At 40.3% G+C, this 72089-nt stretch overlaps 3 protein-coding genes, 1 long non-coding RNA gene and 1 pseudogene across 4 annotated transcripts; 4 read left to right on the top strand and 1 right to left on the bottom strand.

Annotated features, from left to right (window-relative positions):
- Positions 1–4372: 4372 nt before the first annotated feature.
- On the top strand, positions 4373–5790 carry LOC149387718 (uncharacterized; annotated as a pseudogene).
- A 19484-nt stretch (positions 5791–25274) lies between these two features.
- Positions 25275–26595, bottom strand: LOC149387717 (uncharacterized). Its single transcript, XR_016300688.1, has 3 exons — positions 26517–26595; positions 25866–25997; positions 25275–25301 (listed from the first exon to the last, which is right to left on the bottom strand). It is a non-coding gene; the product is annotated as an uncharacterized LOC149387717 (long non-coding RNA).
- Positions 26596–43329: 16734 nt separating this feature from the next.
- LOC149387716 (uncharacterized) lies at positions 43330–45573 on the top strand. The gene is made up of 4 exons (XM_089622229.1): positions 43330–43432; positions 43857–44147; positions 44677–44768; positions 44844–45573. The coding sequence occupies exons 1-4, from the start codon at positions 43330–43332 to the stop codon at positions 45363–45365; spliced, it is 1008 nt and encodes a 335-aa protein (XP_089478355.1). The 3' UTR covers positions 45366–45573.
- A 3856-nt stretch (positions 45574–49429) lies between these two features.
- Positions 49430–50563, top strand: LOC149387715 (pentatricopeptide repeat-containing protein At5g50390, chloroplastic-like). The gene has a single exon (XM_089622228.1). The coding sequence runs from the start codon at positions 49430–49432 to the stop codon at positions 50462–50464; it is 1035 nt and encodes a 344-aa protein (XP_089478354.1). The 3' UTR covers positions 50465–50563.
- Positions 50564–52521: 1958 nt separating this feature from the next.
- Positions 52522–55843, top strand: LOC149387714 (putative carboxylesterase 12). Its single transcript, XM_089622226.1, has 4 exons — positions 52522–52728; positions 53006–53539; positions 53586–53771; positions 55751–55843. The coding sequence occupies exons 1-4, from the start codon at positions 52522–52524 to the stop codon at positions 55841–55843; spliced, it is 1020 nt and encodes a 339-aa protein (XP_089478352.1).
- Positions 55844–72089: the final 16246 nt, after the last annotated feature.

Genomic DNA, 72089 nt, shown 5'->3' with positions numbered 1-72089 from the left:
AATATCAATGTTGTATTTGAAAATAAATTTAAAATATAAAATATAAATAATTTAAGGATAAATATGATATAATTTTATAAATAAGTGCAAATGTATAAATTATAAACTTTATAAGGGCTAATTTTTTTTTTAGTGTAGTGAATAGTGTTGCGTCATATTTGGCGCAACACTAAAATCAATTAAACACCCACGCCATTTTGGCGTGGGATGTAGGGTATGGTTGGACTCCACCCTGATGCCATTCTGTGGGAATGACGTTCGGGTGGAGTTGGTCTGAAGCCTGAAATAAACGGTTTCTTGCATTGTTAACTCCGCCTATGTTGTTTTGACTAGACTGAACATAAAATACTTTTTAAATCACTGACATAAAATACAAAAAAAAAAAATAATAAATAAATAAAAAGTTGGTTGAGTGACCCAAGAAATCACATTTGTAGATAGCGAGATCCGACCTTTGTTAAAATTAATAATAGTTCATTGAAAAATTAGTAGATCTAGGCAAGGAAAAAAATGTCATTTTCGTTACCGTTTCGAGCTTCCTGATGTACGGAAAATCGACAAGTCGATGGAAAATCGAATGGAAAAAATGTGGAAAAGGGTATTCGATTTGCAGTTTTCAAATTCCGTTTTCCATGGAAAAACGACAACCCGATGAAAAACCGAACGGAAAAAATGTGGCAAAATATATTTAAAATATATACATGTAATACATACATATATTTTCAATTTTTAAACATATATAAATAAAATACATTATGTATATAATCTTTTTAAATAGAAAATTGTATATATATATATATATATAATATTTTATAAATTTGTGCTATTAATGTATAATATTTTATAAATTTGAGCTATTTTGTATGTAATATTTTTTATATAATATTTTGTATGTAATATTTTCAAATGAAATAGAATCTTCACAAAATATTTGAAGACTAAAATATGTAATAATATTTTGTGGTAATACTTGATACATTGTATATAATACTTAAAAATAAAAAATAAAAATAAAAAAAAACCACAGCAGCAAAAACGACAGTAAAAACGACAAACGACGAAAATCGGCGAAAAACGACAAAAACCGAAAAATGATGACGAAACGACATATTACCCTTTCGACGGCCGTTGACTCGCGGGAAACGAATTTTCGGATGAAATTCTTGGAAATTCGTCGGCTTTTAAAAACTTGGTTCTAGGTAAATAAATTTAATAAAAATTCAAAAGTGTCGATACAAATTAAATTTTTTATGAATAATTTAAATATAAATGTGCAATCAATTTATAACGATTATTTTGTCTAATATGTTTTTTTTAAAGAAATACGATTTAAGGAAAGAAATATCTATTCCTTTACACCATAAAAAAATGAGTTTAGTTTTATTTTGTTGGATGTATCAAGTTCGTTGTGTATATTTTTAAGAGTTGAAACCTAGAATAAAGTCAATATAGCGGCTCATAATTTTATAATTTACTTTTTTTATATAAAAATAAACTCATTTGTTTTGAATATATCTCGATGAAGTCTATGATTAACTTTGAGTTACATGATTAAAAATGAATTTTATTTTTCAAAATAAAACAATTTATTTATAAAAAATATAATCATATAAAACTAATTATTTAACAAAATAACAATTGTTTTAAGTTTACATCAAAATAATCAAAATTCTTATCTATTTAGCAATTTTTTTTTATACAGCTATACTACATATAAATTGCATACCTCAATATGTAAATCTATTCACATCTAATATTTTGTAGGGCTGTACAAAACCGAACCGAAAATCGGATAAAACCGATATCCAAACCGAACCGAAACCGAAATTTGGAGCCACGTCAGCTAACCGAAATTCGGATTCGGATAACTGATTCGGTTTACAAAGTTGGACCGGATATCGGATTTGATTTTGGGAAAATCTGGATATCGGTTATTTAACCAATTTTTTTTCATCAAAAATAAATATATATTAAAAAAAACTTCTCATATATCAACTGCTACTGCTACTACAACTTGATTTGATTATGTGATTTATATAGGTATAATTTATATTCCATTAATAGGACTGTTAATTTTATCGTATTGTCTTATTATATATTTGGTTCAAAATATTATTATATTATCATATCATGTATTGTTACTTTGAAGAAGGAAGTAATATTTTGATATATGGTTCAAAAGATTTTTTGGTGTTGTTTGTTTGCATTCCATTGGATATATGGTTGTAATTGTAAATACAAACTGAATGTTAAATGTTGAGAGTTGAGTGGGTGCCAACCTAGTTGGGATGTGCTCAAACCTCTCATATATCATTACTTTCTTGATCAATATCAATGAAGTATTATTTTTATTCCATTTTTACATTCATGTTTTTACTATCTGATTATTTATCATTTTAAAATTTAATTTTTTTGTTTGCATCAACAGATAATCATTTACAATTACTATGCCAAAACGTAGTTTTGTTTCTTTAGATAGAAATAAACTAGTATAGTTCACAATGAAAGAAGAGTCCAAATAACAGTAAAAAAATATTAGAAAGAAAAAAAATGGAAGCGTGCTAAAACGTGAACATGCTTATACTATTTCCGATTTTATTTTGCAAGTATGGAAAAATGATCAAGACAGCGTTTCTTAGTCCTTAACTATACGTACGTGCTTCCCTGCTAATAATAAAAAATAAAATAAAGAGATAAAATATCTCACTTGCCCCTTTCAACTCATAAACACCCAAGTGAAATGTGGTTCCTAAGGAGACAAATAACTAATAATAGTGGCAAAAATATTAAATGTTTAGACAAAACACTACTTATATACTCATTTTTTTTTTTGCAAAAATACCACATATTACTATTTAGTAACGCCGTAACTACTTGCACCGTTAAGTTCAAACATAAATTTTAACGGCGAAAGTATTAATACGTAACTAAATTTGTAGCATGAGATATTTTTGCCCAAGAAAAAAATGAGTATAAATATCGATTAGAGTAAATTTGAGCAATTTTGCAGCCATTTTTTTTTCAAATGTCATAAAAATTTAACAAGGCACATCCGTGACAACTAGCCACATCCCACCTCACCCCTCACTCTTTTCCCCTTATTAAAAGCAAGCCTTGCATTCTTTTATTTTTCATTTTATTTTTCATTTAAACCATCACTCACACTTAGACAAAGTTCTAATATCCTCTTTGAAGCTCTTTTTCAATTACACTATACCCGTTCTTATATATATATATATATATATATATATATATATATATATATATATCTTCCCATCTCTCTATCAAGCTCAAAACACAAATGGCTTCCTCCACAATGCCGTCATGGACCGACAAGCAAAACAAGGCCTTCGAGTGTGCTCTTGCCTTGTTCGACAAGGAAACCCCTAACCGTTGTGTGAAGGTTGCAAGAGCCGTTGGCGGGAAAACTGCCGATGAGGTTAAGGTGCATTGTGAGCTCCTCGTCGAAGATATTAAGTTTATCGAGTCTAACCAAATTCCGCTCCCAAAGTACAAGACCACCGGTGGGTGGTAAAAAGAGGTATACCATGCATGGTTGTCAAATATAAGAGTTCTCTTTTTTTTTTTTTTCCTAGCCAAACGATTTACAACTACTTTTTCCCATCTAAATAACAAGCCCAGATTTTTGTCCCACGATAGTGCTTCCCAAATCCAAACCTTACTAATGGCTCAATCAGCACTAACTCCTATAGTTGGTTGATGCTATAACTTATTTATCATAATATGCCCATTCATATAATGATATTTATTAACCGTTTGAATTTTCCGATGTTATTTAATTATGTTACAAGCATCGTATAGAATTTATCCAATCATGCTCATCCTTTGAATATTCTATTTAAAAATAATAATTACCGATGCATTTATTTACTTGTTCAATAATTATTAAAGAACTTTCGCTTATTAATCTTTATTTATATTTATTTTTATAGGAAATAGCTTCGTCAAAATTTGTGGTTCCTAATAAGGAGACAAATAACTAATAATAGCGGCAAAAATATTAAATGTTTAGATCAAACACTACTTATATACTAAACTAACATCGGGTATTTTTGCCCAAGAAAAAAAAATGAGTATTAATATCGATTATAACAAACTTTGAGTGCCGTCATTTTTTTTTTCAAATGTCATAAAAATTTAACATGGCACATCCGTGACAACTAGCCACATCCTACCTCACCCCTCACTCTTTTCCTCTTATAAAAAGCAAGCCTTGCATTCTTTTATTTTTCATTCAAATAATCACTCACACTTAGACAAAGTTCTAATATTCTCTTTGAAACTCTTTTTTCCTTTTCACTATTCCCGTTCTTATTATCTTCTTCCCATTTCTCACAAGCTCAAAACACATATGGCTTCCTCCACAATGCCGTCATGGACCGACAAGCAAAACAAGGCCTTCGAGCGTGCTCTTGCCTTGTTCGACAATAAAACCCCTGACCGTTGGGTCAAGGTTGCAATAGCCGTTGGCGGGAAAACTGCCGATGAGGTTAAGGTGCACTGTGAGCTCCTCGTCGAAGATATTAAGCTTATCGAGTCCAACCAAATTCTTCTCCCAAAGTACAAGACCACCGGTGGGTGGTAAAAACAGGTATACCATGCATGGTTGTCAAATATAAGAGTTCTCTTTTTTTTTTTCTAGTCAAACGATTTACAACTACTTTTTCCCATCTAAATAACAAGCCCCGATTTTTTTCCCACGACAATGCTTCCCAAATCCAAAGCTTACTAATGGCTCAATCAGCAGTAACTCCTATAGTTGGTTGATGCTATAACTTATTTAACATAATATGCCCATTCATTTAATGATATTTATTAACCGTTTGAATTTTCCGATGTTATTTAATTATGTTACAAGCATCATATAGAATTTATCCAAACATGCTCATCCTTTGAATATTCTATTTAAAAATAATAATTACCGATGCATTTATTTACTTGTTCAATTATTAAAGAAATTTCGCTTATTAATCTTTATTAATATTTATTTTTATAGGAAATAGATTCGTCAAAATTTGTGGTTCCTAATAAGGGGACAAATAACTAATAATAGCGGAAAAAATATTAAATGTTTAGATCAAACACTACTTATATACTAATTCTTTTTTTTTTTTGCAAAAATACCACATGTTACTATTTAGTAACGCCGTAACTACTTGCACCGTTAAGTTCAAACATAAATTTAACGGCGAAAGTATTAATACATAACTAAATTTGTAACATGAGATATTTTTGCCCAAGAAAAAAATGAGTATAAATATCGATTAGAGTAAATTTGAGCAGTTTTGCCGCCATTTTATTTTTCAAATGTCATAAAAATTTAACAAGGCACATCCGTGACAACTAGCCACATCCCACCTCACCCCTCACTCTTTTCCCCTTATAAAAAGCAAGCCTTGCATTCTTTTATTTTTCATTCAAACCATCACTCACACTTAGACAAAGTTCTAACATCCTCTTTGAAACTCTTTTTTTCCTTTTCACTATTCTCGTTCTTATTATCTTCTTCTCATTTCTCACAAGCTCAAAACACATATGTCTTCCTCCACAATGGTGTCATGGACCGACTAGCAAAACAAGGCCTTCGAGCGTGTTCTTGCCTTGTTCGACAAGGAAACCCCTGACCGTTGGGTCAAGGTTGCACGAGCCATTGGCGGGAAAACTGCCGATGAGGTTAAGGTGCACTATGAGCTCCTCGTCGAAGATATTAAGCTTATCGAGTCCAACCAAATTCCGCTCCCAAAGTACAAGACCACCGGTGGGTGGTAAAAAGAGGTATACCATGCATGGTAGTCAAATATAAGAGTTCTCTATTTTTTTTCTAGTCAAACCATTTACAACTACTTTTTCCCATCTACATAACAAGCCTAGATTTTTGTCCCACGATAGTGCTTCCCAAATCTAAAGCTTACTAATGGCTCAATCAGCACTGGCTTCTCGCTTATATACCGATAAGAATCTGTTAACAAAAAGAAAGAGCCTTCCTAAAAATAAATTTAAAAATATATTCAAAAACACATTCGTGTTCACTCTTATTAGTTCCTGGAAAACACATCCTTATTTGATATATACAATAACTAACTGAAAGGAGCGTTTTTATTTTATTTTTTATATTTTTTTTTCGTTTCATGTATTTAATTAATTACTGGAATCTATTTACAAACTACTAAAATCGTGGCTTCACGTACTTATTATTTTATTGTTTTCCATTGCAGGATTAGAATCCTCAAGCTCAACCACGTATCAGATTAAATATGATCGAAGAATAATCTAATTTTTCATTTTATTTCGTAATTTCCAGCTATGCATGTTTAGTTCGTTTCGTAATTGCTGTTTCTATTTCTTTTTTTATTATCTCTGTCTCCCTAGCTTTTTGTTCTGCAATCTCGTATTTTCCAATGTAAGATTTCATTATGAGATCATTCTGTTATAATCAGTAGTCTCTCGCCTTCTCTCTCTCTCTCTCTCTCTCTCTCATATCAGCGTGTCACATTTCTGATCCAAATACTAAATCAGCAATGTAAAATCTTCGAAAAATATATCATATGAAACAGCCAAACAGAAACCGCAGCTCAAAAAGCAGAAGAAGAAAAAAGATATATGAAGCGAAACCGAGAGATCTCTGACCTAACCGAAAGGATATAGATGCACAACTTAGAGGATAAATAGGATTTGTTTTCCCCTAAACATAAAGTAATAGCCAATAAATATATCTTGTTCCTATTTTGCCATTTTATAACTGATTAGAGAGTTGTTCTTCAATATTTTGTTCTTGTATCTTCATTTTTGCGATTTCGATTCTGATTTTCTCCGCCTCCCACTCCTTCGACGAGAACGGAGACGATTGTTTTGCCCGCCTCCATCGCCGCCCAAAGCTAACCCTAACCTTATCCCATTGAAGACCCAACGGAGAAGAGCGTCGAACGGAGCCAAATCCGAGGGACGATCGCGATGAGGAAGACACAATCAAAATGCGCTTAGTCGTGAATGAGCCACAAGAGGAGTGAAGCAATCATCAAAGCTTGAGAGAGGCGTTGAAGATAGAGATGAGGCACATGGCGGCTCCGATCTGCGAGTTCTATTCCTGCTTGAGGAACGAAGCGAACGGAGGCTTCGTCACGTGGCGGAAGAGCGACTCGACGGAGGCGACGTAGGCAGATCTGACGGCAGAGTCGTTGTCCTAGAGCCGGCGATCTCGGAAATCAAGGCAGCGAGAGAGGAAACGAGAGGGGCGAGAGAGAGCGACGAGCAGAGACTCTTCGAGATCTTGAAGCTTGGTAAGGTGGCGGAGGGGGCGAGGAGGGAGCGCGATGAGGTGGCGAAGGGCGTCCAGGTGGCTGAGAAGGAGATCGGAGCTGGGCCGGATTATCTTGTTGTTCCATGAGTTGCTTCACGGCCCCGAGCGGATGATTGTTCCCAGGATTTACCTCTGTTACTCGATGAGCTTATTCTGCTGCCTAGAATCTCACTTACCTCCACCCCTGACTCCGATACACTCAGACCCAGATCGTCGAAAGAATCGTCACACTCGTCTTCGTATTCGTATTGGGACGATAGAGCTGCGATTTTCGCTTGATCCTTCGGGTTTCTGTCGTCGAGAGTGGTCGAATCTGGTCCATCACCTCTGGATTTTCTAACAAATCTCCCGACCAGAGGTGACGAGGATGAAACAGAAGGGCCTTCATTTTGTTTCGTGATCTGTCCAGCCATGCAGGACCCCATAGGTTTAGAGTCAACCAGTTTCCCTTTCCCTTTGTCATTCTTCATGACAATTAATATGAAACGAATGATTTACTCATGGTAAATATAACAGTAAATACGATAAACTGTTATATTTACCATAGAAACGATTGATTTACTCAATGGTTAATACGATTTACTGTTAATATGAAATAATTAGTAAATCAGATTTACTGTTATATTTACCATAGAAACGAATGATTTACTCAATGGTTAATACAATTTAATGTTAATATGAAATAATTAGTAAATCGTATTTACTATTATATTTACCATAGAAACGAATGATTTACTGAATGGTTAATACAATTTACTGTTAATATGAAATAATTAGTAAATCTTATTTACTGTTAGATTAACTACAAAATGTTACGGTAAATAAAATTTACTTTTGTTCTTGTTACGATAAATAAGATTTACTATTGTTCTTATTACGATAAATAATATTTATTGTTTTCTTGTTACGGTAAATAAGATTTACTATTGTTCATGTTACGATAAATAAGATTTACTGTTATTCTTGTTACGACAAATAAGATTACTGTAGTTTTTGTTATTGTTAATTAGATTTACTATGATAGTTAATAATATTAACCTAAGGGTATAATTGGAATATTCGAATGCTATCATGATAAATTGGCTATTTTCCTAAATATGTTAATAGTTGGGCTATAATTTTAAAGTAGGGGAGTCATTTTGGCTAATTCTTTAGCCGGCCCATAATTTGTTAGTTTTATTTTTTGTTTTAAATAGCACACTGTTTTTTTTATAAGGTCAATGATCAATGTATTTTGTTTAACATGGTCAAAAAGTTCTCATAAGTAGCACAAAACGAAAAAAAAAAAAATTGAACTACCAACTTTTTCAAAGCATCTCTTGGTACAATGAAACGATACAAGGCATATCTGTAAATGCAATTCCCTTTTTTTGGGTTGTTACGAGAACTAAGTACTAATTCTTCAAGTCAATTAGTATTTGAGAAAAAAATTATATTTTCCATACATTCTAGTTGATAAATTTTGTGACATGTCAATATGGCAACGTAGTAGAATAATGCTTTATTAAACTCCTTTAGTTGGTTGATGCCATAACTTATTTATCATAATATGCCCATTCATTCAATGATATCTATTAACCGTTTTGATTTTCCAATGTTATTTAATTATATTATAAGCATTGTATAGAATTAATTCAAAAATGCTCATCCTTTGAATATTCTAATTTAGAAATAATAATTACCGATGCATTTATTTACTTGTTCAATTCTGAAAGAAATTTCGCTTATTAATCTTTATTTATATTTATTTTTATAGGAAATAGCTTCATCAAAATTTGTTTGAGCAATTTCAATAGGATATTCTCCGCAGAAGAACCAGTGTCAATGCTTCTCACTAATTAATAGTTTCCACCTCAACCACATAGAATTAGAAATCTCGTGTCACCAAACCTTGTTGGAATCAACGAGCTAACCAACTTTAATAAGATTGTGGATAGCTTCTTGAATAGTACTAGAGCCATGAGAAATTTAGACTCTATATAAGTTATTACAAGCAACAAAATATCATTAAAAATCAACTCTATCGGAGTCGTATTATACTCATCGTTGAAGTTTGTAGATCATATATCTTGAGAATCAGACTCCGAAAATGGTGTCTAACAAACCTTGTGACATTGTGAATGTCGTGGAGAATTGCACGAGTTTCAACCACCTCGAGGTTATACTGTTGTACAAAGTACGAATTCGTACTACAGTTTTTGTTCATTCTTTTTCTAATAATATATTTTTTCTATTATAACAACATCTCAGATTCCAATTTTTTTTTTCCTCTTATTAATCAGTGTTTTAAATAATTTTACCATAGTCAAACTAAAAAAAATTGTGATTTGAAATTAATAAGATAAAAAAAAGGCCGAAAGACAAAAAAAAAATGACTTTCATGCTAATTATTATTATTATTTTTTTGGATGATTGAAAGAAAAATAATTAGGCCCCTTTTTTTTCTTCGCCCAGGGCCCCCGATTTAGTTGAGCCGGCTCTGGCCGCGACCTATCTAGTTCTAGCCGCAACGGGAATGTACGGCAGCTACATTAAACTATCGTACAGAGACAACTATGTGAGACAGATAAAAAAATAACGGCCATGCAATATATTCGTCTCCGCGGTGAGAGTGATTCCCGCCAAGGCCAAATTACAAAAGCTTGGACATTTTGAATAAATTGTTGTACAACATGCTCCTAGCCGCAATGAGCGTAAGTTGCGCCGTGGCGAGGAGGCTTGGACGACATTTTTTAAGAACTGTCATCCAAAGTGTGTCGTCCGAACCATAGTTCGCAGTAGTGTCATGTGTTACTTCTTGTTAGCATCATTTATTGAAACTGAATGATAACTTACAGATTTCATAAAGGTCACGGGTTACTCTGCTATTTAGTTTTGAGATAAAAGCTCATATTACTTCAGACTTCTTTGTCAAATAGGATTATTAGACACCAACCAATGATAACCTGATGAGTCTAACACCTATATATATATGTTGGAGGAAGTGGTAATTGGATTTCCTAATTGATGTCAAAAATATATGTGTATATATATATATATATATACATTCAATTAATTGTGTTGCTGTGATTGGAATGTGTAGTTGCTGGTAAGGAATTTGAGGGAGAGAGAGATGGTTATGGCAATGAGTCCAATGAGGAATATGGAAAGACAGAGTGGAAAAGTGGAAAGCGAGGCAAGAAAAGAGAGGAAATGTGCTCAGCAAAGACGATGTATACAACGTTGAAGCCGATGAGGATGATTACATGTAAGTCACAAATCACCTCTCAATAAAAGAATAAATAAAAATTACTCACAACTGGATAACAAGAGTAGGCCAATTTTTATTTACTATTGAGCTATGATTAAATGGACAATCTTAACATTAAAGTTGTGTACTTGAAAAAGAAAGTCACCAATAATCTCAACAAGATCAGCAATTCCCATCTTTATGATACTAACTGAAGAATAGAAGTAAAATGAAACAAGGTGTAGTATAATTGTTGAAAGAAATTACCAATAATCTCCACAAGAACAATCTCCATCTTTGAAATGGTGAAACCTACTAGCGTCCCTGAGAACGATTTCTCTCCCGGCGACCAAAGCGATCAACTTGATCGCGGAGTGGCAATCGTCGCTGACCTGATGGCCCTGCACGATCTGCAGCGGCGTCCCGTCGGAAGTACTGATGATCCCAAACGAGATCGCGAGTTTCTCGTTCTGGTGCGACGACCGTTCTTCGCGTTCGTCGAGCACAGAGTCTCGCTCGGGGATGTACCCAAGCTCTGTGATCTCGGCCGTCAGTTCCTCGAGTTTCCGGTAGATTTTTTCGGTTTCCGCATGGGTCTTGTCTCCAGACCGAAACACGTGAGCCTGTTTCTTCACCTCTATCCAAGTGTACGCCGGGAAAATCCTCAGACCCAACCTTTTCGGGGTCTGAAGCACGGAAGAAGCTTCCTTTCCTGTGGCCTTGTATATGTTCAAGAGGACTAGATAGCTGTTGAGCAATTCCGGCTCCATTCTGTAGATCTTCTTGGCGGCGATTCTCCCGAGCTCCAAATCCCCATGGACCCGGCAAGCGGTGAGAAGCGCGTCCCACATGTTGATCTTGAGCTTCTTCCTATAAAATCATTTTTAATAACATGGATGTAGAAAAATCATGTTATTACCTTAAATATGGAAATAATTGAAATTTATCAAAAAAAATAAATGGAAATGTAAATATAATACATTAAACATAATTTTTCATCAAACACAATGGGTCTATTTTTGAAGATCTCGACGCCACGAATTTGTAGGATCTAAAATCACTCGAGTTCGAGTTCGTATGAGAAAGATACGAATTTTTGAAGTTTTAATGCAAAAAAAATTATTTGAAAAAAAATAGGAGAGAGAAAGTGACGAATTTATTAATAAATAAAGGTAAATCAGACCTTAATTATTGCCACATAAACCATTTGGCTATATCCCTAAAAATTGTCAAACATATGCTAGATCCAAAATCACATGTTTAAAGTGGCCTAGTTACGTACAAATCTCTTTTTTAAAATTATTTGTTATATATTACGTGATTAATCTTGTTATAACTCGTGTTTTAGGACAAATTGACGTTGCTATGTGAGAGTAATTTTTCGGGTCGAATCACATATAATGGTTCGGGAATGTTGAAGCTTGTGAAAGAAAAATTCACCGCTCTTGATCTACTTCAAAGGATTGCAGAGACTCCATTCGCTCAATTCTTCGAGGCGACGACGCTAAATTTCTCTTCAGTACTCTTAGACTCTCTTCTTCTTCGAAAGATGGAGTCAACCAAAAGGGTGAGATTCACTTCGCAATCGGAAATAAATGCGTGAGATTCGGTAAACTCGAATACGCGTTGATCATCGGATTTAGTATGGAAGACGGTCCGACGGCGGAGGAGCAGAACGAGCGAAGAAGTGATAGTCTCGTGACCGATCACTTGAACGGCGTGCGAAACGCCAAGTTCGAAGTCTTGACGAACGCGTTCAAGACTTGTCAAGATCCGGAGGACGCGTACAAGCTCGGATTGTGCGTGTTTGTCATTGGGTATCTCCTCGGAGTAGAACACAACAGAGTCATCAACGACAAGTATCTTTACATGGTTGAGGACTTGCCGTTCTTCTATTCTCTGCCATGAGGGAACATCACGTGGGAAGAGACTTTCTCCGCCCTCTCTGTGGACATGAACCGCTACTGTGTAAAACAAAAGGACAAATCCGCCAACGAGAACATTCTTCAGAAGGAGGCGAAGTATTCCTTACCGGGGAAATTGCACGCCGTGCAATATTGGGCGTTCGAGGCTATTCCGGAGACTGGTCAACAGTTCGGGAACAATGTCGGTGTCCGAGTACCGAGGATGCTTTCGTGGTCAAGCGTTCGAGTGGTGACACGCAAGGACATCGAGAAGGTTTTTCTTAAAAAAACGGTAATTTATAATTTATATGTTTTATAAATAATTTATATACTTATCTAAATTTTAAATATTTATAATTTTTTTTCTCTTGTAGCTCGGTGTTCTTCAGATGTTGAGACCAAGGACCGGTGAGCGCGAGTTCTTCTAGCAACTAGAAACGCAACTCAGTAGATAGCGAGATAAAATACAAAAAAAAAAAAAAAAGTAGTTGGCTGAGTGACCCAAGAAACCACATTTGTAGATAGCGAGATCCGACCTTTGTTAAAATTAATAATAGTTCATTGAAAAATTAGTAGTTTTAGGCAAGGAAAAAAAATGCCGTTTTCGTTATCGTTTCGAGTCTCCTGATTTACGGAAAATCGACAAGTCGATGGAAAACCGAACGAAAAAAATGTGGAAAAGGGTATTCGATTTGCCGTTTTCAAATGCCGTTTTCCATGGAAAACTGACAAGCCGATAGAAAACCGAACGGAAAAAATGTGGCGAAATATATTTAAAATATATACATATAATACATACATATATTTTTCAATTTTTAAACATATATAAAGAAAATACATTATGTACATAAACTCTTTTAATAGAAAATTGTATATATATATATATATAATATTTTATAAATCTTTGCTATTAATGTATAATATTTTATAAATTTGTGCTATTTTGTATGTAATATTTTTTATATAATATTTTGTATGTAATATTTTCAAATAAAATAGAATCTTTACAAAATATTTGAAGACTAAAATATGTATGTAATAATAGTTTGTATGTAATACTTGATACATTGTATATAATACTTTACAAAATAAGAAACACGACAGCAGCAGCAGCTGTTAAAAAAAACGACAGTAAAAATGACAAACGACGAAAATCGGTGAAAAACGACAAAAAACGAAAATCGGCGAAAAACGGCGACTAAACGACATATTACGCTTTCGACGGCCGTTGACTCGCCGGAAACGAATTTCCTGGCGAAATTCCTGGAAATTCGTCGGCTTTTAAATCCTTGGTTCTAGGTACATAAATTTAATAAATATTCAAAAGTGTCGATACAAATTAAATTTTTTATGAATAATTTAAATATAAATATATTTGGATTGTGAGCTTTGTAAAAGAAAAAAAAACTTCAAATCATTATTCTTTTACTCAAAAAGTAAAATACTTTTACTATGCAGTCAATTTATAACGATTATTTTGTCTAATATTTTTTTTAAAAGAAATACGATTTAGCTGGGAAGTGGGGGTGCTCTTGACGTGGAGGGCAAGGAACTTCCTCGGCTTGTGTACATCTCACGTGAGCAGCGACCCAGTTATCAACATCACAAGAAAACCGGCTTTCCTATGAGGAGATCCACTTCTTCTCGCACAAGAAGAACCTCGTCCATGTGCAAATCATTATCATGGTCAACATGAACAGGAACAACAACTTGAGAAGAAGGTAGAGACAAAGGTACTTGCACTCTAACTTTTTGGATTTCCACATTACGTGGTTCCAAACTCCCACTAACTTCATCATTTTCTATGAACCTAGCATTACCAGTTTCAACAATTCTCGTACTATGGTTAGGGCAATAGAATCGATACCCTTTAGATTTTTCTGGATAACCAATAAAGAAACCACTGATTATTCTTGAGTCCAGTTTCCTTTCATGTAGATTATAAATTCTTACTTCCGGTGGACAACCAGAAATATGCATGTGGCTTAAACTAGGCTTTCTTCCCCTCCACAATTCAAAAGGTGTCTTAGGAACTGCCTTACTGGGAACCCTGTTAAATAAATATACATCGGTCATTAAAGCATACATGCACAAAGATTTGGGTAAAGAAAAATTGATTAACATACTCCTAAGCATATCCATTAAAGTACGATTACGTCTTTTTGCTACACCATTTTGTTGTGGGGTTCCTGGCATAGTGTATTGAGCACAGATGCCACAGCTTTCTAGGAACTTAGCAAATGGACCAGGGCACTGTCCACTTTCATCATATCTTCCATAGTATTCACCACCTCTGTCAGACCTAACTATTTTCACCTTTCTATCTAATTGTCTCTCAACTTCATTGACAAACACCTCTAGGGTATCTACCGATTGAGATTTTTCATGCAACAAATAGATATATCCATAACGTGAAAAGTCGTCAATAAAAGTGATGAAATACATTTCTCCACCAAGTGATGGAACATCAAACGGCCCACAAATATCGGTATGTATAATTTCAAGGAGCTGTGAGCTTCTTGTGGCTGCTTTCTTAAGCGTGTGTTTTGTGTGCTTTCCCTTAATGCACTCTACACAAATTCCAAGATTGGTAAAATCCAAATTAGGTAGGATATCATTCTTCACCAACCTTTCAATTCTTTCTTTGGATATATGACCCAAACATTTATGCCATAAGTAACCAGATGTTTCATTAGATAAACCACGTTTAGTACCAACATTATGATGCACGGTTAATAGAGTTTCAGCAAAAAGGGTATCAAGCTTTAGTTTGTACAAACCATCATAAAGAATACCATAACCCAAAAAAAGATTTTGTTTGAATAAACTGAAACATCCATTCCCAAAATTAAAAGAGTACCCGGCTTTATCGAGTTTAGATATGGAAACCGAATTGCAAGAAACGGAAGGAACATAAAAAGTTTGAAAAAGGTGTAAATGATGCCCAGTGTCTAGGACTAAACGATAGGTTCCAATGGCTTCAACTTGGACTTTGGCTCTGTTTCCCATGATGATGAATTTTTTATTTTGGCATATGGTTTAGGTCGTAAGAAATCTCTGCACCGTATTTGAAACATGAGCGGTACAACCAGTATCAAGCCACCAAGTATTATAAGGAACTTCAGCAAAATTTGATTCCAAACATACAAAAGCACTGGGCTTACCCTTTCTTTCGAACCACGCCTTACGTTTCAGGTAATCTTTATGCCAGTGTCCATTCTTTTTCACTACTACAAATTAACATATTGGGTGCAGAAGGGTATTTGGTGCGACATGTCGCACCTAATAGTCGCACCTAAGCTAATATTAGGTGCGACATGTCGCACTGGATACTCCGTCAGATGACTAAAAATTTCGCTAATGTTTAGTGGTATCCGGTGCGACATTGTCGCACCGGATATGTTTTTGTTGCACCTAATACCTTTAGGTGCGACTAATACTACTCGTCGCACCTAATAGTTTTAAAATTTAAAGTTGTCAGGCATATTCCCCCGAAATTTTTTGGGTTTGTGAATTCATATCCGGTACGACATTTGGTGCGACATGTGGCACCAGATATGATTATTTGCGACAACGTCGCACCTAATAGTTTTAGGGTATTACAAATACCCGAGCGTCCTCTTCTTCTTCCTGGCCCGAAATTATCTTCCAATTTTGCCGACCCTCCTTCTGCGTCCTCCGACACCTCGCTGCCCACCGCCCCTCGTCCTCCTTTGCCCGCCGCGTCCAACCTCGCCGTCTTCCTCCAAGGTACGTCTCTCTCTCTCTCTCTCTCCCCATCTCTCTTTCAATCTCACTCAGCTCTCTCTCCATCTCCGACCAGTTTGTCCCGCCCCGCCGCCCGCGACCTCCACTCCGGAGCCGTGACCAACCCGCCGCCCCGCTGCCCCACCGCCCCGCCACCAGCGCCACTGCCCTGCCTGCCCCTCGTCAATCCCTGCCGCCTCGCCGCCCCGCTGCCCCGCTGCCCCACCGCCCCTGCTGCCCTGCCCCGCGTCCAGCCCCGCCGCCTGGTACGTCTCTCTCTCTCTCTCTCTCTCTCTCTCTCTCTATTGGAAATGAATATTTTTTTATTACATCTATTACTAAATTTGTCACAAATATCGTTATTCATGACGAATTTAATGCGAAATTCAATATTTTGTGACAATTGTTGACGTCGGATTCGGCTCCTCAACAATCACGAACTATATATTATATTTGGAGTATCATTTTATTTATATTTATCACTACTACAAATTAACATATTGGGTGCGGAAGGGTATTAGGTGCGACATGTTGCACCTAATAGTCGCACCTAAGCTAATATTTGGTGCGACATGTCGCACCGGATATGATTATTAAGTGCCACAACGTCGCACCTAATAGTTTTAGGGTATTACAAATACCCGAGCGTCCTCTCCTTCTTCCTCGCCCGAAATTATCTTCCAGTTTTGCCGACCCTTCTTTACCGAAGCTGCGTCCTCCGACACCTCGCTGCCCCACCGCCCCTCGTCCTTCCTTTGCCCGCCGCGTCCAACCTCGCCGTCCTCCTCCAAGGTACGTCTCTCTCTCTCTCTCTCTCTCTCTCTCTCTCTCTCTCTCTCTCTCACTCAGCTCTCTCTCCATCTCCGACCAGTTTTTCCCGCCCCGCCGCCCGCGACCCCCACTGCGGCGCCGTCACCAACCCGCTGCCCCACCGCCACGCCACCAGCGCCGCTGCCTGCCCCTCGTCAATCCACGCCACGCCGCCGCCCCGCTGCCCCACCGCCCCTGCTGCCCTGCCCCGCGTCCAGCCCCGCTGCCCAGTACGTCTCTCTCTCTCTCTCTCTCTCTCTCTCTCTCACCTTTATCCCCATCTCACTCTGTCTCTCTGCAGGTTCGTCCCGCTCGCCGCCCGTGAACAGCCCGCTCGTCGACACCGACTTGCCGCAGCCCGTGCCCGACCTCGCCGCAGCTTGGTCACTCGCAGCCCCCCCGCCATAGCTCATTGCCTCTTCGTCCCCTCGGAAAAGGTTAGTTATTTTAATAATATCTAATATGTTAGATTAGATTAGTTAAGTTGATTACTTTTAATAATATGTAATATGTTAGATTAGATTAATTAAGTTGATTACTTTTAATAATATGTAATATGTTAGATTAGATTAATTAAGTTAAAAGTAACATATTAAATTAATTAGTAACATGTTTACTGTAATTTAATGTAACATGTTTAGTGTAATTTGATTGAAATTTGTTGAATTAGTAACATGTTAAATTTAAATTAAACTTATTGAAAATTTATTGCAACCGAGCTACGGAGGCTCAGTATATTATTTAGTACGTGAATTGATAGTCCTGGTTGGTTATATATGTGTTTTTTTTTAAATTGCAGATTTTGGTTAGTCAATATTTTAGAAGAAATTCTGCCGAATTTTCTGTAGAATAATAAGTATTTGTAAAAAAAATTAACTCTTTCAATAATATAACGAATTCTAACCATTTTTCCAAATTAATACATATTTTTCACAATTTGTCACGCCCCGAGAACTGAGACGTGAACTAATCGAAGATAAGCGATATTAAACACTAAACGAGTAACTAAACATCCCACAGTGCATACTCAGTCATTCACTTTACAGATCCAAAGATAAACAAAACAGAATGCAGAAAATATAACAAACTTTGATAAACCAAAAGCTTATATACAGACCTGCTAGATAACGAAACTAAAAACTTCAAAAAACTTGACGACGTAAAACTCCGAGGTCGTCCTAACCCTTCTTCTCGTTTCCTGATTATAAAAAAATTGAAGAAATAGGGGTGAGCCTGAGGCTCAGTAGGTGTTATAGTAATGGTTTGATTTTAAAAAGATTTTCGAAAATAATACTTAGCTTTATAATATTACTATTCTTGTCACGTGTAAATCACCATACACGTACAAGTATACCTTGCAGAAATGTGTAAATTGCAGAAATGTAAATTGCAGAAATGTAAATGACAGAAATTTAAATGTGTCCCTAGATACTTCTAAAACGTGTACTATCTCCTGAGACGCATGCCAACTTAACCCGTGGCAGTCCTCTGATCAGAGCAAGGTGCACTCTCCGCACCGTAAACATGTGTGTGTGAAACCGGCTTGTCCAGGATATACGAAACATTTCCTTTCGTAAATACGGGATATATATAATATCGAAAATATTCTCAACTTCATTAACGGATATCCCGAGTTGAAGTTCCGCCACATTTTCTAAAACGGTTCTAGGTTTCGTGGCACGTTCACAAACATTTTCATTTCGAAAATAATATATACTTGAGGCCAAACCATAAAATCAGGAGAGAAGGATTATAATAACCTACCTCGAGAGTAAGCGTCTATATCGCTCTTCCACGAGACGTTCGCTCGTCCTGTGAACTTGAACGTTCACTAATATCGAGAATCCAGACGTTCACTTACTCCGTGAACCTCTAAACGACTTTCAGTCTTGAGTCCTATCACGGTAAATCAAACCGATCCTGAATCAGAATCCTATGAATAATTCATGATACTCAAACTCAAACGTACGATTTAATAATCGTATAACCCAAAGACATTTCTAACTATAAAGTCCAAAATTCGCATTTCTTGAACGAGTCTAATTTCATTTCCTAATGAAATCTGAAAATAATTCAAGCGAAAAAAGTATCATTCTTTTCTTTTCCAAATTCAAAACCGTCAATAACTTATCTCAAGTATCTCAAATCATTAATCACCAAAAACCAGAAACTCAAATCAACATCACACGGTCAAACAAACTCACGGCCAAACAAACTCACGGCCAAGCAAGAGAACCAAAACCAAATGTTCAAAATAAAAAATCCAAAACAATTCGTCCAATTATCCAAACACAATCCATCTTAAACTCAGTTTTGTAACACAATTTCAGTCCAAAATCATCAAAGCACGTCCAAGTCTCAAAAACCCCCAATTTTTTTCATGTTGAACCCTAGATTCCACAAATCCAATTCGGGTTTGAATTTTCCTACCCACTTTTCGTGAGATTCAGCTTCCTCGGTGCTCACTTTCTCTTTCCCGGTGTCTTTTCCTCGGCGGCGGTCCTTGGTGGCTCGCGGAGATCTTCTCTCGGCCACGGTGGGCGCACGCGGTGATGGCTCGGTGGCTTGATGGCGCGCGAAGACTAAAGAAGAAGAGAGGAAGGTGAAGAAGATGACGGTGGTGGTGAGGATTTCTCGAGCGTCGTTGTGATTGTGTTTTTTTTTTTCTGCTTGGGTGTAGGTCGAGCGGCCATGGAGAACCAGGATAGGAAGAGAAAACGTAAAGAAGAATGTAGAAGGAGAAATGAGGAGAGAGAGAGAGAGAAATTTCAATTTATATGAAGCAACAATTTCTTATTTACTCACCAACTCCTCATATTCTCCACCTCTTGTAAACCAACCCCGAGCTCAACATTTTTCTCAAATAGACCCAGAAAAACATGACAACCACGTCCTTGTCACAAAACTTTGTGACTTCAACCATAACAGATCGAACCTTTAATTAAAAGCTTCAAAACCAAGAAAATTCTCATTCGTTCTCAAATAATTCAAATATACTCAAGGTTTCTCGGAAATAATTCTCGTCCTTGAGAATTTATTTTCTTAAATTAAATTCCGGAATATCTCATCGGAAAATAATTTATCATTCACGACAAACTCGATAAATCCTTTATTTTATTCCGAGATTTCTCCTTACCTTAATATATTTCAAATCCAAAATACTGGAAATACTACTTAGAAAATTAATTTACATAATTTTCCCGTCCTTGGATTAACTTAATTTACAAAATTAACCGTAAAACTTCGAGTCGCTACAGTTCTCCCCTCCTTAGAGAAATTTCGTCCCAAAATATAAGATCTAACTGCCCACATGGAATAAGTACGGATACTTTTCCATCATATCGCTTTCCAGTTCCTAGGACGCTTCTTTGCTTCCATGATGAGTCCACAAGACCTTCACCAACGGAATCTCACGGTTACGAAGACTCTTCATCTTTTTGTCAACAACCTGGGTTGGAACTTCATCGTAGGTGACATCCTCTTGAATCGATACATCTTCGAGTTGAACGATAGCTGTAGGATCGGGTTCGCTCTTCCGAAGCATTGACACGTGAAAAACATCGTGCACAAACGCTAACTCTGGGGGTAGAGCAAGTCGATAAGCCACAAGACCTACTCGTGCAGTAATCTGGAAAGGTCCTACGTATCGAGGAGACAATTTCCCTTTCTTTCCAAAACGGGAAATACCTTTACGTGGAGATACCTTTAAGAGCACGTAGTCTCCTACTTCAAATTCGAGTGGTCTTCGTCTTTTATCAGCATAGCTCTTTTGTCGACTTTGAGCTGTCTTCAGTCGCTGCTGAATGATCGCGATCTTCTCATTAGTTTCTTCAATAATCGTAGCTCCTATCTGAACACGATCTTCTGGTTCAATCCAGCACATAGGAGATCTACACGGTCTTCCATACAGAGCTTCAAATGGGGCCATGCCTATGCTGGACTGAAAACTGTTATTGTATGCAAATTCAGCAAACGAGAGATTGTCTTTCCATTTGTTACCAAAATCCAAAGAACGCCCTCAACATGTCTTCCAGGATTTGAATAACTCTCTCAGATTGCCCATCTGTCTGAGGGTGAAAAGCAGTACTGAAATTTAGTATTGTCCCCATGGCTTCCTGGAAACTTCTCCAATAATGAGCAGTGAATCGTGTATCACGATCTGAAGTAATGCTCAGAGGAACACCATGATATTTCACCACGTTTTCTAGATACACTTCAGCTAGTTTCCTCTTGGAGTACGTTACCTTGATGGGAATGAAATGTGCAGACTTTGTGAGTCGATCCACGATTACCCAAATCGTATCAAAACCTTCCTGTGACTTCGGTAGGTTTGTGAGAAAATCCATGGTTATCTCTTCCCATTTCCATTCTGGTATGGGCAACGGTTGCAACACTCCTCCTAGCTTCTGTCGCTCAGCTTTTACTTTGAGACAATTCTGACAACTCCTGACATAGTCAAGGACGTCTCTTTTCATGTTGCGCCACCAGAACTGTTTCTTCAGATTCTGGTACATCTTATTGGCTCCAGGATGAATGGCGTAACGAGACTTATGAGTTTCTTCCATAATCGCTTTCTTGATCTCGTCTACTTGTGGAACAGCTAAACGATTCTTGAAATACAAGCTTCCATCCCTTTGAACATTCCAATGCTCTAGCGTCTCACCATTCTGCAATCTTGTCAGAACACCTAGAAGATGTTTATCTTGCTGCTGATTCTCTTTAACTTGCTGGACCAGGTACGGTGGATCTACCAGATTATAAATCACCGCTGAATCACGACTCTCGAAGAGCTTAAGATCGTAATCCCCAATTACCATTTCTCTTTTCCAATCCAGCAATGTTAGTGCTGCTAGAACACCTGCACCTTTCCTACTTAATGCATCGGCTACCACGTTAGCCTTGCCCGGATGATACTCGAGAGTGAAATCGTAATCCTCCATGTACTCAATCCATTGACGTCGTCTCAAGTTCAGATCTCGCTGAGTGAAGAGATATTTCAAACTTTTATGATCAGAAAAGATTTGAAATCTTACACCGTAAAGGTAGCATCTCCATATCTTCAACGCAAAGATGATGGCTGCTAACTCCAGATCATGAGTTGGGTAGTTCTTCTCATGAGGCTTCAGTTGACGAGAACCATAAGCAACTACGCGTCCATTTTGCATCAAAACGCACCCCATACCGTCTTTAGAAGCATCTGAGTAGACTTCATACGGCTCGCCCATCTTCGGGATAGTGAGAATTGGTGCACTAGTTAAACAAACTTTCAGCCTTTGGAAAGCATTCTCACACTGATGATTCCACTCAAACCGAACATTCTTCTTTGTGAGGCGGGTCATTGGTGCGGCTATCCGTGAGAAATCTTTCACAAACTTTCTGTAGTATCCAGCCAAACCCAGAAAACTTCGAATCTCTCCAACGTTCTTTGGTGGCTCCCATCTTAGGACTGCTTCTATCTTAGAAGGGTCTACAGATATTCCATCTTCAGTTATTACATGCCCAAGAAACTTAACTTCGGTTAACCAAAAATCACACTTCTCCTTCTTAGCATATAACTGATGCTCCCGAAGAGTCAGTAAAACAATCCTAAGATGCTGCTCATGCTCTTGCGCATCCTTCGAGTAAATCAAAATGTCATCAATGAAAACAATGACGAACTGATCCAGGAATGGTCGAAAAACTCGGTTCATCATGTCCATAAAAGCTGCAGGAGCGTTCGTTAATCCAAAAGGCATTACCAGGAACTCAAAATGACCATAACGAGTTCTGAAAGCCGTCTTGGGAATATCTTCTTCACGAACCTTCAGCTGATGATACCCAGATCTCAGATCTATCTTGGAAAAGAATCGAGATCCTCCCAGTTGGTCAAACAACTCATCAATCCTGGGTAATGGGTACCTATTCTTTATCGTCACTGCATTCAGCTTCCTGTAGTCAATACATAATCTCAGACTTCCATCGTGTTTCTTAGCGAACAACACAGGTGCTCCCCATGGTGACGTACTATTTCGAATGTACCCTTTACTCGCCAACTCATCAAGTTGCTTTCGTAATTCTTGTAGCTCTGCAGGTGCCATTATGTATGGAGGAATAGAGATTGGAGTTGTACCAGGAATAAGTTCAATGCAGAACTCTAATTCTCGATCAGGAGGTAAGCTAGACAATTCTTCTGGAAAAACATCTAGAAATTCATCCACAACAGGAATAGCTAACTCTTCCTGAACATTCCTTACATCTTCTTCTAACGAGGCAATGAGTGCATAACACGATAAATTCTTCCGTCCTCCAACGGATGCTTTCAAAATATGATTCCCTATTTCCTGACCTTCACCATCTCGATATAGGACAGTCTTCCTAGACCCCGTATGTAGCGTTACTCTTCGCTTATGGAAATCTAGTTGGACTCTATTCTTTGACAACCAATCCATGCCAAGTATGACGTCATACAGAGTCATAGGCAACACGATTAAATTCACATCTAGTTGCTCACCATTCCCACTGGTTACCTGACTGTGACAACTAAGGGTCGCTCTGGCCTCACCGTTGGGTGTATGCAGAAACAAAGGTCTCTCTAACGAATTCGTTTCTAATCTCAAGATATTAAGGAAATCTTCCGAAATAAACGAATGCGTGGCACCAGTGTCAAAAAACACCTTAGCCCAAGATGTTGAGATGAGAATCATACCGTCCATGGCAGTATGACTACTTCCCGCCTTTGAAGTTTCTCCGATCACCACATTAGCTTGCCCCTCGGCTCATCCTTTTCCTCCTCCAGAAGAACCTCTCTGGCCTCCAGGTCTAGCTTGATTCTGCATCGGGGATTGCACACTTCTCGAAGACTGTGGTCGTGGTTGAGGAAAGTATTGAGGCACAGTTCCCTGAGACTGTGGGAAGCTTGGTGGTCGATACTGTGGCTGAGGCACAAACGGCCGATAGCTTGGCTGACCATAACTTGTCGGCCCATAACTCGGTGGAACGTAAGTCTGCGGAGGTTGTTGTCCTTGATTCCTCGGACAATTTCGCTTGAGATGACCAGGTTCTCCGCATATATAGGACGTGTAGCCATACAGAACCGAGCTGCTGCCACCAGACAACCTGTTACCAGACGTTCGGGTACCACTTCCTCCAGCTTGGCTTGCGCTTGCAGCACCACTGGACTGCCCCCGTCCAGCTCCTGAACGACGAACATTTCTGGCTAGTCCTCCAGAAAATTCACCTTTCTCAGCTCGCTCTTTTTGGTACGCTAGGCTGTCTTGTTCGACACGTAAAGCTGCTGACACGAGTCTAGCATACTCGCGGATCTCCAAAGCAACTATCTGCCTTCGAACGGAAGCCTTCAGACCATCTTCAAACCTTATGCACCTCATGTGCTCGGTTTCCACAATCGAAGGAGCAAAGCGAGCTAAATCACTGAACTTCGCTTCATACTGAAACACCGTCATGCTTCCTTGAGTAAGTCCAATAAATTCTCTAACCTTTTCATCTCGGAAGCTCTGTGGGAAAAACTGCCTGTAAAATAGCTCTTCAAACTCTCCCCACATCATGGCGTCAACGTCATGTGTCCTCCTCAGTTGCCTCCACCAAACGCTAGCACGATCTTCGAGTTTAGTAGCCGTAAACTCTACGCGATACTCTTATGGAGTTCTGATCGTATCAAGTTGCATTATAAGGTTCTGAAACCAATGATCTGCCACTTGTGGATCAGCATCACCTTTAAATGCAGAGATATGGAGTCGCAGAAACTCTCTCAGACATTGACTCCTTGAAGGAACAGCTGGCACTTCGTTCCGTGCACGTGCGGCCATCTCCTGAAAGGCGCGATACATCGCAGCAGCCACATCTTCAGGGGGTTCAGCGGGTCGCACGGGTCCTCGTAATGGTGGAACGTTATGTGATCTCGCACCTGGCGGCCTACCACGTCGTGCCATTCTGAAAGTAAATCAATGGACCATGAGTGTAAAGCAAACCAAGTATGCATTCCCTAGAGATTCTATAACCTAGACGCTCTGATACCAAACCTGTCACGCCCCGAGAACCGAGACGTGAACTAAGCGAAGATAAGCGATATTAAACATACTTTATTAAACACTAAACGAGTAACTAAACATCCCACAGTGCATACTCAGTCATTCAGTTTACAGATCCAAAGATAAACAAAACAGAATGCAGAAAATATAACAAACTTTGATAAACCAAAAGCTTATATACAGACCTGCTAGATAACGAAACTAAAAACTTCAAAAAACTTGACGACGTAAAACTCCGAGGTCGTCCAAACCCTTCTTCTCGTTTCCTGATTATAAAAAAATTGAAGAAATAGGGGTGAGCCTGAGGCTCAGTAGGTGCTATAGTAATGGTTTGATTTTAAAAAGATTTTCGTAAATAATACTTAGCTTTATAATATTACTATTCTTGTCACGTGTAAATCACCATACACGTACAAGTATACCTTGCAGAAATGTAAATTGCAGAAATGTAAATTGCAGAAATGTAAATGACAGAAATTTAAATGTGTCCCTAGATACTTCTAAAACGTGTACTATCTCCTGAGACGCCTGCCAACTTAACCCGTGGCAGTCCTCTGATCAGAGCAAGGTGCACTCTCTGCACCGTAAACATGTGTGTGTGAAACCAGCTTGTCCAGGATATACGAAACATTTCCTTTCGTAAATACGGGATATATATAATATCGAAAATATTCTCAACTTCATTAACGGATATCCCGAGTTGAAGTTCCGCCACATTTTCTAAAACGGTTCTAGGTTTCGTGGCACGTTCACAAACATTTTCATTTCGAAAATAATATATACTTGAGGCCAAACCATAAAATCAGGAGAGAATGATTATAATAACCTACCTCGAGAGTAAGCGTCTATATCGCTCTTCCACGAGACGTCCGCTCGTCCTGTGAACTTGAACGTTCACTAATATCGAGAATCCAGACGTTCACTTACTCCGTGAACCTCTAAACGACTTTCAGTCTTGAGTCCTATCACGGTAAATCAAACCGATCCTGAATCAGAATCCTATGAGTAATTCACGATACTCAAACTCAAACGTACGATTTTATAATCGTATAACCCAAAGACATTTCTAACTATAAAGTCCAAAATTCGCATTTCTTGAACGAGTGTAATTTCATTTCCACAATGAAATCTGAAAATAATTCTAGCGAAAAAAGTATCATTCTTTTCTTTTCCAAATTCAAAACCGTCAATAACTTATCTCAAGTATCTCAAATCATTAATCACCAAAAACCAGAAACTCAAATCAACATCACACGGTCAAACAAACTCACGGCCAAGCAAGAGAACCAAAACCAAATGTTCAAAATAAAAAATCCAAAACAATTCGTCCAATTATCCAAACACAATCCATCTTAAACTCAGTTTTGTAACACAATTTCAGTCCAAAATCATCAAAGCACGTCCAAGGCTCAAAAACCCCCAATTTTTTTCATGTTGAACCCTAGATTCCACAAATCCAATTCGGGTTTGAATTTTCCTACCCACTTTTCGTGAGATTCAGCTTCCTCGGTGCTCACTTTCTCTTTCCCGGTGTCTTTTCCTCGGCGGCGGTCCTTGGTGGCTCGCGGAGATCTTCTCTCGGCCACGGTGGGCGCACGCGGTGATGGCTCGGTGGCTTGATGGCGCGCGAAGACTAAAGAAGAAGAGAGGAAGGTGAAGAAGATGACGGTGGTGGTGAGGATTTCTCGAGCGTCGTTGTGATTGTGTTTTTTTTTTCTGCTTGGGTGTAGGTCGAGCGGCAATGGAGAACCAGGATAGGAAGAGAAAACGTAAAGAAGAATGTAGAAGGAGAAATGAGGAGAGAGAGAGAGAGAAATTTCAATTTATATGAAGCAACAATTTCTTATTTACTCACCAACTCCTCATATTCTCCACCTCTTGTAAACCAACCCCGAGCTCAACATTTTTCTCAAATAGACCCAGAAAAACATGACAACCACGTCCTTGTCACAAAACTTTGTGACTTCAACCATAACAGATCGAACCTTTAATTAAAAGCTTCAAAACCAAGAAAATTCTCATTCGTTCTCAAATAATTCAAATATACTCAAGGTTTCTCGGAAATAATTCTCGTCCTTGAGAATTTATTTTCTTAAATTAAATTCCGGAATATCTCATCGGAAAATAATTTATCATTCACGACAAACTCGATAAATCCTTTATTTTATTCCGAGATTTCTCCTTACCTTAATATATTTCAAATCCAAAATACTGGAAATACTACTTAGAAAATTAATTTACATAATTTTCCCGTCCTTGGATTAACTTAATTTACAAAATTAACCGTAAAACTTCGAGTCGCTACACAATTTCTCTTTCACTCTTACAAATTCGCTCTCAAATCTTTCAAATGTTAACGAGTCACTCTCAATTTCCTAGCAATTCATCACTCTCAATTTCATAACAATTCACTCTAAATTTCAAATATTAATGATTTACTCTCAATTTTACCTCTCAATTTCCTAATAATTCACTCTTACAAAATGAATTCTAACGTTTCATTTTTATCTCTCAATTTCCCGTCTCATTCAGAAGAATGCCAAATCGAAGTAGGGACTGGATTACCGAGAACAATCGGTTGAGTTTGCAATATAAAACAGGGGTTAACGAGTTTATCCGCCTTGAAAGCAAACTCCCGAACGAAAATGGTCATTATCGTTGTCCTTGTAAGTCTTGCAATAACGTGAGATGGCTGGACATCGGGGTCGTAAAGAATCACCTTTTGAACAAGGGGATTACCCCGGGATACACCGAATGGTATCATCACGACGAACGTCATGTGCTTACCCAAGTAGAAGATGCTAGCGAGACTAACCAGAGAGGAGTCGGTGGATTGCACGATGCTCTCCATGATATAATGGATCACGAGGACTTTGACGATTTTACGGATCTGACTCCGAGTGAAGTGCGTGCAGATGAGCAAGTGGAAGACTTGTTCATCGAGTTGGAAGCAGAATTGTAGCCTGGATGCAAAGAGTTTTCGTCTTTGTCGTTCTTGGTTTCGTTGATGCACATCAAAGTCACGAACCATCGGACGAACAAGTCGTTTACAGAATTGTTGCAGCTCTTGAGGAAGTCTCATCCAATTGGTAACCGAATTCCGGAAAAACACTACGAGGCAAAGGCGAAGCTGAAGCGTTTCGGCATGGGATACGATATGATCGACGCGTGCATCAACGATTGTGTGTTATTTCGAAAAGATCTCGAGAAAGCTGAAGTGTGCCCAATTTGCAATGAGAGCAGATGGAAGCCAACCGGGAAGAATGTATCACAAAAGATATTATGATATTTTCCCTTGAAAGATCGATTGAAGAGATGGTACGCTTCTCGACACACGTCGCTTGAGATGCAGTGGCACGAACGAGATCGCGTCAAAGAAGAAGGCATTTTGCGACATCCTGCGGATGGTTCGACGTGGAAGAATCTAGATGAGAGATACCCAAATTTCGCTGCAGAGCCTCGTAACGTACGTCTGGGACTAGCTTCGGATGGGTTCAACCCGTTTGGGGAAATGAGTCTAGCGTATAGTATGTGGCCCGTGGTACTAACTGTGTACAACTTGCCACCTTGGTTGTGCATGAAAAAGAGTACTTGATGCTGACGCTTTTGATACCTGGACCGAGCTCACCTGGAAAAGACATGGACGTGTTTTTAGAACCACTAGTTGAAGAGCTGAAAGAATTGTGGGATACTGGGTTCTAAGTGCGAGACGGGACGAACGATGAAGTGTTTCGGTTGCGTGCCGCGCTTCTATGGACGATAAACGACTTTCCGGCTCGATCGTATTTGTCGGGATGGAGTGGCCAATGGTATCTTGCGTGCCCCACGTGCAACATTGAGACGCCATCTATGAAAATTAGAAACAGGATTGTCTACTATGACCATCGTCGATTCTTGCCTACGCCTCACCGATTGAGGAAAATCATTGATCACTATGTAAATCGTCACGAGAAGCGCCGTAAACCTGTCAAGTTAACTGCGCAAGACATACTCGATCAGTTGGCTAGTGTTTCTTTCACGACAACTGGCAAAAATGTCGGTAAACGAAAACGTGCTGAGTGCGAATTGAATTGGACCAAAATGAGCATCTTCTATAAGTTGTCTTACTGGTCAGAATTGGAGTTGAAGCACAACATGGACGTCATGCATATAGAGAAGAACGTGTGCGAGAATCTTCTCGGGACGATGCTCAGCTTGGAAAAGAAGAACTACGATACGGAGAAGTCGAGATTTGACTTGATGGACTTGAAAATCAAGTCTTCTCTGCACTTGAGACAACAAAGGAATGGGTGGTACAAACCGTCAGCAGCGTACACGTTTAAGCTTGAGCAGAGACACCAGTTCACCGAGTTCCTCCAATCTGTTAAATTCCCAGACGGGCTCGCTGGAAATTTGAAGAAAAATGTAACTGCTGACGGGAAGCTCACAGGTTTGAAGTCCCACGATTGTCACGCGATCATGCAGATGCTGTTGGCTGATGGTATTCGCCCTTTTGTGCCAAAACCGATACAAGAGACGATCTCCGAGCTCTGCAACTTTTTCAAGTTGATCAGTTCTAGAACCCTGAGAGTGGACGATCTCGAAAAAGTGCAAGATTTGAAACGCCACCAGCGAAACGCCATTCTCCCTCGCATATGTGATCGAGGCCGTGGTTCCAATTGAAACCGAGATACCCACGTTCCGAGTCGATACGTTCGACGAGGCAAACGATGACGAAGCCATGCGCCTAGAGTTGGACTTGATTGACGAAAAGAGGTCAGAAGCATTCAGACGCCTCGCTGCACAGAAGCGCAAGGTCGAAAGATACTACAACTCCAAGATCAAAAGGCGGACCTTTGCCGTCGGAAGCCTTGTACTCAGACGAGTCTTACACAAGTTCAAGGCGCCGGCGTCCTACGCCCGAACTGGGAAGGTCCCTATAGAGTCTGAAAAGTCATTCACGACGGGACGTACTACATCGAGCACACAGATGGAACTCCGATTCGCCACCCGTGGAATGCGGAACACTTGAGGCAGTACTACCAGTAGCTAGCGTTCCCCACGTTTTATCGCTTTTATTTCCCATTTCCAATAAGGCCTACGAGCCAATGTTTTAGGATTTTAAATTTTTCGCAAACGTAGTAAAATTCGAGTTTTCCATTTCAAAATTTGTTTTGTGCAAGTTTTCCGGTTATCAAAAATTAAACTTATAACCCTGAAACTTGGGGGGGCTAGCAACGGTAAGGAAACCCTAAAAAAGAACACGCTCCACTAAATTTTTTTTAAGACGCCTACATGGCGCAACCAAGTCATCTCTCGAGACGCACCTAAGACGCCTACATGGCACACCTAAGACGCCTACATGGCGCACCCAAGTCGTCTCTCGAGACGCACCTAAGACGCCTACATGGCGCACTTAAGACGCCTAAATGGCGCACCTAAGACGCCTATATGGCGCAACCAAGTCGTCTCTCGAGACGCACCTAAGACGCCTACATGGCGCACCTAAGACGCCTACATGGCGCACTTAAGATGCCTACATGGCGCACGTAAGACGCCTACATGGCGCAACCAAGTCGTCTCTCGAGACACACCTAAGACGCCTACATGGCGCACCTAAGACGCCTACATGGCGCACTTAAGACGCTTATATGGCGCACCTAAGACGCCTACATGGCGCAATCAAAACACCTACCCGGCACACATAAGGCGCCTACGTAGCATGGCTGACTCGCACGCAGTTGAAAAAACTTACAGAATGCAAGCCATCCAAGCGGTTGGCGCGTCTGAAGTGAGATCATGCTGAGATAAAAGAACTGGCAAGACCATTGACACAATACCTTGCCTATCGAAACATGCCATGACAAATGAATGAGCAAAAACGTTCATAAAAATAAATAACGTCTCATTAAAGAAAGGGCAACTGCCCCAAAAATCTTAGAAAGCAAGCGCTAAAACAAGTGCGCTGAAAGGAAAAACCTAAAAGAAAGCATGCGCTAAACACCTGCGCGAAAAAATAATAAAGAAAATATATCACTCGGCGGGATCATCGCCAATAGGGTCGGCCCCGTCGAGTGGTGGGAACAGCGAGTCGAAGAAGTAGAAGGTGACCCCCCGAGAAGCATTCTCGGTAGCTGTGGCGTCCCGACACTCCACCGACGCCGCACGTCTCGCCTCTTCGACCCCGACGTCAAAATCGTCTTGAAGGTTAGACGCGAGCTGTTCCGCTGCAGCTTTCTCCGCGGTGACCCGAGCCACTTCCTCCGCCAAGGAGTCGCGCTCACGCTTCGCTCGAACACGGGCAGCTTCGCTCGATGAAAGCTGGCCTTGAAGAATACCTATTTCTTCTGTACGCGATTCCAACTGGCGTCGAAGGTCCCGCACCTCGCTTCGGAAAGCTTCCGTCGATCGAGTCGCCACTTCGAGAGCCTGACGTTTCGTCGTTAGCTCCTCAGCCATCTTCGCCACGGCCGACTGAGCACGGTCGCATTTGCCGCGGGTAACCCCCAATTCCACGCGAGCCTCTTGAAGCTGCTCGCGGAGACCACTACTACAAATATAGTTTTCCGGTGCGGTAGACTTTTGGGTGCGACTTTTCGCACCTAAAAGTCGCACCCAAAAAGACTTTTGGGTGCGAAAAGTCGGACCCAAAAGTCAAACAAGCACTGTAAAATTTTCGCGATTTTTTATTACGTTGGGTGCGACAAGTCGCACCCAATGTCCTGTGACGGACTTTTGGGTGCGACCAAGTCGCACCTAATACTTAATCCTAACTATTAGGTGCGACTTAGTCGCACCCAAATGTCTTAAATTTTTCCGCGGCCAAATTTTCCCCCTCTCTTTTCAAATATCAGTGGGTGCGACAAAGTCGCACCCAAAAGTCCGTCACAGGTCATTGGGTGCGACCGAAATTCTCGGTCAGGATATAAAAGAAATTTTCTATGCGATTTTCATTCATAATCACTCCGCCTCTCTCAATCCGACCCTATCTCCTCAATCCGACCCTCTCTCCTCTCCGGGTTCTCTCCTACCACCACAGTCCACCGTCGCTCTCTCTGACCACCACCGACGGGTCTCCGCCCGGCCTCTGCTCCCGTGGCGAGCGACCACCACCGCGCGACGGCTGTCTGCGCTCGGGCCCGCTTCTTCATTTCCTTGTGCACCATCAAGCTTCGAGACCCAGCCATCGCCGCGCGCTCCGACCAAGAAAAACGATCGCCGCGAGCTCACCGAGGACGACGGACCGAGAATCAGCGCCAGAGAAAGAGAAAGTGAGCACCGGAGACAACACCAATCTCACGAAAACAAGGTGAGAATCTTTTACCCAAAATGAAAATTGGAAAATTAGGGTTTGAGATTGGAAAATTTAGGATTTTTTATTTCCGTGATAATTTCGTGAAATTGATTTGCTTTCGATATTGATTGAGCTCGGTTGATGTTGATTATTACCTGGATTTGTGAATTTGAAGTCGTTTATTTGGAAATTTCTTGATTTTGGCCGAAATTGGAAAAATTAGGGTTTTGGATGTTTGATTTGGGGCTTTTTTATTCCGAGAATTATTGGATGATTTTGAAATGTTTTTTTTTCTGTTGGTTTTTGTTAGTCTGTAGGGTTACTCAGTGTGTATGTGTGTTTTTTTCTTTTTATTTCAGTTGGTTTGGCGAAACCCAGGCAGCGACGCCCACGAACTCCCCGTCGCAGCACCGTCGTGCCTCTCGCAGCCTCGCCGTGCTCAAGTCCCGCCTACTGGTTAGCCTTTCGAAGCCTTTTTAATTGTGTTTTTAATTAATTTAGATTAATTGTAATTAGTATAATTAGTCTAATTGTTAATTAGTTAGGTAATTAAATAGTTTTTTATATGTATATATGTATTAATAATGTAGTTAGTTTGATAAAATTGTTAATTATGTAATTGAAATTAATTTGATATAATTATAAAAAATTTTAATTATGTAATTGAAATTAATTTGATATAATTAGTAAAATTGGTAAAATTGTTAATGTAATTGAAATTAATTTGATATAATCCCTTATTAAAATTGTTAATCATGTAATTGAAATTAATTTGATATAATTAGTAAAATTGGTAAAATGTTTTATGTAGTTGAAATTAATTTAGTTAGTAATTTTTTAAGTTAATATAATATAATTTAAGTTATTTGTTCAATTGTTAATCATGAAATTGAATTTAGTTGAGTTATTGTATAATTTTGTTTTAGTTTACATATTTTTGATAAATGAGTTGATATTATTGAATTTTTGTTGTAATCGAGCCACGGAGGTTCGATTTAGGGTTTAGTTGATTATGAAGATAGTTTTGGATGATTTATATATGCTTTTGAAATGAGTTTCCAGCGAGAGCGTACGAGCGGAGTGCACGAGGAGGTAGCAGCAGTTCCGGATGAAGATTTGGCGGAAGAGGGAGTAAAACATTCAAGGAGTGGTTTACAAACCGAGGAAAAGGAAAGGGAAAAGAATGAACATTTTTTTTAATTATTTGTCGTACATTATAATAATTATTGTAATCGAACAACAAATGTTTAGTTTTTATTACTATTATGAATATTAATTAATGAATTTTCTAATTAATAAACTATTTAATAAGTATTATTTGATTATAATCATAGAATTTATAAGCATAATAAACCAAAAAAAAATTAAAAAAAAAACTATCGGGTGCGACTATCCGCACCCGAAAATTGTGCGGGTAGATCTTTGGGTGCGAATAGACGCACCCAAAGGTCAACATTCCCCGCCACATAATGGCGGGCAGGCTATTGGGTGCGACTTTTCACACCCAATAGTTTCACGGGAAAGCCATTGGGTGCGACTAGTCGCACCTAAACATTTGGCGGGTAGGCCAATGGGTGCAACTAATCGCACCCAAAGGTTTGGCGGGTAGGCCTTTGGGTGCGAAAAGTCGCACCCAATAGCCTTTCCGCGGACTTTTTCGCACATCTTTTCTGACTTATGGGTGCGAATATGGGTGCGGAAAACCGCACCTAAAAGTCATGACCATCGGGTGCGACTTTTCGCACCCATCACCTTTAGGTGCGAACTTTCAGGTGCGACAAAGTCGCACCTAAAAGTATCATTGGGTGCGACTTTTGACTTTTAGGTGCGAAAAAAGTCGCACCCAATGATGTTTTTTGTACTAGTGGACTCGCAAACTCTACCTTTGAGTGAGAACCTCGCTCGGCACGGGCCAGCTGAGACTTCGCTTGAGCAAGCTCCTCTTGGGCAAGGCTCATCCGTCGGATAAGGTCGTGAAGGATCTTCTCGCCCCGGGTCGCTCGAGCAAGCACCTGAGAAGGCAAAAAGACAAGTCAGCAAAAGACAAGGCCCTAACAAACAAAGCAAGAGAAACTTACTCTCTGTGCGTCAGAGACGCCGTGACGAAAGAACTCCACGTCGCTGCTGGCCACGACGCTCTTCCACATCTTCATCGAAGATTGAGTGAGACCCAGAAAACATTCCCCTCTAACCTCTGCGGCTTCCACCTCGACCATCGAATTTACGTGCTTCGAGTCCGAAGACGTGTCTGGTAGAGCCGAGGAAGAGGGTCGCTTCAAAGAAGCACGAGGGCCGCTCTCCGTCGGATAGCCGGCATCGGGCTTCTCCCGACCGTTCCGTGCCGCGATCCGAGAATGGATTGCCTTCAGCGACTTTGGGTCCTGAGAAGCCTTCGCTAAGCGCGCCCGAGCCCTCGCCCTAGCCGAGGAGGCTACCAAAGCAACAAAGTCAAAACCCTAGACTAAAAGCAAAAAACAGAAAGAGAAAAAGTCGAAATACCTGGGAGACCGCTGCTCGAGGGAGATGACATGATGCTGGGAGCGCTCTCTGCCCGCTGACTGTCGTCACGGCCAGGAGGAAAAGACGGGAACCACCCGATAGAAGCCTTCAGCTCAGGTGAACGGAATCGCTCAACAGTCTTCCGAGCCTTCGACATTCCCCGGATCTCCTTCACGAAGTCGAGATCATCGGCCCCCGCTCGGCAGAAAACTCGGTCAAGGGACCAAACCAAAGTGGCGCGTCGCCAAAGGCCTCCGCCGAAACCCACACCCACGGTCTTCGATTGTACTTCTCCGAGTCCGTGATCAGCTTAGTATTCCGGCGATCGCGGGCCATGAAGAAACTGGGTTGCCCGGGCGCGGGAAAGATCGCGACGAAATTGCGGAAGTCACTCACGGTCATCGCCCGCTCGGTCTGACAATGCCACTCCATGTGACACATTGCCACGATGCGGTAAAACGCCGGACTCATCTGACAAGCATGCACCCCCAGTCGTCCGAGGAGCTGCTAAACGATGGGTTGGAACGGCAACCGCAACCCGCAGTTGAGACTCGCGACCGAAACTGCGGCAAATCCACGGCGAGGACGGAAAGGACGGTCGCCCTGTAAGGGACGGAGGAGCGCCACGACCGATGGAATGGCAAATGCCTTCTTGAGACCGATGAATGTTCGGTAGGTGAGCGAGCTCGAAGCATCGACCCCCGAACAATCGAAGCCCTCGGGAACAGCAAAGCCCTCCTCGGGATACCACTCCGTCCTAGCGAGCGACCTCGCCGACACTATCGCCTCTGCGTCAGGGGTCTCGGGCTGAGCACCCCCTGGCTCCACGGAAGGGCCTCAGCCCTCTGGCACGGCCGCGGCAGCCGCCGACAGCCCCTCGGGACACTCCGGTGCGAGGCCCTCGGCCCCCGGACATGTCTCTGAATCACCTCCGGGATCTTCAGACTCGGGACCAAAATCGTCCACGCAGTCAATCTCGTCGAGGACCGACTCTAACGGAGTCATTGCATCCACGCCCGCAATATCTCCCGGCGTGCCATGAGAATCCAAGTCGGACTTTGGCACGTCGGGGCGGGTCTTGTTGCGAGCCCCCTCGCCGACCAAGTTGATCATGAGGCGAGGAGCAGGTTCCCCGGACACAGGATGATCGACGCCTCCACCTGTGCCACGTCCAGTCAGCGCACACTCCTCCTGAGGCTGAGGAACGGGTGCGGTCGCGCCCGGCTCGCCTCCTTCGAGCCACTGCTCCACTCCACTTGGATTCTCTTCCACGTGCAAAGGAACTTCCCTCAATCCCGCGAAGAGATCATCCTCTACATGCTCAGAGTCCTGAAACAAGAGAGAGAAATCAATCTCGGGATCCTCAGTTGAGAAAAGGGAAGGAATATCCATAATGCAAGCGGTAGAAAAGAAAAAAGTGTAGAGAAAGAGAGAAAAAATAAAGTGGAAGAATGAGAGAGAGAGGGGGGCTTATTTATAGACTCCTAGGGGGTAGGAGTCCAAATCCTACTCCCACAAGGAGAGAAAACGGAGGAAAACCTCCAAAAAAGTCGAACTCCCCCGCGCAAGCACACCAGCCCACGCACGGGGCGCGCCGCGCACCACGACCGCGCGCCGCACAAGTAGCGCTGCACGGACCGCACGCCGCGCTGGCCAGGGCGCGCGCCGCGCGGTTGCACAAAAAAAAAAAGAAGAGAAAATAAAGGAAGAACTTTCCTTGGGTGACGGGATTTTGAAGATATTTTCCTCAAACACCCAACCGAAAAGACAAAAAGTTCATCGCCGGGAACCTCTCGAGCGACTAACTTGGGGGGCTAATGTTGTCGGTCGTTTTCGGAAAACCTGAGACGCCGAGAAAACACGTCGTTCAAAGGGCCGATGGTCAGGCCGGAGGTTCTGAAGAGCAGCGAGCTTCCCATCACAATGTTGGGAATATTGCCCACTTGAAGATAATGAATAAATGATTACTAAATTCGATAATAAGATTACTTTATTAGCATTATATGATTAGTGGGTTGAGTTCTAAACAATTAGAATCAATAACAACTATCTTCCATAACCTTCGTATTAAACTGAGTCACGTGCTGGGCACCTGAGTTCGGGCGGTGAGCTAAAACGAGGTCGATGACTGATATACGCCTGGCAAGCTATATCTAAAGTCATATATGTGGAACACATAGGTGAAGGCTGATCACTATGTGGGAGCATTCTACACTTGTGGTAAGTGTACGACTTGGACATGTCTTGGTTGTAGATGTGTCGTTTAAGGACCGTTACGACACACTAACCGAGGTCACTATGATGGTCACAGTGAGACTTGATCTAAATCCTGAAGTGATCATGGACACTGGGTTATGTTACTTAGCTCTTTGACTCATTCGCTAAAAGGCTATTCATGCTAATCACAGCTTATGCCTTGGGAGTTTTCTCATAGCATAATTCGAGTGGGAAATGATTTACAGATACGGAATCCAGCCTTCCTGAAAGAAGGTTAATGTTCTCTAACCTAATTCCAGAACCGATAGATTGCTAGCACTTTCGAAGTAAGTAACGTTCGAAAGAATCTTTCGTTGGGGAAGCAACAATGCTTAGGGCTGATATGTATCAAGAGAAGTATAACGGATAAATTGACTTCTCTTGACACGGGTTGAACCTGGAGGATCTTGATCACGAACTGACTATATCAGTGGACACTCGTCACGATGAGTAAATATAATTCTAGTATAAAGGAGAGTTTAGTCTTGGCTTACAAGGTGGAGTATTTGACCAAGATTAGACGAATCGATGGAAAAAGAGAAATGACTATTTCGTCTTTTTCATCGGATTTGTTAAGCTTCTATTACTAGGTCCATAGTCCCCGATTCGGCCCTGGTAAAGGTGGATAAGAACTTTCGTATAATAATGTTTATCATTATTAATTTCACTTGCTGTAATTGTGATTGACAGCATTAATTCTGGAAAACGGGTATTCGCAGAATTAAATAAATATTTATGGTAGAATTGTTTATTTATTGTTTGATCAAGTAAATAAACAATTATTAATTATTTGTTTATTGTTGGACCAAGTAAATAAATGATTAATTGGGTTTTAAGCAATTTGGGCCTTGCACACATGAAAAATTCGAATTAGGGTTTTGGCACTAGGAATTTGCGCAAATCCCCTTGGCCGTGTGCCATCAAGTTCGAAATTTTCATAATTGGTATTTACCAATATTTTCTCTTTAGTTGTTTAAATAAAGGAGAGAGAATAATATAAGATATTGTCCTATATTTTCTCCTTATTTAAAGGAAAGTATTTAGGATAATATATGAGAATATATTTAAAGGGAAATAATATATTCCCCTTTATTCTCTCACTAAATAAAATATTCTCTATTTAAATAGAGAATAATATCTCATAGATATTGATCTGATGGATGAGAGAAAAAGTATGATTCACTTGTTGAGATCCAAGGGCCTAGATTTAATCCACCAGTGTGAACACAATAAAAGGAAATAAAATATTTTGGAAGATTCCATGAATATCTCCTTTTACTATTATAAATAGGGGTTCATGAGAAGGAAAAAATAAGTAATTTTTTTGTGAAAATTTCGTGCATCACTAGCCTCCCTTGGCCGTGCATCTGCCTCTCCCTCCCCTCGGAAATTCGTTTCCATTCTTAGTAAAATAAGAGAGAGATCTCGAAACACCTAGTTTCGTGATCTAGTGAGATAAAGACTGTGCCCACTCATCTTTCTTATTCGTCTCGGAGATTACGTTTCGGAAGACTAAGGTGTCATCCTCGAGTCCTTCATCAAGACGACGCAAGGAGTACGCGATTGGTTTAGGAGCGTTCTGTAGCTGAACCGAAAATCAATGTAAGTACTCGTTTTGTTTTGCTCAAATCGGTTGCTTGATAAATATGCTCTCGTGAATTAAATTAATTAAACATAACTAGATCTTGTTAATTATAACCATAATTTAATTAGCTTATGATCAGCGTAATTAATTATTTTTCCGCATTAATATGGTTATATGGTGGAATCATCTCAAACGAGTAGCATCAGAACGATTGTTCGTGTCTGATACGCGCTCGATTCCCCGACACACAAGACGACCGTCAAGCCCTCGCCCAAACTCTTAGCTCCTTGAGTCGAGCCTCGCTCCTCGAGTCGAGACTTGAGTCAGTCTCCTCGAGTCGAGCCTTGCTCCTCGAGTCGAGACTTGAGTCATTCTCCTCGAGTCGAGCCTTGCCCCTCGAGTCGAACCTTGAGTCTTGCTCCTCGAGTCGGGACCGGAGTCGGTCCCCTCGAGACGAGCCTCGACTCGGATTCTATCCGTCGAATAGGTACATTCATGTCACAAACCCGGGATGCAAAGCCCAAGATGGCTTTACGGGCCCGGTAGAGCGACGGTCGCGAAAAACCCACGAAGGCGTAGCCCAGTGCGCGCCGCGCCCGGGCAGGGTCGCGCCGCACGTGGTGCGCCGCTGCCTCTTGTGTGCCTCCACTTGAAGAGGTGCACGCCCCTAGTCCCACATGGACGACGAAAGACCTTCCTAAGGCCCTCGAACACCTATATAAACCCCCTCTCACTGAGGGGGAAGCAATCCCATCTTCTCCTATCGATACGCTCGAATTCTCACTCTCATCTGCTTCTTTTGATGCCATCTTTGGCCTGAAGCATTCCCACAAGTCTCTCTCGTTCTCAGAGGTTCTGAAGCACTCTCGGGGACTTCCCGGACGTCGCTCCCTCTGATCGAACGCCCTCCAGTGCTCAGGCACACTCCTAGGGTTCTCGACTAGAGTCCCCCTACGCGTCTAATACGCTAAACGCGTACGCGATCTCCGAAGTTCTGAGACGCCGCCGAGGACTCCTCCGCGCCCCGTCTCCTTCGTCGAGTACGCTTCTCCACCAAGGCTCCACGCCTCACACTGCGTTACATACGCCTGAACTACGTTCTGACCTGATCCCACACACAGGTACGTAGGCAGCCGACACACAAGGCACAGTCACTCCTCATCCTCACCCCTTCCCTCTTCCGAGAGGCGGGTTGATTGGAGAAAACCTAGCTCGAGACTTTTGAGTTCACACTTTTGGCCCGGGTGCGATCACTTGGTCCGACCTTGGATAGAACCGCCAGAGGTATTTAATCGTTGTTCATTTTCGTGCGACAACAACTTTTACAACAAATATTTTTTTGCTCCAATGATATTATGTTTTTATCAAGAATATTACACCAACTTTGGTGATATTTTAAGAATATGTTTTTTATTAGGCTTTTTAATCTAAGATATTTTGGATTAAGTGTCTTACTATTATTAATTATTTGTAAAGTCTAATTACATATATAAAAATGTAATTGTATTTTATTTATTAATTATGTGTAAAATATATTATAAATCAATAATAAATTATTTAAAAATAGAAAAATTAATTAATAAAAGTGAAAATTAATCAATTTAATTACATAAATAATACAACATTTTTTAGAGAATAAATTTCAATAAATTATTATTAATATTAATTATCGGTTTAATTTGGTTTGAAATATATAATTTTTTTAATTATTGATTTAATTTAAGTGGAATTGAAGAAATTAACTTGAATTATAAACAAAGCTCCAAACAATTTAAAACATTGTTAAAACCATTTTTTGGATTTAACATTTGTTGACACTCGATGTACTTGGAATAGTCACGTGCCTAATCTTTGATGGACCCAAAATCACTCTTTGAAATTCCAAAGGGTTCAAGGAAGTTTAAGACAATGCCCAAAGTAGCCGAGAGCTTCAGATGAGTTTTTAAATTGTGTTTTGGGAGGAGAAATCACTTTTTTCAAGATTCCAAAGGGCTCGAGGAAAGTTAGGACAAGGGCCAACGTGTCCAAGAGCTTCAGAGGATCTTGAATCGTATCACGGGTCGACGGGATTTTTCTCTTACTAAGTGAAGAGCATGAAAATTGATTTTTCAAACTCTTGAACATTTTTAGAGGGAAGTCTAATTTGGCTTGATCGGACTTGTTTTGTGAGAAAAATGTTTTTGAGACGGTAAATATTTTTTCTTCCATTTTAGAGAGAATGGAAGTAGATTATTTCTCTTTATTTTGGGTGAAAGAGATGAGAGAAAATTGGTTCTCTTTGTCATGTGGTGTTATTTTGATCTTAAGTGTTATTGTGGGAGAAAAATCAAGCGAGAGAAGTGAGAGAGAATTTTGGCATGAGTTTGCCTAGGTTTTTCTTTTCTTGAGAGAATTTGGTGAAGTGAATGGGGGTATTTATAATGTTTGGGTTGTGTTGGTGTGAGCATTTGAGCGGATGACGTTATCGGACAAAAAGGCAAAACGCGGGCGGGCTCACCAAGCCCATTTGGGCGTGAAGCAGCAAGGAGAGTGGGCGACACTCTTCTTGCATGTATGGGGAGTTGGCAAGCAGGTCTGGCAGCTGGCAGAGAGGCAAAGGTGCTTTTTGTTTTGGTTGGACCCCATTTCCTTTGGGTTTTCCGAAATATGAGCCGACAAACATATTGATTGAATTTGGATTAATTAAAATATGTACTTATAAATTATAATTAAGAATTATGAATTAATTATATTAAAATAATGCTTAAATATTTAGTGTAATATTTACACCAAATAATTTTTTTTTAGAGTTTTTATCGTTGAAGAGTGTTTACTCTATTTATAGAGTTTTGTGCAATGTATTGGAGATGCTCTTAGGTACAAATTGGAATAAGATTCTGCTAATCGGCCAAAACGTTTGGTTTCAGTTTGTGCCGTTCGATATGCTCGCGTTTATTATACTCTCAATTAATGAATTGAGATTTATATTATGATATCCTACTTTTAACCGTCATTTTTATATAAATTATATTCTCAATTAATAAATTGAGATTTATTAATTAAATATCCGTAATTATATATTGACACCCTTAAGCTCATAATCTCCCCACTCTGCAGGTGGAGCGAATCCAGTTGGCATCTAAAACATGGTGTTTTCGTCATCAGATTTAAGTCCAAAACAATGTGCAAGAGAATCATCGAGATAGGACTGTGGTGCTTTAATGGCAACTTCCTCCTCCTCGAGCCTTGGCTTTCATTAGGTCGTTGAAAAGTAATAGTAACATATATATATGGAAGTACTGTGTTGGCTCTAAAACAATTTGGGCTGCTTCCGTGTACTGTTATTGGATTGAATGTGTTTTTCTTTGTTATATCTCTAGGTTTGTAAAAGTTCCGGCTTAAATAATTCATGGCTTAGAGTCCCAACTCCCAAGGAAAACATATCGAGTTTTTTTTTTTTTTTTACAAATTTCAATTGAGAATTCGAAACTCCACAGTCCAGTTTGTTGATCCTGAATAAAAGGCGGGACAAAGGAAAAAAATAAGTGAAAATGACTAACCAATCTTCCATTCTAGCCAATGAACAGATTGAGAAATACAAACATTTATAAGAACTCAAATGCTTATAATAATTCAAAAGAGGGAAAATTAAACATGGGAGTGAAAGGTTCGTAGTTCAAAACTTCGTTTGACCTTATATCGAGCTTCTTATATATAAGTTAACGCGGATGGTAGGTTTTCACTTTTGTATCCTACATTATATCGATTTCTTCTCTCACTGAAACCGGATTCAAAGCAAATATAATCACGCTTTTACTAATAACCAAAATAAAATAAAATAAAAACTTCTTTCAGTCATGCAACTCACAATAAGTGACGTCCATTGACCTAATATGTTATATTATCTAGTCTTTATTTACTGCGTCTCGACTCCCACGTGTATCTCGTACGAATTCATGCACTTTTGCCATTTTTCATTGTCTATCATATTTCTTGATATGAGTATTTGCTTATTTTGGCTGTGTTTATATTTTCAGGAAAGAAATTAACATTCAACCCACATATTCAATGATGTGGTTGGATCATTCTTAAAATAAATATAAACAAAGCTGGCACTTATACTCTCTCTGTATCTCTCGCCTCTATATTAAGGATCCACGGACTCACACACACACACACACAGTGCATATAATATATCGTATCACAGTCGGTCTCAGGGCAGGCCCAAGGCATACTGAGGCCTTAAGAGAAAATAAATAATTAGGCATTATTTTTTTTTAATGTAAATAGTCCATAACCTCTTATCATTGTAACATTTTATTCATCACTAATTCTTTTATTGATCACTAGGTTTATAATTTAATGAGGCCATAACATTTTGCTCCTTTTTATTATTATTTTTCTCTATATATTTTTTTTTCATCATTTTGGTCAATAATTTATTAGTACAAATTCATTTTTTTTTTGCATGGAAGATAATTATATGATATACTTTTTTTTTTTTTTTTTCTGGATTGAGTCACGTACTTTTTGTTATGAATGTGAGCCATGTACTTGACTTTGACCGGATGGATGTTGGTATTTGTGAGAGGGTGTGAGAGAGGAGTCAATGACAAAAGAGAAAGAGCAAAAGGATAATTAAATATGGGAATCCGCAACTCAAACGCGGACGTCTTATCCTATATCCTATAGGGCCTTGGCGATGTGGTCGACGGTCGCCGGAAAGGTGGTCGATGGTGGCCTTGGCGTCCTCAGGGATGTGGTTTCAGACCTAGTGTTTTTGGGGCTGGTCTTTGGGGGGTTTGGTTCGTTCAAAACTTCAAATGGCATCGCATAAGAACATAATTTTCAAAGGGTATTTTCGTAAATTCGAAAAAACAAATAAAATAAATAAATAAAAAATATTATGTTAGGGTCATGAGTTAAAAGCTAACCTTCTGAAGGTTATCAGCTTAAAAGAATCCACGACTCAAACGCGTACGTCTTATCCTATAGGCCGGACCTTCAGAAGGTTAAGTTTTAAATTCATAACCTCTTATGTTTGCTTAATATATTTATATTTATTTTTCTTATTTATTTTTTGGAATTTACGAAAATAACCTCTTAAAACCCATCCCATTTGAACGAGGGTAACGAAACAAACCCCCGCTGAAACGCTGAAACCCCCAGACCTCCAAGAACCAACCCCGCTGAAACCCATCCCCCAAAACCCTCCCAAATACACCTAAGTCGCTCTCGGTGGAAGAAGCCGGTGGGATTCGGCGGCGCTCTATTACGCCTGCCTCGCCGGCCATCTCGACGTCGCGAGGCTTCTTCTCGAGTCCGGCGCGATCTGCTCCGAGCACACGTTCGACGGCGATCGCTGTCACTACGCCGCTCTGAACCTCATAGTCCGAAAGCTTCTCAAGTCGTTTGAGGCTCGTCCTCCTCCGCTCCCGCCGCTCAACGCCGCCCTCCGAGACCTCTTCCTCGCTTCGCCGCCCAATCTCTCTCCGCCGCTTCCACTCGCCGTCTCCGCAGGTATATCTATTGTAGTAAACTAGTTATAGTGATGGATTTTTAGGCGAATTTTCTGATGAAGATATCAGACTGAATCGACGAGACTGTGTTTTTGATGTTGTGAATCGATTAAAACATGATTTGAGCGTAATGTTATAATCACTCTAAAAAAAGTCACAAATTGTTGATAAACCTTGCTACAATTTATTGTTGCTCAGCTCAACACAGAATTCATCAGGGAAGACGATGGTGCAACATGGGCGCTTAACTTGTTAAAACAAAACAATGTTTGGTTTTTGAAAAACATATTGAAAGATGAAAAGAATCATGTTTTTTGTTACTTGAGGATATTTAAGTGTTGTTTGGAATTTGATTGGTCTGGATATAGAAAGAAAGAAAATGGTGCGCTGAAATCTTCACGAAGTAATTTTCCGAGGAGAATTTCTTAATGAGCTTTCAGAGCCTTTTTTTTAGCCGCTCTAGTTTTACATTTTTTTTCTCTCTTTATTTTAATCTCATAAGCATTGAAATTTCGTCTATTTGAATGTAGATCACAAAAAAAATATGTCGATACCAGAATTTGAAGATGACTCGGAACCAATAGGTTCAACGCCGCCAAATTTACATAATAATGTCGAGCAGGTACGACTTTTTTATACTTTTTCCTTTCTTGATATGATATGAATAAATACTCAAATAAAAGTATATGAATTACAGGTTCCGGATGCCGCTCGTCCAATATTCAAATTGGATGTCGATAGAAGAAACTTCAAATGTAAAATTGGAGTAAAATGTCGATTGGCCGAAACTGTGGATTTCCTAACAGAAGTGTTGAAAGACTCTCCTGAAGGTTTGCAATGGTTTAAGGATTCTCAATTCGGCCACTTGTTCGATGTCCCAAATCATTTGGAAACCAATTTGGCGGCGATGTGGATGATGTTATGTCGAGAGGTGGAAACAAAAAAAGAACATGAAAGTTGGTTTGTCGTAAATGGCATACCTATCCGATTCTCTTTGGTGGAGTACGCTTTAATATCCGGCTTGAAATGTTCAGATTATCCCGATGGTTGGAAAGATTTTGGAAGCGGAGCCTTTAGAGAATTTTACTTTCCAGGTATGAAGAATGTCGGTTTGGTGGATATCAAAGAAAGACTGTTGCGAATGAAGATCGATTGTCAAGGAAATCAAAAGAGAAGTAAAATAAACATTATTCTCAATGAAAAAAAAGAAAACGAGTAAATTGAAGATGGCGGTGTTATTTTTTTTGTCCTCGGTATTGCTTCACCGAGATAAGAATACCACTCATGTAGGAGATATGGAGTTGAGAATCGTTGATGACTTGGAGGCATGCCGCAACTTCCCTTGGGGAAGAAATTCTTTCGATTATCTCATGACGAATATTAGAAAATGTGATATAGTGAATAGGTCATCACTTGTTCATGACAAAGGGGCAGATTGTGCTACATGGAGTTTTTGTGGGTTTGTTCTACCTTTGATGGTAAGTTTTGTTTGTTTAGATGGTAAATATTAATTAATTGTTAAATATAGCAATTGTCTAATATTTTAAATTTACTTGACATTTATGTGCAGTTGCTACCGTTTGAGTGCATATCAAAGTTTTTACCACCCATTGTCGATCGTAGAATCAATGCGAGTGATGACTCGCCAAGAATCTGTCGATGGGAAACAAAATTTAAAAAGAAACAGACCCCTCAACTATCTTCTATTTTTGAAGCACTTGGTGAATCAAAGGTTTGTCTAAGTCTTCAATGTTTTGAGTGAATAAGTTGATTGTTGTTGAAAAAAAAATAGATTTTTACGAATTAATTGATTTTCACGATATAAAGAGTTTATTGAGCCCGACGTCAGAGGAGGAGCGGGCTGAATACATGAGGGATTCACTCCATTTCAAGATGAAATAGATCCCATAGTTGATCAATGGATTTCAATACTAGAAGGCTGAGAGCGAAGGTGTATTGGGAAGATATTATGCACGATGATGTTAAAGGTCGGAAAACATTTTTATTGGCAGAGGAAGACGCAATGAGCCACGTAATGTCATCGACGCAAATGAAAGCCACGTATTGTCCGAAGCAAATCTCCGAACGAAACTCGCTCTCTGATCTTTCTTCTCTGCGTGTGTTTCCAAAGCTACGATCTCATCTCTATAGCCATGGAAATCTCGCTCGGATCTCGAACCGCCACAATTTCTTGCATCTTCGGTTTTTCTTCCTCCGATACTCGGTCCTTCGAGCGCCGGAGATCTCTGATATCGCCGCCGAAGTCTGTGGCTCCCCGCGCAAAGTGCTCTCTCCAGCCACGCCCGGAGGCGAAACGTTTCGCGGTGGACGTTGGCGAGAGGAAAAAAACGGCATCGATCGAGGAGCCGAAGGTGGCTACGAGGTCGATGAGTGGGATTTGCGATGAAATAGAGAAGCTTGTTTCGGGGAAGAGATACGGAGAAGCACTCGAGCTTTTTGGGGTTTTGGAGATCGCTGGCTGTAATGGAATCCGGACCAGTACTCTCGATTCACTGGTAAGGGCTTGCATCGGATTGAACTCCGTTAGAGAAGTGAAAAATCTCTCTGAATTCGTTTCCAGGACTGGCCTTGAATTGGATTTGCACATGAGGAAGAGGTTTCTTTATATGCACGTGAGGTGCGTATTACATATCTAGGATTTGAGAAGATGAGAATCGAATCTTGAGATAACAAGCTCTGTTCATCAACGAACCAGAGAAGAAATTGCATTCGATCTTATTGAAAAGTTACATGATGCAATGCTTATATAGCTGAGAGAAAAGAAAGAAAACGACTAAAACTAAGACTAAACAAAACGACACAACCAGATATAATAGACTATCGTGTATAAAGGTTAAACGACATATGAACTAAACCTAAGTTCTAATACACCCCCTCAAGATAAACTTTCTTGAAAATTCATCTTGGATTGAACTTGGATATCGTAGAAGACAACTCGGAGAAGACCTCGATCGAATGAATGAAGAAAAAATTGACTTTGTGAAGAACCGGTCTTGTTTTGAGAAAAAAATTTCTCTGAGACATTTTGTCGAACACCTTGAGTGCGCTGAGAAGAACAAAATTGCAGAACATAACTTTCTTGGCATCTAATCACCCGCAACCAGAACAGCACGCCCACGAAGAAGAAGAACACGAACAGACCCACGACGTTCCGGTTCAGCGGCGGCGAAGGGATGGGGTGAATCACGCCCAGCTGTGTTCGGAGCTTGTCCACGGCACTGTGAGCAGCCACAGCATTCTCCTAACACAGCAGCGTCCATTGGTTTCGTACATAATAGCACCATAAAACAGCAGAGAGAACAGACTAACCGCCTTGGCAAACTCGATCCTGAGCGGATTTCCGGCCAACGAAAACCCCTGCAACGCCTCAACGGCGTCGACCACGTCCTCCTCTGCTGCGAAGTTAACGAACGCGTAGCTCCGGCCAGGCTGAAACGTCACGCTCTCCAGATCTCCGAATCGGCCAAAATGCCGAGACAGGTCTGCCTCCGTGACGCCGCTGCCGAGATTCCCGACCCAGAGGTGCCTCGACGAGATCGAGAGAGCGAATCTGATGCCGGAATGTCGAGCCTCGGCGGCGGGTTCCCGGAGAATCTCGGCGGAGAGAATAGCCTCTGATTTTACATTTCCTCTGTACTTTCTTCCCCAGCGAGCCGCTCATCTTCTCTCTCACTGAAACAAAAAACTCTCGCTGGAATTCAAAATCCATTTGGGCAAATTGACTGATCGGTTGGTCCTTGTTCTTATCCGGGGAGAACGATCTTGTTCTTGATGGAATTCAGGGGGTAGTGATCGCCGATGGGATACTCGCACGGCTTCGGCGACGATCCGGTGACCAGAAGAACTCTGGGCTTGCTTGGTCCGACGAAGTTGGGGAAATTAGGGTTTTGGCCCACCCAATCGGATCTCTGTTCGTCCCAATCGGAGATCTTCGGGCTGATGTTGTACGGACGGTTCGGGTTGGATTTCTTGTCCGGGCCTTCGTCGACGAGGATCTTCGTGATGTGGAAAGTCTCAGTCTCGCAACTGTTGTCCTTTTTCGCCGGTTCGGCATCGTAATAAGAGAGCAAAATCGCCGGAAGAACTTGAAGATTTGACACGGCGTAACTCGCCGGAGAAGGGAACCTTGTAACTTGGACACGGCGGGACTCGCCGGAGAAGATCTTGAAGCTTTGACATGGCGGGACTTGCCGGAGAAGCCTCTTGAATGTTGACACGGCGGGACTCGCCGGAAGAAGATTCTTGAATGTTGACACGGCGGGACTCGCCGGATTGGGATCTTGAACCCGTTGATACGACGTTGAATCGCCGAGAAAAAAAAAAGATATTGAAGTCTCGACAAAGCGGAAAATCGCCGGAAGAAGATCTTGAAAGTTAACACGGCATGAATCGCCGGAAATAGATTCTTGTGATGAAACGGCTTTGAATTCGCCGGACTAGAATCTTGATAAAAACACTCCGAACTTCCAATGCGCTCCGTCGATGAAGCTTCTTCAGTCGATGAAGCGATGGTGAGAAGAACTTGAAATCGAGAAAAGAGACGCCAAATAACCGGAATACTTGGAGGTAAAAGGAAATTGACCTTCGTGAAATTCCACCGGGCTCACATCGGAGATCTTTTCCGATCATCGAGTAAATCGGGGAGGACGAAGGGGATTTCTCTAACCTAGAAAATTGAATGCGGAAATTCGCTCTGATACCATATTACATATCTAGGATTTGAGAAGATGAGAATCGAATCTTGAGATAACAAGCTCTGTTCATCAACGAACCAGAGAAGAAATTGTATTCGATCTTATTGAAAAGTTACATGATGCAATGCTTATATAGCTGAGAGAAAAGAAAGAAAACGACTAAAACTAAGACTAAACAAAACGACACAACCAGATATAATAGACTATCATGTATAAAGGTTAAACGACATATGAACTAAACCTAAGTTCTAATAGTGCGGGATGATGAAAGTAGCACGCACACTATTCGACGAATTGCCCGAGAGGGACTTGGTCTCATTCACCATGATGATCGCGGGCCTCGTGGATTCGAGGCACTTTGCCGAGGCGATCAGTCTGTTCGTCGTGATCCACGAGAAATTCTCCGAGATCGGAGACCACACATTCACCCCCGTGATCCGAGCCTGCTCGGGCCTCGGAATCGTGATGATCGGACGGCATATTCACTCCTGCGCGGTCAAGTCCAACTCTGATCGACATGTACAGCAAGTGCAACTCCATTAAAGAAGCTCGGCTCATGTTCTCCAGGATGGCGGAGAAGACAACGGTGGCTTGGAATTTGATCATCGCAGCGAACGCGCTCCACGGACACACCGAGGAAGCCCTGAGTTCGTACTACGAGATGAGAGCCTCGGGCGTTAAAATCAACCAATTCACGTTCTCCATAGTCATCAAGATCTGCTCGAGGCTCGCCTCGCTGGCGCACGCCAAGCAAGTCCACGCCGACCTCGTGAGCCACGGCTACGGATTCGACCTCGTCGCCAACACCGCGCTCATCGACTTCTACGGAAAGTGGGGCAGCGTCGAGGACGCCTGCAACGTGTTCGACAAAATGCCGTTCAAGAACGTGATCACATGGAATGCGATGATCGCCGCGTACGGCAACCACGGGCTCGGGAGCGAGGCCATCGAGCTCTTCGAGAGGATGACGAGGGAGAACTACCGGAAGATCATCCCCGACCACATCACGTTCCTCGCGGTCCTCTTGGCTTGTTCCTACTCGGGCCTCTCCGATCAAGGCTGGGCGATCTTCGAGTCGATGAGCAGAGACCACAAGGTCAAGCCTCGGGCGATGCACTACGCGTGCATGATCGAGCTGCTCGGGAGAGAAGGCTGGTTGGAAGAAGCCCACGAGATGATACTGAAAGCCCCGTTCAAGCCCACGGTCAAGTTGTGGGCTGCGCTTCTCACCGCTTGCCGGGTCCACGGGGATTTGGAGCTCGGGAGAATCGCCGCCGAGAAGATCTACGGAATGGAGCCGGAATTGCTCAACAGCTATCTAGTCCTTTTGAACATATACAAGGCCACAGGAAAGGCAAAGGAAGCTTCTTCCGTGCTTCGGACCCTGAAAAGGAAGGGCCTGAGTATTTTCCCGGCGTGCACTTGGATAGAGATTAAGAAACGGGCTCACGTGTTTCGCTCCGGAGACAAGACCCACGTGGAAACCGAAAAAATCTACCGGAAACTCGAGGAACTGACGGCCGAGATCACAGAGCTCGGGTACGTCCCCGAGCGAGACTCTGTGCTCGACGTACGCGAAGAACGGTCGTCGCACCAGAGCTAGAAACTCGCGATCTCGTTCGGGATCATCAGTACTTCCGACGGGACGCCGCTGCAGATCGTGCAGGGCCATCGGGTCAGCGGCGATTGCCACTCCGCGATCAAGTTGATCGCTTTGGTCACGCGGAGAGAAATCGTTCTCAGGGACGCTAGTAGGTATCACCATTTCAAAGATGGAGGTTGCTCTTGTGGAGATTATTGGTGACTTTCTTGTCTTTCTTTTTCAAGTACACAACTTTAATGTTAAGACTGTCCATTTAATCATAGCTCAATAATAAATAAAAATTGGCCTACTCTTGTTATTCAGTTGTGAGTAATTTTTATTTATTCTTTTATTGAGAGGTGATTTGAGACTTGCATGTAATCATCCTCATCGGCTTCAACGTTGTTTACACTGTCTTTGCTGAGCACATTTCCTCTCTTTTCTTGCCTCGCTTTCCACTTTTCCACTCTGTCTTTCCATTCCTCATTGGACTCATTGCCATAACCTTCTCTCTCTCCCTCAAATTCCTTACCAGCAACTACACATTCCAATCACAGCAACGCAATTAATTGAATGTCTGTATATATATATATATTTGACATCAATTAGGAAATCCAATTACCACTTCCTCCAACAGAGAAAGCGTGAACATTGGGCTGCCATTGCTGATTACCGTTATTATTGTTATGGTTGTCTCCACCGTCCTGTAAAATAAATAATTATTTATAATTGCCCTGAAAATGTCTTCAAATAGATCTTCCGGAAAATAATATTTTTTTTTATCGAGTCGTTGGCAAGAGGATTCTGATCTGAGTGATCAAGCTGAAGATGATTCTTAACTGGAAACTCGTCGTCAAAATCTTCTCCATCGAATTCGTCTTCATCATCCCCAGCGACCCTGGGACAACCTGAACAGGATAATAATAACTTAGGCCACAAGTTTTCACGAAACTTTCTCAGCGCATAGATACGGAAATGTACGTAGTATCGCACACCTCTGTGGCGCTTATAACGAGTGTTGCACTGAGGACAACACTGGTTTCCGTCGCTGCGCTCGTAGTCGTAGCACGGCCGGCACACCGAAAACTTGCACACGTGGCACGCCGAGAACACCTCTCCGTTCTCGTTGCACCCGATCTCGTCCCCACACACACGGCAAGTGCTCTTCGACAATACGATAAAAATTAATTGTCCTACTAATAGACTAGTTTATAAATTTTACATTTGTTAAGAAGCCTCAGTGTGTCTTGGGTGATTAATTTACTTTATCCTATACCTATACATTATAGAATAAATTTAAATCTTACTTATATTTATCTTTATCATATTTAAAAAGAATATGTCGAACTCTGTAACAGATAACTATTATATTGCTATGAGATAATGAAGTGAATAATGTATTTGTAATTCTCAGCGTAACAATGATTTCATTAATATATTATAAGAATTGTTTGAAAATATATTAGGAATGATTTAAAAGACAAACTCGTTATACATTGCTTTGATATAAATATATATATATATATATATTTTTTACCAAACTACATTGCTTTGATATTGCACGTTGAATTTAAAATTTACAATACGAATAATCCAAACTATACAAAAGGATACTAAATAATGTATGATCATAACAAATTAGAAAAATAGTCCTTATGCACTAAGAATTAGGACTGTTTAGAAATATCGTGAATGTTTGTGACCCATTATTTCTGAAGCCCACAATGTGGGTTTGTATGTGTGAAACAATTATGACCCAAGTGTATTAATACTCATTAGTTCAATAATGAATAAGATAAATTCTATTGGTTAATAAATAAAAGGTAACTTCTCTTTGTACTCTAATCGTGAGTCTATTTAAAGCTAAACTCTAGGGATTGGTCATTTCTCAACCCATAACGTAGTTTTCCTGAGTCATCAAAAGAAAGCTGAAACCAATTCCGGTGATCATCCGCTGCCGTCACCGTCACTCTCGTCATGGATCAAGGTAAGTTTTCTCAATCCCTAATATTCTGTGAAAATCATCTAGTTCTAAGATCTTTGTTCCATAATTCTCTTCGTTCCCATAACGTACGTCAATGGAAGAGCTCGCCACAGATCTGTCTCCTCTCCTGAAAATCCACAAGGACGGCCGAGTGGAGCGACTCATGGGAACTGACACGGTGGCTCCCTCCGTCGACGACCTCACCGGAGTCGTCTCATCTGACGTCATCATCTCCTCCGCCGGAGAAACCCCTCTCTCCGCTCGCCTCTACGTACCCTCTCCCACGAACACCGAGGAACAGGTTCGTTAGATCTTGGGGGACTCTCCTCCACACAATTTTTTTTTTTAATATTTGTTTTTTCACTTAATAAATTCTCTTTCTCATTGCCATTTTAGTGATCTTTTTTAAAAAGAAATTATGGACTTCTTTGTGGTCTTCTTAATTTTGTTTACCATTATCATTTTTAATGTACTTCTTTTAAATTCAGTAAAAAAAAAAAAAATTGTAACTCTTTCAAATTGAATTGACTTTTGACTTCTACAAACGTTTATATGTTTTTTACGTCCGCCTTTTAAAGGAGTTTGATCATGACACGTGGCACCTTCTGAATTGTGTTTTTTTGCTCCTCCTCCACTGGGCCCCGCAGAAGCTCCTTCCAGTGGTTGTTGACTTCCACGGCGGTGCTTTCCTCATCGGATCCTCCTCCACGCGGACATACCACAGCCTCCGCAACTCCCTCGCCGCCGCCGTCCCCGCTGTCGTTGTCTCCGTCAACTACCGCCTCGCCCCAGAACACCCCCTCTCCGCCGCCTACGACGACGCACTCGCCGCCCTCCGCTGGCTTCCCTCCGCCGCCATCCCCCACGCCGACCTCACCCGAGTCTTCCTCGCCGGAGACAGCGCCGGAGCCAACATCGCCCACCGTGCCGCCATGCTCTCCGACGGCGGCGGAATCCGCGGCGTGGTCCTGGTTCACCCCTACTTCTGGGGTTCCGACGCCGGCGTGAAGTCGGAGATGGTGGACGGGCTGTGGATGGCAGCGAATCCCGGGACAGAGGGGATCGACCCCGTGGATCAACCCGGAGAAGGACCCGGATCTCGAGAAGCTCGGGTGCAGGAGGCTTTTGGTGTGCGTGGCCGAGAAGGATATTCTCAAGGGAAAAGAAATCCTTTACGTCGACGCGCTTAAGAGAAGCGCGTGGGGTGGGACCGTTGAGGTCGTCGAGTCCGGTGGCAAAGATCACGTGTTCCATCTCCGTCAGCCCACGTGCGATAACGCGTCGGAGCTGATGCGCAAGATATGCGCTTTCATCAACTGCGACGACGATGCTTGTGATGTTGTCGTTTTTATATATACTAGATAGTAACACGTGCTACGCACGTGGTTAATAAGGATTTACTTAATTAATATAATTTAAAATTAATCAAAGTTACTTGATTAACATATTTTAAATACTTAGTCTCATATAAATAAATAAATAAAGTAAATGTTTCCCATAGTTTTTCAATAAACACACGCAATCACAAAATACTACGATAAAGTACGGATGAAACAAAGTAAATAGCAGAGAAAATACATGATGTTCTTTAAATAAAATAAAAAATAGTATAATCAAAGCCTAAGTTTTTCGTTAGAGGTGGATGTTGCAGAGGAGTGATCATCATATTTGTTTTTCAATTCTTGGTCGATAAAATTAAGCTCAGTGAGCTTGGAAACTTGACTAAGGGTGAATTGGTGTTGCATTCCTCTTGAATTTAGAATTTTCGTGTCTTAAATCTAGAATGCTTTTGTGATAGCTTCTTTGGCCTTGAATAGTGGCCTTTCAAAGAAGATTTTTGTGAACTCTGATGTTGCAAATGTGAATAATGATTAATTTTGTAAATTATTACAAAATGTTTAGATAAGCAAAACATATTTTTATATATTGTTTTACCTGCTTCGAAATGTTGGATATTTGTGAAGTCTTGCATGGAAAGATCTTTTCAGCAGTGTAACAAAAGCACGCAGTTTCGAACTTCTTTAAACCATCCGTCAAAATGAACTGAATGCGTAACCTACAAAGTAATTTGTCATATGGGAAAAATATTGTCACGCGAAAAAATTAATTTTTTTTTAAAAGAAGCAAATATTGGCAAGCCTAATCTTTGACTGGATAATCCTCAGTTGGATTTTCCTCTGATTCTTAATTAGCTAATGGTTACGCACATGATAGATGTTAATTGGCAAAGATATTAATTAGGTATGTCAATGTAATTATCTAATTTTAAGTAATACAACTCCGCCGAGGCCCCGAATACAATCTCAGCAATATACATTTTTTTATAAATTATGAAAATATTTAATAGCATCCGAGAGCTTTGATTCAGCATCCAAGCTTGAATCATCGCGGTGTTTTGCTAATGGGATTAATAAATATCGTCATTTTAATTTGTTCTATCAAGGTCCACCGAGGCAATTAAATCATTGAATTACAACTTGAAAAATAAAAGGAATTAAGAAATGAAGAGAATAAAATTCGATAAAACAATTGACACTAAAAATGGGAAAAGAAAACGTTAGCTAATTTCTTCAATAAACTTGGAGAAGATTAAAACATATACCAGTAGAAAAGTTATACAGATCGTTATTAACAACTTCATTTCGACGAATCATGCTAGTCAATAATAGAAAGCAACTACAAATATAAAGACAATTTCCAAAAATATTCCTCAACTCAAAATGCAAAATCTAGCTTCACCAACTCAAGCTGCATATTAGCAAAGTGAAAGTACGAACCTGAATTTAAAAATTATTTCCGTGTTCCCAGTTCAATCTATGATATCACCGGAGAAGATGGCCTAGACTTGGAAAATCTAAAACAAACCCAAATTCAAGAACAAAACATCAACTGATCCATTCGAAATTGACATCCCAAACCTAAATAATCTAGAATCAACAATAATGTTTGTCCATATATCTGCCACCAGCAAATAGATCAGCCTGAATAGCTTAGTTCTTGCATTATGAGAATCACTTTTTCATGAACTCTCTGGAGATTCGTATGATATCTTTTCTTTTGAGAAATTTTATAAAAAAAATATGACCCATAACTCACAAGTCATGATATTGCGTTTTTACTTGTCAAATATTTGAAACATATAAATCTTTGGACCGAAATCCTTAATGACTGAGAAAATACAGCGTATAGCCACGTATGGCCGCAGTCGGAAGCAAAAAGATAAAATACCATTGCAGGCAGCCATATGTGGCAAAACATAGCATTTTTAATAATCGATAAGGGTATTTTGATCAAACATGCCATATTTTTTCCAATTTTTACAGGTTTGGACGAAGATCCCTTTCTTCACTAAGCAGTTGCTCTGCGTTGTATTCGGCTCAGCGTTTTGCAGATATCGAGACACCCTTCTAGTGTGAACGTGGGACATTTCCTTGCACTCAGAGGTTAACCTGCCCGCTACATCAGTCTTCTCATCATATTAAGAGCAGGTCAGCATGATATAGAACTGAGGTCTAGAAATTTCTATCACTACAGACACCATTGAGGCGCTGAAGGTAGAAATCATACCTTCACTGGAAGTTCGCTGCCATCAATCCACGTATACAATTACTTGTCCCTCTCTACTGAGATCTACCTGAAAATCCATAATTAAAATAAATAAATATAAAACCAATTCAGAATCGCAAATTAAGTCGGTCAAATTTACGTAAAAAATCAGCACTTCACTTTGGCATATGAACAACGATTACAGAGTGAGTATGATATGAATATGAGATGAAGAGCGATCCAAGCAAACCCTTACCTGTTTAGGTTTCGGCCAATTAACCTAGAGAATTCGAACCATCTGTTTCCTTAAATGTTCAGGGAAAAACTAAAATTAACGAAACCGCTCAGCCAAACAAACGAACCAAAGAAAACAAAATTCAAAGAAGGACAATGATATTAATTTTGTTTCACCTGAGTCTAACAACACATTCCAAGAGAAGATAACAATCTCGAAGAACACGAAACCTGAATAACACCTGGTGCCAATATAGCATAGAGAATTGACATCATCATGACACAACATAAACATCAAACCCTACATCAGATTCACGAAAGAAGAATATGGTTTACACAAGAGGCAGCCATCTAGAAATTCAAAGAAAACCAAATATAAAAATAGATATTGGCAATAACAAAAAGGTTCCAAAGGAAACAATAGGAAAAGCCCATCTATAGCCTTTCCAATCATTCCAGATTCATAGATAAACCTAAGCAGACGCAGATGAACCTTCAGAGACGAGTAAGACAAGGGCCAAGGAACCAGAATTCATGTAAAACCGTCCTAATTGTTATATGACAGGTAAGTAATGAAAAATCAAAAGTAACTTCAGGAGAAAAATCGAGAGATCAACAAACAGAAGAGGTCAATTAAACGAAATATCCATATATCAGGTGATGGATTACCAGAAACCTTGTGATACGATACGAGCCTCTTGAATAAAATCCTAACACAACCTAAAAACGCAAAACTGAAATAATTCTAATGCGCTAAAAAACAATTACCTTGTTAAAAATATTCTTAAATCTTAATTGATTGATGATTCAAAAGAGATTACACATCCTATAGCGATGAAGTCGAGAAAAGAAACATGCTGAAACCATAGAAACCTGCGGAAGGTAAAACTGAATTTGGCCAAAATAAATTACAAAAGTAAACCGCCGAATTTTTTTTTTTTAAGTTTTTATTGATCATTTTCATTTGAAGATTTCACGGTTTGAATCGGCGGTTTGGCCGATTCGAAACTGACCAAGAGCTATTTTACTTCAATACGTTAAGATCAACAAAATCCCTGAATCGAAGTATAGAAACCACGGTCCGAACCTAGAGTGAAAGAGAGAGGAATAGAGACCGACCTGAGAGCTCGTCGTTGGGCTCAGAAAAAGACGACGAATATGATCAAGAGCTATTTTACATCAGTAATTTAAGATCAACGATATCCCTGAACATTCAGCTGAACAAACACACTACCCAAAAAAAAAAAATCAACACTCTACACAAGTCAATAAAAAATGTCAATCAAAGTATCTATAACAATCAGAATCAAAGAAATGTAACGCAAAAATTCAACACTCGTAACTGGAGAAAGAAAAATAACAAACCTCACAATTATGTGCAAGACAGAGGGAAAATCATATAATTCCGACGAATCCAAGCGATAGCGGCGTTCGTTGAGGCGGCAGCAATTCCAAACCTTATAGACCCTAAAGATGAAGACAAAGACGATTAAAAGCTGTGAGAAGGAGGATGAATTTTCTCGAGAAAATCGAGCTGAGATGAGAGACGAAGATTTATGATTTTATAATCTTTCGTAACGACTTTTCTAGAGAAAAATCGAGCTGAGTCTTAGGCCGAGCCTGGAAATATAGATAGTAAATGTTATTACATTGAAACTGGCCATTTCGGCTCTTCTTACAAGCTGTGCAACTACATTCATTGCGTATGCATTTTAGTTCATCATCATGAAAATATACATTTACATGAAACTTCTTGAAGAGTTTCTCAGTTCCATCATGTATAATAATGTCTCTATTCACTACAACAAATTTGGTTTTCTGATGCGCATGATTATCAGGTGCGACTAGTCGCACCTAAGAGTCGCATCTAAATGACTTTCGGGTGCGACTAGTCGCACCAGATTGACAACCCGAAGTGTTAAAAATTTCGCTAAAATTGTTGTTTGCTTTTGAGTATCAGGTGCGACTAGTCGCACCTGAAAGTCATAAATCGCACCTGATAGTTTCAAAATTCTAAGCGGGCCAATTCTCCCCCTCATTATTTCCACTACTACAAATCTAGGATTCTACAACGCTTAAAAACAGTTGTAGAATGATTCTACAACGCTTCTTAAGCGTTGTAGAATCCTGCGTTGTATAAGCTTCTAAAACGCTTAAAAATCCGTTGTAGAATCCAACAGCTTTCTACAACGCTTAATTATCCGTTGTAGAAACTAAGATTCTACAACGGATTTTAAAGCGTTGTAGAAGCTTCTACAACGGTTTGAATCCATTGTGTAATTTTTAAATATTTTCAAACATCTCGCCGCGGCGACGTATATTTCTCGCCGCGGCGACATATTCTACAACGGATCTTCAATCCGTTGTAGAATCACGTCGCTGCGGCGAGAAATATACGTCGCCGCGGCGAGTTATTTGTCGCGGCGAGGTACGTTCCGAGCCGCGGCGACAACATTCTACAACGGATAGTCAAGCGTTGTAGAATCAACTCGCCGCGGCGAATATTACACTTCGCCGCGGCGACGTCAAATCTTAGCCGCGGCGACATATTCTACAACGGATAATTATACGTTGTAGGAAGGCGATGAATTGTTTTTTAAAAACTCGCCGCGGCGAAGAAAAAATCTCGCCGCAGCGAGACTAAGATTTCTAATTTGCCTGCTCTCGGTATCTTTTCTCGCCGCGGCGAATAATATTTCCCGCCGCGGCTCGAATTACTTGCCGCGGCGAGAAGTATAGTTCGCCGCGGCGAGAATCATTTATTTTCAATCCAAAATCTGTTTTTACACGATACTAGCACCTGAAAATAATCTTCAATACAAAAAATATCTAATATATACATTCATCTTCAAATATCCTCATCTTCAAAACATTCAAAATCTAATATATACATCTACGACCAATCCATAATTCAATAAAAAAACTAGCTAATCATCACAGTTAATAAATGTTTGTACATAACTTACCCATTCTTCCCTAACCCTCTCTAAATCCTCCTTTGTATAGGATTTCTTATTTTCTAATTTTCCTACACCTCCTACGACTATATCACGCATATAAGAAATCACAAAATACCCGCATTCCGTGTTTCCCGTTTGTCTCGGAGCGTCCCAAGCCTTGATGTACGTTGATTGCCCGTTACTATGGGCGTTTTGATGCTCGAGCTTGAAATCAACAAGAACCCTATATAACACGGAGATTATAAGAGAAAAAACATTTAGAACGATTTATAATAAAAATTATTTAAGGAATCAAAATATTACCTTTTTATCAATCGATTTAAATCGGTTGGGATTTTATTTCTCAACGGGTCAAAGAACATAGCGCTATTTCTCCAAAGGTCGAGGAGAACGAGCATCCAATGCGCACCTTTGTTATACGGCATCAAAACTAATTCACCAAATTTGCAATCTCGTACCACGTTTCCAACGTCCTTGACTCGTTTTGACAAATAAGCCTCCTCGTCGTCATTTTCGATGTACGAACTTAAGCTCGGATTTATGTTTATAGAACATGGGTAAAATAAAAAAAAAATAATCATATTCCCTTAAGAAAGTAAAGTTCAAATTTTTAGCATAGTGCCTTATTTTTCTTAAGCAATAAAGATGTATGTGAGTCAAGATTGGTGGTTCTTCATACATGTTTGTCTCATCATATTAGGAAAATGACACGTATATACCTTGTATTTTAGTAAAATATTGAGTTAAACATTTGATTTCAAAAAATATCGAGTTCATGTGTCATCTCTTGAGAGATATGAATTTTATTATTTAATTTCAATTTAAGGTTATTTTTATTTCAAAATTGGGAATTCGGAAATTAATTAGGATACTGCTTTGAATTTGATTCGGTTTTTCTTATATAAGAGTGAATATTAATGAAAATGAGATTTATGACACCGTTATCTATTTTAGGGTTTAATTTTATCATTTTTAGCTAAACAAAGAATATGAACTCAATACTTTTGAAAATTAAAAGTTAAATTCGATATTTCACTACAACACAAGACATATATGTGTTATTTTCTCATCATATTTGTCCAATTATTTATGTTGGAATGCTTAGATAGATTAGGTCTGAACTATAAAGTATAAACACCGACCTTATGATTTTTTACGCGTTCCCTAAAAAAACTGTCAAGTTGCGATACTGGCCACACGTTAATGGGGGGCTATCATTATCATTAGCTAATAGTTACCTCAAGTAACTTTCTTTCTAGGAATGAGTACTGATATTTGAACACACAATAAAAGAAAATAAATTTTATAATCGGATTGAGTTTTCTGATGGTACAACACTAGCCTTTAAATATGAGGAGATCTACAATCCAGTCAATAATTAGGACAAATGCATAATTATATAAAGAAAATAAGTTGAGCGGATCTCTTGAAACCTTATGTGGAGGATATCATTGATCAGTGATTGAGAAACCTCCAACATCACGGTTTTGGACATATTTTCCTTTATTTTTTATATACGTGATTTTATGTTTGAGAATTAAGTATTTTGAGGCTATGTTTTACAGAATTGGCATAAAAACAGTTTGATAATGCTTCAGTGGGTTGTTCCTGATGGATTAGATAATGCAGTCATTTTTACGCTGGTTGTGGAAAATTGTTGAAAACATAGATGAAAGTCAAGGATAATATCTGAATAAATAACCGCCCTTTTATCAGAAATATACCTTCTATGCAAAAAAACAATATTGGAGAATCTACATGAATTCCTATGCTCAACAAGAAAACTATATCATTTATAGGAGGATTAACTAAACCACGTGGGTTAACATGATAGAAAGTAAATATATATATATATATATATATATATATTTGACAGAACACTATCTAATTCAAACCAAGTAGTAAGAGATTTTTTTTTTTAAAACCTGTATATTAGTCTCCTTACAAGGATCTAATTTCTTTGACCGTACATTGCCTTTCACGTGTGCAACGACAAAAACTAATATTATATGATTTTTTTAATAGAAATATTATATGTTTTATCTCAAGACTCTGGTCCAAAAGCTTTCGTCTGTACGGAAACCTTTCATTCCTTGCTAACAGGTGTTTTCTTTTAAAAAATGTACTGTATTGTCCTGGACAACATTCCAAGGGCTTACTAGCTGGCTTCTAAATTATCTCTCATGAGAATAAATTATTGGTTAGCGTATCTCGTTTCAGAATAAAAGAGAAGATTTTCATTTTGATTGGAGATATTGTTTCATATATAATTTTTTTTTTCTCTTCCAGTGTATACTACAATGGACTTGGTATCAGAAAAATATCTCTCTCGTCATTGGAGATCAACTTGAAGATTAAGAAAATGGCATAACAAGAACGTTGGCCAAAAAATGATAAGATCAACTGTTTTAGCACCAAATAAATATAGAAAGAAAATAAGTTGAGCGGATCTCTTGAAGCCTTATGTGGAGCATATCATTGAGAGAAATGAGAGAATGAGAAAGACAGAGAAAGATGAGAGTAAAGTGATTTTGTATTTCAATCTCTGAAATGATTTTACATCGTGGCCCACGTTGGCGTATACTCTAACAGCCCCCCTCAAACTAACAGTCTACGTGTCGAAGACTGTGTGTTTGGAACGAAGAGCCGGAATGGACGAGGTGGAGATGGGTTTCGTGAGAACATCAGCAATCTGCTCAGACGCTGGAATATGCTTGACACGAATTAGGCCAGCCGCTACCTTCTCCCGAACAAAATAAAGATCCATCTCAACGTGTTTTGTACGAGCATGCAAAACAGGATTCGCAGAAAGCATCACAGCGCTCGAGTTATCACACCACACATCCGGTGGACGAGTCTGAGAAATAGCAAGCTCAGCAAGAAGGGCACGAACCCACGTGATTTCAGAGACCACACCTGCAACACTTCGAAACTCAGCCTCAGTGGAGCTCTGCGACAAAGTACGCTGCTTCTTAGAAGACCAGGAGACCAGATTCGGACCAACAAACACACAGTAACCAGACGTAGAGCGCCGATCATCGGGGTCACTACCCCAGTCCGCGTCACTGAAGCCAGAAATGTTCATATGAGAAGCACGGCTGATGCGAATACCCAATTCAGCAGTACCAGCAAGATAGCGCAGAATACGCTTGACCGCCTTCCAATGCTCTTCACTGGGTTCGTGCATAAACTGGCATACTTTGTTGACGGCAAAGGCGATGTCAAGCCTGGTGATCGTCACAAACTGCAACGCCCCCACAATGCTGCGATATTGGTGTGGATCCGAGAGAGGAGTAGAACCAAACTTGGAAAGTTTTAGAGAGCTAGCCATTGGTGATGCAATCGGCTTGGCATTCAGCATATTGGCGCGAAGTAACAGGTCACGGATGTACTTTGCTTGAGACAACACCAAGCCTTGAGAAATCGACGTGACCTGAATGCCCAGAAAGTAATTCAGGGAGCCAAGGTCTTTAAGAGAAAACCGAGACTTGAGACACTGTAACAAATCCTCGATGGCAAGAGAAGAGGACCCAGTGACAAGAATGTCATCCACGTAAACCAACACAAACAAGGAATCACGACAAGAATGCCTGATAAACAGCGAGCTATCAGCCTTTGAGACAACAAACCCCAGCTCAAAAAGAGCAGTTTGCAGCTTCTCATACCACTACTACAAATGTTGGATTACACAACGGAAATTCCACAACGGAACACAGTACCGTTGTGGAATCTATATGCTTCCACAACGGTACAGTTGTACCGTTGTGGAATGTCCGGGATTCCACAACGGTACCACAGTACCGTTGTGGAATCCCAGACATTCCACAACGGTACGGTGACCCGTTGTTGGATCTCGCCGCGGCCAAGGCAAGAACTCGCCGCGGCCAAACTCTTCCACAACGGTACGCTGTGAAATCTCGCCGCGGCGAAGTCAATACTTCGCCGCGGCGAGTTGATTCCACAACGGGACAATAACCCGTTGTGAAATTTTTTACGACATTTCGCCGCGGCCAAGGCTTCAACTCGCCGCGGCGAATTGTCGTAAAAACTTTTAGGGCTTCACTATAAAAGCCTCATTTCGATTTCTTTTTTTCATTTTTTACACTTTCACTCGCCTCAGACCTTCATTTCGGCCGATTCTGTGCAATTTCTCCTCCAAAACCCACCTTGAAACTTCGCCGCCATTTCGCCGCCGCCCTCCTCGCCGAAGCAAAATATCGCCGTGTCTCTTCTTTCTTTCTCTCGGTGTCGCCTCCCTTGCTCTCTCTCCCACCGAGTTCTTTTATCAAGGTATGTTTTTATCTCAATTTCATATCAAAATCTTAATTTTCATGAATATTTTGTGTGATTTATAAACTAATTTATGATTTTGGTTGTTTTTGGTTGTAATTTATGATATTGGGGTGTAGATTTGGCTGAAATTAGGGTTTTTTATTTTGGGTTTTTTGTTCTAATTTATGATTTTGATTATAATGTTATTTTAGATTGAAAATGAGTTGTATTTTGATATTGTAGTTAAATTGAGTTCGGATTTGAGTTTGAATTTGTGTTTGTGATGAGTTTTATTTTTTATTTATTTGAATATAATGTGTTTTTATATGTATTTAGTGTTGAATTGAGTTTAATTTTGTGTTGAAGATGATTTATTGTTTGAAAATGTTGTTGAATTTGAGTTTGAAATGATTTGTTCAATTAGGTGAAAATGGGCCGTTCAAAGACCCCCGCCGGTCACAAAGAAGCCGCCCCTAGCTCTTCTAGGCCCCCCACAAAAAAAATAAGAGGTCTCGTCAAGCCGAACCCGAACCCGTAGTGGATTATAATAGTCGGGTATTCACTAGCAAGGCCGCAGAAGATCGCTACGACATCCTCGTTCAACGAACTCCAATCTTTGAACGAGGGTTGAAGGTGAGCTCAAGCACAACTATAGGGGCTCAAATCAACAACACCATCGAAGGTTTCTCTTGGAGAAAATTTTGTGCCACACCCGAGCACAAAGCAAACGTCACTCTCATGTACGAATTCTACGCGAACTTACCAGATCACGAGGATGATGTGGTGACAGTTCGTGGTGTAGACGTCGATTGTAGTGTCGGAGCCATCAACGCATTGCTAGGAACCCCGGACATCGAATTCGAGAATGAGGGTTACCGACAATGGTTGAGAAATCCTAATCTCGATGAAATGTTGAGTTTGTTGACTACTCCAGGAGAGAATTGGGTCATGGACAAAGGAGTTAGAAAGCTTTTCCGTAAATCATTGACGAGGTTAGACTTTTCTTCTTTTTTGTGTATTATTTTATCTATTGTATGTTTTAAATAGAACGGTGTTTATTTTTTCTATTAATTACATGTTTTAAATATAACGGTGTTTAATTTACAGGCTCGCAAAAACGTGGATTTATTTCATTTGCTCCCGTCTCTTTCCGATAAAGCACTTCACCCGTCTCGACGAGGAACATGTCCATCTTTTGTTTTGTATTATTCGTGGTAACACCATCAACGTCGGTCGATTCATCTACAATTGGATGAAGAGAATCGACTACAAGAATATCAAAAATGGGTTGTCGTATCCGTCAATCATCTACGGCTTGTGTCTGAATGCCGGTGTTGGAGGCGCAAAAAACGACACAACCAAGAAGTGTGGGCCGCCTATTAATGACAAGACGATCGAGAGATACATTGTCAAAGAGCCGGAAGAGGAGGAAGAGGATGAAGAAGAGCAGGATGAACCGTCACTCAACGAGCCACTGTTGTGTTTACAACCACCTCCGGGGTATGATCCCGCCACCCAAGAGTACATTGCTCGGTGTAACCACTATCTCGTTGGCGGGTATCAACACACCCAAGATTATATGTACCAACAAGGACAATATGGCGTCGCGGCTTTCGAAGGATTGAACGAGCTGATAGGTCGATGGGACATTAATCAGGAGAATCAATACCGGTTTCCTCCATATCCTCAATACACATACTATCAGGCGCAAGCACCGCAATGGCCACCGCATATGGCACCTCCTCAGTACCCGGGGCCACCACCACCACCACCACAACCACCTAGGAATGACAACGACGACAACGAGTAAACTTTTTTTTTTATGTGTTTTTTGAAACCTTCTAAGTTTAATTATTGTTTTCAACTTTTTTTATGTGTGTGAGACTTAAATATTTATGTCTTTATGTGTGCTTGATACTTGTTTCAGTTTTTAATTTGTGTTTGAGACTCGTTATGGTATTGTATGAATTTCTGTTTGAGACTTGTTATGGTATTGTTATGGTATTGAATGGATGATTTGAGTATTTAAAATTTATGTATTGATTGTGTTTGATATTACTTTAGATTAATAAGTAATAACTAGATTCTCCCCGACGAAGAAGTAATTCGCCGCGGCCACGTATCCTCTTGGCTGCGGCGAGATATCATGGCTGCGGCGTGTTTTATACATGGCCGCGGCGAAATGGGTTCCTTAAAAAACATAGAATCTGGAACTTATTTCGCCGCGGCCAGGTGTTCTATTGGCCGCGGCGTGTATTATACATGGCCGCGGCGAAATAAGTTCCTTAAAAAACATAGAATCAGGAACTTATTTCGCCGCGGCCACGTGTCCTCTTGGCTGCGGCGAGATATCATGGCCGCGGCGTGTTTTATACATGGCCGCGGCGAAATGGGTTCCTTAAAAAACATAGAATCTGGAACTTATTTCGCCGCGGCCAGGTGTTCTATTGGCCGCGGCGAGACATGATGGCCGTGGCGTGTATTATACATGGCCGCGGCGAAATAAGTTCCTTAAAAAACATAGAATCTGGAACTTATTTTGCCGCGGCCAGGTGTTCTATTGGCCGCGGCGAGACATGATGGCCGCGGCGTGTAGTATACATGGCCGCGGCGAAATAAGTTCCTTAAAAAACATAGAATCTGGAACATATTTCGCCGCGGCCAGGTGTTTTAATGGGCGCGGCAAGACATGATGGCCGCAGCGTGTATTATACATGGCCGCGGCGAAATGGGTTCCTTAAAAAACAATGAATCTGGAACTTATTTCGCCGCGGCCAGGTGTTCTATTGGCCGCGGCGAGACATGATGGCCGCGGCGTGTATTATACATGGCCGCGGCAGATAATTAAGCCTTGACGTTTTATAGTCTTGGCAGCGGCCATATTAGTATTTATCAACAAGATATTAACAATAATATTATAAAGTATATATCATAAAATAAACTACATGATCATTCATCTAAAACTTAAAATACATATTTTTTTTGTTTCACACTAAAATATGATTGATATCCGAACGATGTAAATGAGAAACATCATCATCATCAAAATCTTCGATCTCTTCATCAACAAGTGGCAAGCCGGATGTGAATGGGGGGATACTAGACATGTTGTCGTCTTCATCTTCTTCAATATTTCTCGCTTTCATGTGAACCACTAATGACAAATCTGGATTGACGGGTTCTGGTACGTAAAACACTTGAGTTGCTTGTGAGGCCAAAATAAATGAATCATTCTCGTAACTTGTACGTCGAAAGTCGACAATCGTAACTCCGTCTTTATCAACTTTAACATGATTGTTGTCTGCCCATTTGCACTTAAACAAAGCGATTCGTAGCCCACAATAATCAAGTTCCAAAATGTCTTCAATGTACCCATAATAGTTCATGAAAGCTTTTTTTGGATTTTTATCCTTTGCCGAAGAAACGTGTAATGCTTCAGCAAGTAATGTAACACCACTATTTTGAACGGGATGCTTGTTGTCTCTTTCTTTGGTGTAAAAAGTAAAACCATTAACAGACCAAGCAGTGTACCTTGTAACCATTGACGAAGGACCGCCAGATATTTTGCTCAACGTTTCTGAATGTCCTGATTCTTGAAATAATCGTTTTCCAAGCCACTTCTGAAACAAACGATTGTGCTCTTCTTGTAACCATTTTTCATTTTTAGCTCTTTTTGGATCATTTGCCCTCAATTCTTTCAAATGAATATCCACAAACGGCGTGACCTCGGAAACGTTATGCAAGACATGGAGACTGGCTTGCTCTCACTCTTTCCGGTTGACGATAGAATAAGTACCTGTACATAACCACTCATATAAGTAGTGGTCCTCTCATGAATAAGTTAAATACACAAAAGAAAGTGTCACAAAACATACCTATAGATAAAGCTTTTGATTCATGACTTGTGTTCTTTGGCAACCCAATCGCGTCTGCATTAGTTAAATACTCCGACCAAAATTCAACAGACTCCTCATCTATACAGTTTTCTACTATGCTCCCTTCCGGCCTATTGTAGTTCTTCACATAACTCTTCAACACTTTCATGTAACGTTCGATTGGATACATCCAACGTAAAAATACGGGCCCACATAATTTCACTTCACGTACCAAGTGAACAGTTAAGTGAATCATGATGTCAAAAAACGAAGGTGGGAAAAACTTATCTAGCATGCATAGAGTTTTTACCAACTCCGATTGCATGGAATCCAACCGAGTGGGATCAATAAGCTTCGAGCAAATCGAGTTGAAGAATACACATATCTTGGATATTGCAAATCTCACATCGGGTGACAAAATTCCACGCAAGGCGAGAGGTAACATTTGTTGTAGAAGCACATGACAATCGTGAGTCTTCATTCCAATAAGTCTCAAATCTTTCATAGATACAAATCTCGTATAGTTTTAAGAATGACCATTGGGAACTTTGATAGACGCAAACCATTTACACAACTTCTTCTTCTCCTTCCGATCTAGAGTATACTTAGCCGCTGGTAATTTTGTTTTTTGTCCGACCTCCTCCTCGGCATGCAAAATACTTCTTATATTTAGCTCCTTGAGATCCCTTCTAGAATTCCGTCTTTCGATTTATGTGGATCATCAAGAAGAGTACCGATAACGGATTCGCAAACATTTTTCTCGATATGCATAACATCCAGACAATTCCGAACGAAGTGCGTCTTCCAATACGGAAGGTCATAAAATATCGATTTCTTCTTCCAAGGATTCTCTTGAAACGACTCTTTAGTACTAGCACGACGCTTTCATTTTCCAAGGACTTCATTGACATTTTTTTACCATCTCGTAGACATCTTCACCAGACAAAATTCGAGGAGGGAGCCGTTCTTCTGTGTTGCCATCAAATGCTTGTTTTAACCTTCTAAATGGGTGGTCTCTTGGTAAAAATCTTCTATGCCCGAGAAAAACAGTCTTCTTGCCATGCTTCAACCGGATGGAAGATGTGTCTTTCATACAAATAGGACAACCAATCGAGCATTTCACAGAATATCCGGACAAATTTCCATAGGCCGGAAAGTCGTTAATAGTCCACAATAACATTGCCCGTAAGTTGAAAGAATCTCCACGATAAGCGTCTTTAACCTCATAGCCCTTATCCCATAACAACTTCAAATCATCAACAAGCGGTGCCAAATAAACATCGATATCATTACCTGGTTGACTCGGTCCTGATATCAGAAGCGTTAACATCAAGAACTTTCTCTTCATACAGAGTTTTGGAGGGAGATTGTAGTTCACCAATATAACCGGCCAAACACTGTATTTACTGCTCATCATGCTAAACGGGTTCATACCATCAGTTGCTAAACCAAGATGAAGATTTCGGGGATCAGCACTGAAATCCTTATACTCAAAATCAAAGGATTTCCATTGGGCAGCATCGGCAGGATGTCTGAGAACACCATCATTGACACGTTTTTCGGAGTGCCAAACCATGTTCTTCGCGTGTTTGGCATTATTAAACATTCGTCGGAAGCGTGGCATTGGAGGAATGTACCATAACGACTGTAATCATAAAAAAACAATAAGAAGCATACCATTATAGGCTATACATGTATTTGATAATCGCGTAGTGAATACATACCTTAACTGGAACTCATTTGACTCCGTCACGTGGCATTTTACCCTTCTTCCACCTCGACTCTTTGCAGATCGGACATTCATCTAGATTTTCATGCTCGTGTCTGTATAAAATACAATCATTCGGGCACGCATGGAACTTCTCGTACTTCATACATAATGTGCTCAAAGTCTTCTTCGCCTCATACATACTTAAAGGAACTTTATTATCTTTCGGAAAGGCTTCTTTAAGTGTTTCCAACAATTTTGTAAAGCTAGTGTTTGTCCAACCACCCGACGCCTTCAAATGAAACAACGTAACTAAAAACGACAACTTCGAAAAGCTTGTACACCCTTCGTATAATGGTGTCTCCGCATCAATCATCATCGACTCAAACAACTCCGGCCGGTCAACAAAATCGTCCTCCAAATCATTCATCATTCCGGGCATATCATCAACATCATCTTCAATATCATCAACGCTATTGTTTATCGTCGAACGAAAAACCTCACCATGATAGTACCATCTTTGATAGGAGGTCATTATTCCATACGCGAACAAATGGGTTCGAACAACATCAAGCGAAAAATGCCTATGATTTCCACATCGAACACAAGGGCAACGAATAGATTTCACGTCGTCCATATTATCTCTAGCGAATTTACAAAACTCATCTACACCTTCTTGATATATCTCAGTTAATCTATTCTCCCACATCCATTTTTTCATCTTCAATGATAGAAAATCCTAGATTTTACAACAAATACCCATTCTAATTACCAAGTTATAAAAAACAAGCATATTCAAAGCAAGTAGGAGAATAACTTACAAGATTTGGACGTATAGTTGAGAGTGATAACCAAGAATGGCGCAGAACAGGTCGGAATTAGGTTTGGAGTGGGTTTCCGAATGAGGTTTTGAGATTAGAAAGTGAAAATGACGAGAAATTTTAAGCTATAGATTCAGTGCGCGATGTTTCGCCGCGGCGAAAGATATACATAGCCGCGGCGAATAGATTCCACAACAGGACAGTCGTCCCGTTGTAGAATTTTTGCCGCGGCGAAAGATATACATTGCCGCGGCGACACGAGTTCCAGTAAATCTGAGAACTGTTTCGCCGCGGCTATACTATAATTTGGCTGCGGCCAGGTCGGTCACACCGCGGCGAACTTCATACGTGGCCGCGGCGAAAAGAGTTCCAGGGGCTATGTAAATCTGAGAACTATTTCGCCGCGGCTATACTATAATTTGGCTGCGGCCAGGTCGGTCACGCCGCGGCGAAATAGGTACATGGCCGCGGCGAAAAGAGTTCCAGGGGCTATGTAAATTTGTGAACTATTTCGCCGCGGCCACGTATGAAGTTCGCCGCGGCCAGAATGTTTCGCCGCGTCCAATTAGATACGTGGCCGCGGCGAAATATTCCACAACGGGACAGTCATACCGTTGTGGAATACACTCGCCGCGGCGACGTTGGACCTTGGTCGCGGCGAAATATCGCGGTCTGATCCTAAAACAGTTTTCCCACTCGATTTTTTTCAAAATTTTCAAAAATTTCATTTTTCTTCTTCTTCTCTCTTTCTCTCCGACCCACACCCACTGCGTCGCCGCCCCCCACACCCACTTCGTCGCCGCCCATCTCTTCTTCCTATGCCGCCGTCCCTCTCTCTCCTCTCTTCTTCCTCTGCCGCCGTCCCTCTCTCTCCACTCTTCTTCCTCTGCCCCTCATCTCCTTCTTCCCCGCTGCCTTTTCTTTTTCCTCCGCCCTTTATCTCTTTCTTCTTCCTCCGCCCCTCATCTCCTTCCCCGCGGCCTTTTCTTCTTCCTCCGCCCCGCCTCTCCTTCCGACCCACATTCCGCCGTGGTCATGCTTCTTCTTCTTCTTCTTCACAAACCCCTCTCCACAAACTCACCAAACCCACTCTCCACAAATTTCTAAGTCCACAAAACCTTGCCTCCGACTACAACCCTCCGACCACAAGTCCCGACAACGTCATTGACGTTTTATCTCTCCACCACGCCTCCGTGCTCGTCGTCTTCACTCCGGGTAAGTGTTTTTTTATGTCATTTGTATTTTTATGTTGAAATTAGGTTATGGGTAAGTGTTTTTTTTTATGTAATTTGTATTTTTATGTTGAAATTAGGTTAGAATTGTGTATTTGTGTTTAAGTTATATAGAAATTGAATATGAAATTTGATATTTATGTAGAAAATTAGTGTGGAATCGAATTTCGATTTGAGTTTATATTGAAATTGGTTTGAATTGAAATTGAATTTCGGTTTGAGTTTATATTGGAATTGGTTTGACTTGAAATTGCATTTCGGTTTGAGTTTATATTGGAATTGGTTTGAATTGAAATTGAATTTCGGTTTGAGTTTGTGTTGGAATTAGTTTGAATTGAAATTGAATTTAAGTTTGAGTTTGTGTTGGAATTGGTTTGAATTGAGATTATGTTGAATTTTGTTTTTTCATAGATTATGTCTAATACTTCCACTAGTACCGTTAGCGGTAAACGGAGATCCACCAATATCGATGGTCCCGGGAAAAGAAGAAATACTCTTATGCCCAAGATTAATAAGGTTAAAACTCTTGGTAAAAAGATAAACGTCAAATTTAATGATAGAGATGAACCATTGGATAAGGAGGGTGATGAGTTATCGAGTTATTTTGGCGTATTAGCTAGAGAACACGTTCCAATTTCGATGATCGATTGGAGACTAAAAGAGCATAAACAGCTAAAAGAAAGGATTTGGAACGAAATATTTGAAGCATTTACGGTCCCTATCGAGCTTAAGAATAATTGTCTTATGATAATTGGAGAAGCGGCGAGGTTATTCCGTCACGAGCTATACAACGATCTAGTCAAAGACAACCTCAATGATCCAAGCGTCTTGAAGAGGCCGGAATACGTTTTAAAACGCTATGGAAATATCACGAAAGAAGATTGGATAAAATTTGTTGAGTATAGACGTTTCGATGTGTTCAAAAAATCATCGGACAATGGGAAAGAAATAGCGAGAAAGAACGTGTACAAATCTAGAACCGGCCGCAATGGATATTGAAAACTTGATCAACAA

Source organism: Urtica dioica, chromosome 8 (genome assembly GCF_054948205.1).
Source record: "Urtica dioica subsp. dioica isolate 48M chromosome 8, U.dioica_male_clone48M_v1_H2, whole genome shotgun sequence".
Taxonomy (NCBI): Eukaryota; Viridiplantae; Streptophyta; class Magnoliopsida; order Rosales; family Urticaceae; genus Urtica; species Urtica dioica.
Note: the sequence above shows the minus strand (reverse complement) of the source record. Positions and strands in the feature narration are given on the sequence as shown.

Bases quoted from the DNA above. Each gene is read 5' to 3' on its own strand.
- LOC149387716 (XM_089622229.1), top strand. From the start codon at position 43,330: ATGTGGTCGACGGTCGCCGGAAAGGTGGTCGATGGTGGCCTTGGCGTC. The intron at 43,433-43,856 runs GTTCGTTCAAAA...AATACACCTAAG, and splicing joins GCTGGTCTTTGGGGGGTTTG to TCGCTCTCGGTGGAAGAAGC. The intron at 44,148-44,676 runs GTATATCTATTG...ATTTGAATGTAG, and splicing joins TCCACTCGCCGTCTCCGCAG to ATCACAAAAAAAATATGTCG.
- LOC149387715 (XM_089622228.1), top strand. From the start codon at position 49,430: ATGGCGGAGAAGACAACGGTGGCTTGGAATTTGATCATCGCAGCGAAC.
- LOC149387714 (XM_089622226.1), top strand. From the start codon at position 52,522: ATGGAAGAGCTCGCCACAGATCTGTCTCCTCTCCTGAAAATCCACAAG. The intron at 53,540-53,585 runs GTGCAGGAGGCT...GATATTCTCAAG, and splicing joins CCGGATCTCGAGAAGCTCGG to GGAAAAGAAATCCTTTACGT. The intron at 53,772-55,750 runs GTTTTTATATAT...CAATTTTTACAG, and splicing joins ACGATGCTTGTGATGTTGTC to GTTTGGACGAAGATCCCTTT.